General features: G+C 44.9%; 1 protein-coding gene and 4 long non-coding RNA genes across 14 annotated transcripts; 2 read left to right on the forward strand and 3 right to left on the reverse strand.

Annotated features, from left to right (window-relative positions):
- Window positions 1–11,914: 11,914 nt before the first annotated feature.
- Window positions 11,915–15,353, reverse strand: LOC124689519 (phospholipase D alpha 2-like). Its single transcript, XM_047223041.1, has 3 exons — window positions 15,225–15,353; window positions 13,008–14,925; window positions 11,915–12,539 (listed from the first exon to the last, which is right to left on the reverse strand). The coding sequence occupies exons 1-3, from the start codon at window positions 15,330–15,332 to the stop codon at window positions 12,103–12,105; spliced, it is 2,463 nt and encodes an 820-aa protein (XP_047078997.1). The 5' UTR covers window positions 15,333–15,353; the 3' UTR covers window positions 11,915–12,102.
- A 3,407-nt stretch (window positions 15,354–18,760) lies between these two features.
- Window positions 18,761–19,454, reverse strand: LOC124683096. Its single transcript, XR_006996543.1, has 2 exons — window positions 18,907–19,454; window positions 18,761–18,829 (listed from the first exon to the last, which is right to left on the reverse strand). It is a non-coding gene; the product is annotated as an uncharacterized LOC124683096 (long non-coding RNA).
- Window positions 19,455–19,633: 179 nt separating this feature from the next.
- On the reverse strand, window positions 19,634–21,648 carry LOC124683097. 3 transcript variants are annotated; one of them, XR_006996544.1, is made up of 3 exons: window positions 21,058–21,648; window positions 19,853–19,961; window positions 19,634–19,703 (listed from the first exon to the last, which is right to left on the reverse strand). It is a non-coding gene; the product is annotated as an uncharacterized LOC124683097 (long non-coding RNA). The 3 variants fall into 3 exon arrangements; XR_006996545.1 differs by having other exon boundaries at window positions 19,640–19,725; XR_006996546.1 differs by having other exon boundaries at window positions 19,640–19,759.
- Window positions 21,649–23,067: 1,419 nt separating this feature from the next.
- LOC124689530 lies at window positions 23,068–25,722 on the forward strand. Of its 5 annotated transcripts, none has more exons than XR_006998730.1 (7): window positions 23,068–23,161; window positions 23,452–23,594; window positions 23,704–23,768; window positions 24,297–24,438; window positions 24,633–24,713; window positions 24,908–24,977; window positions 25,649–25,721. It is a non-coding gene; the product is annotated as an uncharacterized LOC124689530 (long non-coding RNA). The 5 variants fall into 5 exon arrangements; XR_006998729.1 differs by having other exon boundaries at window positions 23,126–23,231; window positions 23,452–23,621; window positions 24,285–24,438; window positions 25,649–25,722; XR_006998732.1 differs by having other exon boundaries at window positions 23,127–23,231; window positions 23,452–23,621; window positions 25,649–25,722.
- A 172-nt stretch (window positions 25,723–25,894) lies between these two features.
- Window positions 25,895–40,829, forward strand: LOC124689551. Of its 4 annotated transcripts, none has more exons than XR_006998736.1 (6): window positions 25,895–26,049; window positions 39,891–40,032; window positions 40,127–40,204; window positions 40,298–40,369; window positions 40,461–40,522; window positions 40,639–40,829. It is a non-coding gene; the product is annotated as an uncharacterized LOC124689551 (long non-coding RNA). The 4 variants fall into 4 exon arrangements; XR_006998734.1 differs by having other exon boundaries at window positions 25,898–26,049; window positions 40,636–40,829; XR_006998735.1 differs by lacking the exon at window positions 39,891–40,032 and having other exon boundaries at window positions 25,899–26,049; window positions 40,636–40,829.
- Window positions 40,830–71,826: the final 30,997 nt, after the last annotated feature.

A 71,826-nucleotide genomic window follows, 5' to 3' on the forward strand; every position in this document is an offset into this window, starting at 1 on the left:
ACAAATCGACACCGGTTGAGGTCTTTTATCTTCGATGGATCCATTATAGTCTGGATAGCACTTGGGACAAACTCTAGTACCGAGTAGTTGGAGCTAGCACGGAGCGGACAACATACATCACTCATGTCATAAAGTACAAATCATCGCCTTTTACCATCGCCTTCAGCTTAGTCTCGACATCTCGTCAACTTTGGTTGCTTTCCATTGCCGAAACCAAGGGTATTCATAACAAATGAAGTAGCTTCAGAATCCACTGTGTATAGAGCAGGATATTTTCCCAATGGTAAGCCAAGAACCTTTTTGACAACTTCATCTGTTATTGGAATGCTTCCTCTGCCAGGAAAATCAAGAGAGCATGACTCATGGTTGAAGCTGCCCATCAAGTAGTTGGAGAGATCTGGGTGCAACTTTGAACATTTTATGGCCAGGAAACCGCCAAACCCATTATCCGAAATAAATTGACGATGACTTGCATTTTGACTCTTGTATAGTTTAACAACTTTCATTGGGGATGCTCTGTTAAAAAACAATTGCTGCATAAAAGCACCGAGCATGTCAAACACCGAGTACATACAAAACAAGCACAGAGACGGGAAGAAAGTTACATCAAACCAGCATGTTTACCTTTTTTTCCTTTTTCCTGGAAGTTGTTTTTCAACATCTTTGGGTACACTATGAACCTCTCGAAGGTAATTGTTTCTCAACATCTGGAACATCTCCGGAGTCCTCTTTTTTGTGCTTGTACTGCAACCTTTTCCTTAGATTCTTAAATTTTGGGTGACCGAGACCTTGGTGTTTTAACATTCTTCGCATGACATGAACGAAATTTGGATTACTTGGATGAAAACCTTAAACACAAAACGAGTACCTAATAAAAAGAAGCACAAGAATAACTAAACTTACGAAAGGCGTCATAATGATCCCGATTGTTAGCACGGTAATGGAGCGGAAAAAAGCAACCACACGACAAAAGGCAAAGTAACATTCAGCAAAAATAACATTCATGTAGTGAATCTGTAAACAAAAAAAAATAAGTTCACTGAATTATCAAATTCTCAAATCAAATTCAGTTTACTTTTCATTCAACTTCATAAAAACACACAGTGTTACTTCAAAAAAAGGAGTAGGCAACATAGTTATTTCTGGACAAAAATCCTAACAACACCACCTAATGCTGAATCTACAAAAGTAACTTATAATGTTATGTACATCTACTGAAACACACATGCCTATGATACAGTTCTACTTCTCCCACAATGAAAAACATTGAGTTACTTGCCAGAAGCACAAAATAACAATGAGTTACTTCTACAAAATCAAAACATCTTTATGTTACTTGAAACAATTAAAAATCAGTTAGTTACTTCTAACTAAGTTTACAAAAGCATGTATAGAACATAAGTTAACCCTGCAGCGACACCAAATACTTCTTCATTGCATAATTACTTCTACAATTTCATAGTTCAAGTCAGATGGATTACTAAACATTGCTGAGTACAATGCGGCAGGTTAAAACATGGATGCTGAAAACACACCAAAACTTGAACTCAACCATGGATTACCTTGTGAATCTGAACACACTTCTCGGACGAACTTGGAAGGAAGTCAAATCATAGGTTGGAGGTGAACTTGGAGGTAAACTTGACGCCCACGAGGACTGCGGTGCGAGGTTGATCAAAGATGAAATCCCTACAAAAACGATGAAGATGGCCAGGGTCAGAAATTCGTGAGCACAAAAGCGAGAGGGGTCATCCCGGATGAACATAGGTTGCGCCTCACTAATCTACGCTCGAAAAATACGAGCGAATCATGGCCGGCGACGACTACTGCAGTTCGAGAAATGAAATCAAGTGGATAATATGGCAGGAAAATGGCAAATCGAAACTCACCCGCTTCGATACGGAGGGTCGAAGTTGCGGAGGAACCTCCGCCTCTTCACGCTTCACCGGAACCCGCAGCGAAATCGTCGCCGGCGACGAGGTTGGTGCGAGGAAGACGGCCACGAAATTCCTCACCCTTCAAGCCACCAGAACTACCAAATCCACCCAATCCCGCTTCGATATGAAGATTCGCAGATGCGAGAGAACCACCTCTCGGCCGGAAACCACGGCGAATCGCTCGCCGGCGACGAGGTTGGTGCGAGGAAGACGAGGCCGGAAACCACCTCTCCCTTCAAGCCGCCGGAACTACCAAATCCACCCACCCCTCTTCGATACGTCGATTGGAGATGCGAGAGACCACCTCTCGGCCGCCGGCGACGAGGTTCACCGAGCGAATCGGCCGCCGGCGGCGACGTTGCTCGCGAGCTTGCGGGGGAGCGACTGGGATTTGGTTTCTCTCTCTTCGGGGCGGCGATTTTGAATCGACGCGTGTACCGGAAACGACGCGCGTCTGTCTATGTGGCCGTGGGTCCCCACCACGTGAGAGGGAGGAAGATGGGAGCCGTCCGATCGGAATCGCGCGGCCGCGGCGCGTGAGCACGCTGTAAGTCACACAGTGGTCAGCCAAGAGTTAGATTTCTCGTTAAAAAAAATATCGTTTCCAAGCTGACGGGTGAAGTTCAGGCTCAACTTTGTTAGAAACAAAGGCGTAGATGTCGTCAGGTAAGACGAGGCGCGAAAGCGTGTTGGTGCGAGCTGGGTTGGACGGTGGCAAGTTCATGGCTCGGTCCTACTCGTGTTCAATGCTGACCTGGGTCGGACGGTGCCTGGGCGATTGAGATCTGAACTGGTCACGCTAGATGTTGACACGTTGTGATACATGAGATTTGTTTTGAGACTAAAATCGGTAGTGCATGCTGGGCACCGTGTCCAAGTCCAACCACCTCGTGCCCAACTATTCCGCAGGACACGCGGACGGACAGGGACACCTCGACCCTGGCCTGGCCCTGCGAATGTGAAGATGAGCTGTGTGCGTGTGTTGGCGTGGCATGGTATCTTCTCTTGGTGCAGCGTAGGCCCAGGCCGTCTGAAAACTTGCGCGAACCAGCGATGCAAAGAGCCAAAGATTGCATAAAATCGAGGCACAAAATCTATTCTGAGGCCATCAGGCCGTGCTATCGTGCACCTCCAACAGTTTTCGGTATCCTTTTCCTGGACGAATTTGCACTGGAAAATGGGTGGACACGGAGGAACGATGGAATAAATTGGACAGGAACATGCTTGATGCGCAAGGGTGGAAAGGGACCGGACAGAAAGCAAAGTAAATTCTGACAGCATCAAGCTGCGCCAACGACGGTCACTCCAGCCAGGCCGGTCGGTGATCGACTGATCGCCATTTTTCTTCTTCCAATGCTTCCACCCAAGACCAGAAAAGGAACCGTCAGGTTTCACGGTATAAGCAGCAGGTGGAGTGTGGCCTGAATGTTCTCAGCTGTGTTGACACTGTGGCTTCGCAAGTGCTCCCTGTGATCTCTAGAAGATCACATGTCGCCATCTGGTCAGCTGGGGGTATGTCAAACTCGTGTTGTGGACTCGCTTAGGTGTCCACAAGTGATTATTCTAGTTTAGCAGGAATGAGGCGTCGACTAATGCACGGCCATCGTCTCTTTAGAGTCCCAAGGTAGCTAGATAGGAGTATACTGTATCTGTATGACAAACATGTGTCCTACTGTACCTGAATCTGATCAGGGGTAAAATCATCTAGTACCACATATCTTTTTTTTTTTGAAACCATAATATATTAAACTAGCAAGCCGCCTCATTAAAAACCTTCCAGTCCCCTTCGATACCCTGGTAAGGAAAAGAGTGCGTCTGAAACTTGCTGCCCCCAAAATCAAAGTATAGTTACATCATTGATGAGAAAATCTAAAAAGAAGCTAGGGGGTTCATCGACCCGATTACATGATTGATTATTCAAATAACTAAACTTCGCTAACTCATGAGCCACCTTATTTGCTTCCCTCGGACAGTAGATGAAACTAACTTTATCAATTGTACTTGAAAGGTCGACAATATCCGCAAAAATTGCGGAAGAGTCACTCCACCAGTTTTGCTCCCCTGTGCATGCTTCAATCGTTTCCGCTGAGTCAGATTCAGCTATAAGATCATTGCAACCCATATCATTAGCAAGAGATAGTCCCTCTCTCATTGCCATTGCTTCTGCTAAGCTAGCTGAAGCCACATGCGGTACAAAGGCATATCTAGCCGCCAAAAAACCTCCCTGGAAGTCTCGTATCACAGCCGCCACCGCACCTGCATTACAGTCGCCATGGAAAGATGCATCGACGTTAAGCTTGACTTGGCGCGGGTTTGGTTTGCTCCACTTGACCTCCTGGCTTTGCCTCTTCTTCCTATAGGCTGCATCCGAATTTGCTGTAATAGATAAAATAGACAACATACACTTATCAGGCGGTGGTACTTCTTCCCCATGAGTTCGTCGCCTTCGGATCCACCACAAATACCAACATGTAACGGTTATAAGTTCCTGGAGATTGATATTAGTATATCCTGGGACCATAGTCTCCTCTTTGCGTAACAAATTTTCAAGCACAACCGAACCAGATCTATCTTCTTGTATGGAGTCTTGTATGATGTTAAGAATTCCAATTCTTGTCCACATATCAACAGCTACTGGACAGCGAAAAAATAGGTGGAGAATGTCTTCAGCTTCTAAGTTGCAGATCGGCCTCATGTCCAATATGTCTATTTGCCAAAATACATTTAAGGGGGAGTATACCATGCAACGACCGCCAAACATTTTTTTTTACTTTGCTTGGAATCTTCAGTTTCCAAACAATTTTCCAAACTGGATTAGTAGCCGAGCTCTCTGGCAGTGTTAACTGGTTAGACCTAGGACCGAATTGATGTCGCCACTGGATGTGGTACCCGGACACGTCTTGTATATCTCCCATGCTTAGTGTAACTCCACGCAATAAAATCATCAAAACCCTGAGAATTTATAGGAATTTGAAGGATTCGTGTCACATCCACAGGATTAAACATATCAGCCAGTAAATCCTCGTCCCAACTTCCAGTAATAGGGCTGATGAGTTGACTAACCCGTGTAAGCTAAGAATTATGGCGTGGAGTGATTACCATTCTATTACGGCTAGAAGGTATCCATTGATCAGTCCAAATATTAATGGAGTCGCCGTTACCAACTCTCCATATGATACCCCGTTTCAGAACAGGAATACCCGCTAGAATACTTTGCCAGGTAAAAGAACATCCTTGTTTAGGCCCGGCTTTGAGAAGATCACCATCCGGGTAATATTTGGCGCGAAGAACTCGAGCACAGAGAGATGTTGGTTCAGTTATTAATCTCCAACCTTGCTTGGCTAGCATAGCTAAATTGAATGAATGAAAACCCCTGAAGCCCATACCTCCTTCATTTTTTGGATAACATAGCTTCCACCAAGCAAACCAATGCATTTTATTGCTGTTTTCATCATCACCCCACCAAAATTGTGATATAGCATCCATCATCTTCTTACGGACTCCCTTTGGAATTTGAAAAACCGACATTGCATAAACCGGAATTGCCTGGGCCACGGCCTTAAGAAGAATCTCCTTTCCTCCTATAGACATTTGTTTCTCTTTCCATCCATTGATCCTCTGGATGATTCTCTCCACAAAATGCAGGAAACAATCATTTCTGTCCGCTCCGACAATTGCAGGAAGGCCTAGGTACTTATCAGACAGAGCCTCTGTATCAATATGTAGCTCTTGGCAAATCTCTGCTCTTATCAACACATTAGTATTCGGAGAGAAATAAATGCTATATTTTGCTACACTCACCACTTGTCCTGAATTTGCACAGTAGATATTCAGTACTTGTTGTAAGGAAGTTGCATTAGTCATATCAGCCTTCATGAGAATAAGAGAATCATCAGCAAATAAAAGATGTGAAACTGACGGTGCATTTCTGCACACTCTCACCCCATCGATGCCACCAACTTCTTCTTCATACAACAATAGACTAGATAAACCTTCAGCGCAAATAAGGAACAGATATGGAGATAAGGGGTCCCCCTGCCGAAGACCTCTAGTAGGAATAAACATATCAGTCTCCTCCGAATTGAACCTCACTTGGTATCTTACTGATCTCACACATGCCATCATAAGAGAAATCCATCGTTCCGCAAAGCCCATTCTTCTCATCATATTCTCCAAAAAAATCCACTCCACACGATCATAAGCTTTGAGCATATCTAACTTCACTGCGCAGTACCCCGTTGATCCTGCTCTCTTATTTTTTATAGAATGTACACACTCGTAAGCCACTAGAACATTATCAGTAATAAGACGGCCTGGGACAAACGCACTTTGCATGGGTGATATCACATCAGGAAGAATGTCCTTAAGACGCAGAGCCAACATCTTTGATATAATTTTGTATATCACATTGCAAAGACTTATAGGTCTGAATTGTGTAACTATTTCTGGATCATCCACCTTAGGAATAAGAACCACTGTAGTATCATTCCATCCCTCCGGTATAATTCCAGTATTGAGAGCATTCAGAACCTCTTGTGTAATTTCCTGTCCACACACGTCCCAAAACTTTTTGTAGAAGATAGCATGAATGCCGTCCGGGCCAGGGGCCTTGTAGTCCCCAATGCTGAACGCCGCCTTTTTCACATCCTCCGCGGAAAACGGTCTCAGCAAGATGTCATTCATTTCATTAGTGACATTGGTTCTAATTTTCTCTAGCATAGCTTCATCCAAAACCTGCACCTCCGAAGAAAACAGGTTAACAAAGTAGTCATGAATAAGGGGCTTCAACTGTTCAGTTCCCTCGATCCATTCATCATCGCTGTTTTTTAGTTTCTTGATGAAATTTTTCTTCCGACGAGCCGATGCAAAACTGTGGAAAAAGGACGTATTGCGGTCGCCGGACTGAAGCCAATTGGCACGTGCTCTCTGTAGCCAATGTACCTCTTCTTGCTCTAGAAGAACTTCAATTAAATTTGCCGCTTCTTTAGCCTTTACTTCATTATCATTCGTCATTGGTCCAGTCATAGCTTCATCCAGATCACGTTGAGCTTTCCGCAGGCAACGCTTCGGCTTCCTCAAGACTCTCCTATCCCATGCATGCAATGATGCGTGCATGTGATTTAGTTTCTTGATTACTCCATCTTCAATCGGTGTAGCCACCCCTGCTGCCTCCCTGGCCCGAATGACCTCCTCTCTAAAACCATCCTCCCTAAGCCACTTCCCTTCAAATCTCCTTGGGACACCCTGATCCGAACTTGGCAAAGGCTGATGTTCTGTATCGAGAAGTAGCGGCCTATGATCAGATCGGGTATATTCTAAATGTGACAGAACAGCCCTGGATGCATCGTAATCCAATCGCCACTTGCAACAGCTCGATCAAAACGCTGTCTGATTCTACCTCTCTTCCAAGTATATTGATCACCCGTATAACCAATGTCCTCAAGATCACAATCAATAAGAGCATTACGAAAAGCTTGCATATAATTATGTGGGCGAGGATTACCTCCCTCTTTCTCATGAGAAAATAATATTTCGTTGAAGTCCCCCATAACAATCCATGGTAAGTTTGAATTCCCCTTCAGCTCCCTCATTTTATCCCAAGTTTTGTATTTGTTTTCCCAGCGAGGTTCGCCATAGATGCCCGTAAATCTCCAGATTTTTCCTTGGTTCTCAATCACCTTCACATCAATGTAATTGGGAGCTGAGAAAATGAGTTGAATATTAATCTCCTTTTTCCACAGAAGCAAAACACCTCCGCTCCGTCCATCAACCGAACGGTTAACCACTTTCACATCCATGTTCATTCTTCTCCTTAGACATTCAGCCGGATAGTCATCGAGGTGTGTCTCCGACAAAAACATCACCTCGGGGTTACAACGCTTTCGGATATCCGAAAGAGCTCGAACTGTCGGGGCGTTACCCAGACCCTGACAGTTCAATCCTAGGATCCTCATTGCGACCGGACGGAGCCCTCGAGGGACCCCGCCGATCCTAGTGAAGTGGAGTTAGCTCCGTCCTTCTTTGTGCGTTTCTTTCGATCCTTGTCATTTTCCTCAATCACCGCATCCTCAAGAAAATTCCCATCAGTGACCATGGCAGCCGTTCCGTCAGTAGGAAGGTTTTCCTTGGCTGCCTCTGAATCATCCAGATCGTCGACATCCATGTTCAGGCTTCTCTTAGCTATTGCAGTATTCAGAGCACGGTTGTCTAATTCCATATCATGTTTCTTTCTAGGGCTAGAGGCGGTATCTTCCAAGTCACCTTCAGGATTTTTTGTCTCCTGTACACCAAGAGCATTGTGTCTCCAGGGGATCATAGAACGACCTCTACCAATCGGATCAACGCCTCTACCTCCATTACCTTGTTCCCATACACGGCCAGCCCTGCCACTGCCTCGTCCTCCTCAACGACCCATGCCAAGACTCCGAGCATGCCATGTACCCCAATCAGCTTTCAAGAAATCTCCCCACTTTAAGTTTTCCTCGTCATGTTCACCTGTACCACATTCAAGATGGCTGTGCCCAAATAAACCGCAAGCTCCACAGAATCTAGGAATTTTTTCATATTGCAGCTGGTAGAATTCTCTCTGACCCTCCCTGGATATAGAAACAAAACGAGCCAGAGCCTTCCTCAGATCCAACCTGATTTTTACACGGACAAAATTTTCCATACCATTCACATTGGTTTCCACTTTTAAGGCTTTGTCAACCTTCCTCTCCGTTAAATTCTTAATCAGAGTCTCATTACGGTACCCAATCGGAAGTTTATGGATTTGGATCCATGTGTCAAAGAAATTTAGATCAACAGATTCCGGTGGCACAAGTCCATCATATTCTTCGATGCACACAACATTTTGGCGAAACAACCAAGGTCCTCCATCCTTCACCTTCAACCAATCACCCAAGCAAAAGCACTGAATCGTGAAGAGATTTCCCTCTAGATGATGAAATTCGATAGACTTCGCAGGCGACCATGCATTCATCATGTGAATTTCAAAGGTTGCAGAACTAAACGGATTTGTTGTATGTACCTTAGCCAATGCCATCCACTTTATACCCTGTTTTGGAGCTGATTCTTCTTCTTCAAAGACAAGGTCATCTAGTTCATCTTCCTCAATTCCCAAACGTTGCAGCAGCTCGCCAATCGCCTCCGCCTTCTTGATCCCAGAACCACTTGGTTGACTCGTCGAATTCGCTGGGCTTGCCATGATGCCAACCAACGATGGGAACAGGCTAAGTTCTCAGACGTACGTCGCCAAAAACCTAACCTTGCCGAGGTCGCGAGCGTGCAGGAGAAACCCAGGAACTGAGAACCTGAGTGCGGATCGGAAGAGAAGCCCACGAGGAGAACGATCCGGACACAGATCACCAAAACCCTTCCGCCGGAGGGACTCCCGCCGGCAAGGTCACAGCCAGCCCTAGATCGCCTGTGAGGACGCCTAGGTCGTGCGGGTTCCGGTTACGTTAGATTTTGCTCGTTTTATCTAGTACCACATATCTTTATCTTGTGTTTACATTTCTGCTGAGGATTGAGTCAGAACGGAGAAGAATCGTTGCAGCACCCAGCAGGCCGGCGACTGATTGTTCCTCTCTCCCATGCCGGGTAACTGGGCTAAGATGTCGTGCCGATAGCGACGGCCCACAAGTTTCACATCGATGGGCACAAACGCAACTACGGGCCACGCGGGTAGGCCCGCTCCCACCAAAGCTTCTTATTTGGCGGAACGAGCAGCAGCAGCTGAGGTGGCCTGAACGTTCCTCCACAGATGGTGACTGAACGCTGAACAAGAGCTGTATAGTATTATCGATGAAAGGTTCCACGTAGAGCATCAGAAGATCAGAGTTTGCTCTAGATTTTCAGCTTCCAACGGTTCAGATATCGTTCCTTCCAAATAAAAAGAAAGGCAACCCGGAACCGCAAGGCCATGATCTTTGTCACCATGCTTATTAGTTTGATGGTGTGAAAGGAGAGCAATGCAAGGGTCTCTTATTTTTTGCGGGTATAAGGGGATTTCATTAATTAGATAGGGTTTACAAGACACTCCAATTCGAATTCCCGAAACATAATATCAGAACTGGAACCGAGCCATACATTAGTTTGACGTTGTATTCTTGCAAAGGTTGCAAGGGTCTTTTATAACAAATTCGCTCCACGAATGATTCTTCTCAAGATTACTAAAAGTGAGGCCAGACTATAGATCACCACAGGGCGCCAAGCAATTGAGTTTTGTAATTTCAGGAAGGCGGTCCTTTATGGTAGCTTTGTTTTAAGTTTCTTGTCAATTTATTTTCCTTAATTAACAGATAGAGGCAAATCTTTTGTCTACTTTTTTCTAAAAATGGAGGCAAAAGCTTTGCCTCGTCTGTTAATCAAGAAAAGAGTTCCCAGTTTTTAGGAGAAAATCTACAATAACAGAGTCAAACCCACACAAACATCACGCCCCTCCACACACACAGACAGCCAAGCCAACAAGAGGCCCGAACAACCGGGCCGCACCCACGAACATTCGAAACACGAAACTCTAGCACCACACCCACAAAGATATGCATTGGTGGGGATGGGGGAAGGCACCCATCAATCAAGTGCATATCTAAAGTAGGCAACAACCAATGTGTTGATAAAAATGCAAACCTCCACGGCGACGGTAGCTCACCAAAAGAAAACGCAAGCCTATCGGACAAGAGAGAGAGGGAGGGAGGGAGGGAGGGAGAGAGGGAGGGAGGGAGGGAGAGAGGGAGAGAGAGAGAGTGAGAGAGAGAGAGAGGGGGAGAGAGAGAGAGGAGGGGAGAGAGAGAGAGGGAGAGAGAGAGAGCATCGTCAACAACACCACTCTTCTCCAAGACAAGTGCCTGACTTGATGGAGAAGCCACAACCGAGATCTCGTGCAAGTCGGACTTCACTTTCTTGACGGAAGGAAGCCTAACACACCGCCACACAACTCCAAGAGCTCAGACACGATTTGCATGGCCCTCGCTCTCAGAGGCAGTCGACAGAACATGCTGCGACACCTTCCACGAGGAGAGAAAATTTGTAGAGATGTTCTTCCTCAACCACATATGACTTATGCTGGACCCAGCCAAGTGAAAACAAAGTCTGCACGGTGTCGAGCTCATGCTCACTTGTTGAACATGCCACTGTCGCATAAAGGGGCGAGACGCCTCCTTGATGCACCTAGCAACCAAGAGCGAGCTCCGTGCGCAACAAGGAAAATTAACACCGGGAGCTCCAAATTGGCGTTGATATTAAACTTCTCGCAGTACCTTGGAGAGGGCCTTGGCAGCGATGTTGCAGGCGATGACGAGCGGCAGACGACATCAGCCCAACTATGGAACTCCGAGGGACGACGAGGCTGAGCGAGCGAAGAGTGGCTCCGCTGGCAAAGAGCATATACGTCCGAAGAACGAGTGCGAGTGTCTGGAGAGCGAGAACGAGCAGCGGAAAAACGCGCACGGCAAAATCGCTATCGATGACCAGGACGGCAACACCGGATGCATCTGAGGGGCTCACGGCATATCCTGTCCTAGTGGTCAAGCTTGAGACACCAAAAGCATCTCCCACGAGCCCAATGCTTGAAGGCGAGACTATGCTCGAGGAAATGCATTTTGCTGACTGTTACCATTATTTAAATCATTAAAAAAAATGGCCTGGTAATTTTAACAGGAACGGTTGTCAGTTTATACGATACTGATACGACTAGGCAGCAGGGTTCAGATTGGTGCATGTGGCAGTCTTTCTTTAATTCAAAGATTTGAGAAAACCCGGACATGCAATGCAAGCAGGAATGGAACGACAAAAAAGCAACCAGAATGGCAATCCAAGAGGCCAAACCTAATCTTGAAGCAGTTTACACGATATGTAGCACTAGTGATTTTGAGTAGCATCAATTCCAATCTGGAATGAAGCACTCCCAAATCTTGAAGCCTCAGCGCTGCAGGTATGCGGCAAGCCAGGGACTAGGACCAGCTCAAATGTTCAGATTCAGATAAGCTGAAGCTATATATTCTGACTATAAACATCACATATCAGCAGTACAATAATCTTACCCTGCTTCCAGTTGTGGGTAAATAATAGGCTTACAACGCTGAAAGTTCATCATATCTAGATAGAAAAGCAGAACCTAGCATTGCAGAGACTGCAACTCTGCAAGTGCAGAATTTTTGCTGCCCTATGTGGTGAGATAAGGAGGGAGGTGTGTAGCCTTCACTCCGAGCACCGGAGCCCGCGTGTCAGGGAAGCATCTTGCCCCGGGCAGCTCTGTCACGGTGCCGTCCTTCGTCACCGCGACCGGGTAGGTGAGGAGGTGCCCGGGGAGGTCGTCGTTCAGCTCATCGCTGGCGTAGAGGTCCCAGTACTTGTCTGCCATCTTGTTCACCCTCCGGACGCACTCCACGCTTCCTGGGTTGATGAAATCGTTGTGCAGCATGCCGAGGTGCTCATACCACAGCGACATCCGGAAACCATGGATCTGACCTCTGGCAACCTGGCCTTTCGTGTTGAGGTGGTGCGGCTGGAATGAGCCCATGGCAATCTCGGTGTCCCTGCCCCCGTCCATTGACCGCTGGTTTATATTGGCAGACCCAACGATGATGTACTCATCGTCAACTGGTATAAATAAACCAAGCAGACTATATGTTAGAATTATTTAACTTAAACCACATGGGACATTTCCGACAGTATACAACAGGACCAAGTGACAATATCGGTATATTTGTGGATGGAAAAGCAGACTATATGTTAGAATTCTTTAACTTCAACCACATGGGACATGCCCTGACAGTATACTAATAACAGGACCAAGTGACAGTATCTGGTCAATTTGTGACAAGAATGGACAAGTGGAGGTACGTTCTGTTGTAAGAAAAAAATCTGGTATGTGCCATGTGTGTATAATTGTATTGGAAATTCAACAGTAACGCCAATTAATTTTATTATGTACACTTCAAACATAGGAATCTTGGAAAGCTGAAATGTCATGTAAGTCTCTAAGATGTTCTTTTCTCGAAAAGGGGAGAAGTGCCTAAGATGTTAACAACTGCAAGAAATTTCATGTAACATTTGGAGGGGGCATACCTATCATCATCTTGGAGTGAACATAGATCATGAACCTCCGAGCCTTCTGTGCCCTTTCATACGCTGATCCATCCAATGGGCGACCTGCAGGTTCATACTCACCGCTCCTCTTCACCTCCCTGTTCCCTAAGCAAAAGAAGGTGAGGTAATCCTTGGGGTTGGCGTCGATCCCCTTGCCCTCAAGTGCAATGGCGATGTCGTAGTACATCATGTCCATCGTCCTTCTCTGCCAGTCTAGTATTGCCTGAACGGACTCACTTTCAGGAGCACCTTCCGGCCACATTGGCACCACAACATAGACCGCGAAATGTTCACCAGCCTCAATCTTGCTAACAATCTTGAGCGAAAGCTCTCTGGGAATCAGATGCAGCGCTTCGACATCTCCCGGGTTTATGCCGTCGGCTTTCCACCCGAAAGAACTACCAAGGAAGTACTGATTCTCGATGTAGACGAAGTGCTTTGCGCGGCGTATGGCGTGGATGTAGGCGTCCTGGATGCTCCTGTCAAGGGTATTGTTCTTGCCACTGACAAGGCCGGACCGAGCAGCCGCCTCGGGGGTGCTAGGAAAGCCAAACGCCGCGCCACCGTCGATGGAGCGGAACAGCTGCACATTCCATGCCTCCTGGTCATCGGGGAATGTCACCGCCGATGGCGGTATGATGAGGTTCTCCATGGCCTTCAGATCAACGAGGAGGTCCTTGGCACCACCTTGCATCCTCCACCTCTGCTCGAAGTTGTAGAGAATGTCCCACGCGGCGGGGCCTTCGATCTTGGAGTGGATATCGTGCCACGGCTCCCTCGGCCCGCCACAGCCGATGGACGTGCCGGCGAAGTTGGGCTGGTGGAAGTCGTTGTGGTGCGCGGTGTCCAGCGTCCTGAACAGGGAGTGGAACTGCGTGTCGTAGCGGCCATCGCAGAGGTCGAGGCCGCCCACGAAGCTGACGATGCGGCGGCGGGTGGAGCCGCCCCTCACGGGCATATCGTGGTCGACGGCGATGATCTTCTGGTGGTGGCTGATCATGAAGGCGATCTGCGTGCCCATGAGGACGCTCCGGCCGGCGTCGGGGTTCCGCGGGCAGAGGACGCACTGCACGTCGCTGCCGCTGAAGTACTGCGCCGTCTCGGCGTCGTGCGTGCCCATGTACCCCCAGGTGAGGCCGAGGGACTGGAGGGAGGTGCGGTCGTCCCAGACGAGCATGAGCACGCGCACGCCCTCCCTGGCCTTGCGCTTGAGGAGCTCGCCGAGGGTGGCGTCCCCGCCGGGCCGCTGCCGGGAGCCGTCCCGTATGAGCGTGATCTCGGTGTACACCGACCAGCCGGTGATGTAGATGAGGTGGCGCGCGTCGCTGATGGCGTCGAACACGTCCTCCCAGCACCGCCCCTGCTGGTAGGTCCGGCCGCCGGCGAGCGGGATCCTGGGCGCGAACGCGTCCGGGACGTGCGCGTCCTGGTACAGCGTGACCCTGCACCCGGGCCGCTGCGAGAAGAAGGTGTACGGCACGCCGGGGTTCCGCGCGCCGCCGACGCCGGAGCCCCACTCGCGGCGGTTGGCGGTGACGTCGCAGAACCTGAGCCGCACGTGTATCGTGGGCCCGTGCGAGAGCTTCTTCTTCCTCGTGTCCACGACGTCGAGCCGGCGCTCGATCTCCTGGCCCTGGGCGTCGAGGAGGTCCCTGACGGGGAGGTAGGCGCGGCCGATGAGCGTGGCGCTGATGGGCTGCGCCACCTTGACGGAGAAGACGACGTCGGCGGCGAAGTGCGCGCAGTAGATGTGGAACTCCTCGTACCACCGCGGGTTCTCCGGGTCGCCGGTGATGACCCGCGTCCGGCCCACCCGCGCCCTGCCGAGGTCGATCGTCGCGTACAGCTGCGTCGACCCCTTGCCGCGCCCGATGGACTCCTCGATCCCTGCCACAAACTGCAACAGGACGAGCTCTATTAAAAATTCCTTTTTTTTTCCAAGCGAGAGATTTAACAATTCCTAGCGAACACATTCGAAATTTCAAATCTAACATCGCACACTGCACTCCGACAATCGCATATTTTTACCCCGCCCCGGATGAAACCAAGAATCTCTCTACTGGCGGAAAGGATTTCAGATCTCTGAGCTGAGAGGAAGTGAAATTTCAATTTTTTACTTTCGCGGATTGCAATCTACCCTGCCGCCCAGACTCGAGTGATGGTTGTGAGTTGAGGTTACAGCGGAAGGAGACTGACCTTGCGGAAGATCTGGGGGGCGCCGCCGGTGGCGCGGGTGGGGTCGGTGAGCTTGTCGGCCTCCAAGATGGTGGCGTGGAGGGTGCCGTGCAGCAGCCGGTGAGCCATTGCTCCCGCCGTCCCGCGCCTCCGCTCCCTCACCTCACCTCCCGCAAGAAGAAGGAAAAATCTTCAGGCGGACGGAACAATGCTCGGCCAAGGGGAAAGCTCCGTCCGTCCAATAAGACTTGGACTGGTGGAGAAAGCGGCCGACAGAGGCACCGTCAGCGCAGCGACGATGTTGTGGTATGGGAAGAACCAACAGAAAATTTCTGGAAGGAAGGAATTAATGGGCGAAATCAATAGTTGCAGACAAATCATCACGTACTACTAAGTAATTGCGGCTGTGTGATTAATATTTGCATAGATATTATTTTCCCAAACATGACGAAGTGGAAGCAAAGGCGAATCTTTTTTGAATGATGAATCCGATGGGATGGAAGTCGTGGGCACTATCTCCTCCACTTCACTTTGGGCCTTTGGCGGACCGGAGCCAGTCAGTCAGTAGCTTGCCTATTTTGAACAGGAGTCACACAGTCGCATGGCGTCAAGGAGAGGTCGCAGAGCGGGGCTCCAACGTGCGCGTGCGAGAATGAGAGGAACAGAGATGCGTCAAATGAGCCCCCACTAACGGATACTAGTGGTAGATCAGATCTCATGCCACCCGGCTTTGTTTCTTTTTATTGAGACAGCATCTAACACATGGTACTGAACTACTGATGGTAGTGTAGCTCCACAAAACAGAGAAGAAGATGTTAGTGCTAAAAGATGAAGCTCTCACGTGTAGAGTTGTAGTGTAGCTCCGAAGAAAAAACATGTTCTTGCAAACCATTAAGCGCCCAAGTATTTTGTTTCATGCAAAGTATTCCTTATACAGAGTTGTAACTAGGGCATAACCTGGTGGTGAGAAGGGTCTGATGCCTTTCCACCCAAGTTTGTGTCTTCTTACTCGCATTTTTCGGTGATGTTGCGTCACTGTCAAGCTGGTAGTGCCTTCAACATCATTTTCAAAAAGAAAATTCTTGTGGCTAGCGCTTGGCGTCAATCGAGCATAGGAATCCTCAATTAGATGTCTTCCCACACATCTGAATTTCTACTTAAAGTTACACATGTGAAACCTCCTATCATTACGACATTGAAAATTTGAAACCCCGTGTGCGATATTTTCTCATGTGAATAAATAAGAACCATGTTCACAACAAATTACCAACCATCACATAATACATATGGAATCATTTTAACATATAGTTCCTCTGTACCTTACAAGTAATTGTCCAATTATAAACAACATATCCAACGTAAAAAAAATCATTGACCATTCGGTAATATTATCTGAAGCACTCCGCGATTCGGATTCGGCTTACTAAAGACGGACAAGCTGGATCAAACAACATTGAATCCATTCCTCGTGATCTTGACGTCCTCTTTAAGAGCATCTTCAATCGCGTCTCCCAAACCGTCCCCCCAACACATCCGGATTGAGCATTTGGGGGACGTGTTTCATTCGTGTCGTGTTTGGGGGACGTCGCTCCCTAGCCGCGTCCCCCAAACACCGCCCCCAAACTTTAAAATACTTCTTTTTTATTTAGTATATAGAAGAAATGTGTAGGTTAAATAACGCTGCTAATATTCAAAGCGGTGCAACATACACAAATTACATATAAAAACTTCAAAAAATATAAACAAATTTACACATAAAAATTTAAACTACTTCTTCTTTGATGGCCCCGCCTCGTCGTCCTCACGGTGACGCTTCCTGCTCGTCACCTCTTCCGAACAGGCGGTGTCATCCGACGCACCGGAGGAACTTGTGTCCTCCTCATCATCGACGGAGCTCGCCGGCTGCGCCTTTCGCTTCGCTTTCGCCTCCGCCTTCGCCCGGGCCGCCGCCGCCTCCTCAGCCTCTTCCTCCTCCTCGGCCTCGACCTCCTCGGCCTCCTTCTCCTCCTCCTCCTCCTCCTCCTCCTCCTCCTCCTCGGCGCTGTCCGGCAGCGTGGAATCATCGCCGCTGCTGGGCGTCCGGACTCTGTCCCAGCAATGACGCCATCTTGGAGACTTGCCCTCGATGTCGGTGTCTGATGGAAGCCCGGAGAGGTCGCTCATCGTGAGAAGTTTGGATGAATGGCGGCCGGTTGAAGATCCAAAAGCGCCTACGTACGGGTCTTATTGAGCGCGGATGAACGGTGGCACAGATATCCAAGAGACCGGCGGTTGCTCTTCCGTAGAGTTCGCGCTCCATTCCGGAGGTTCGCGCGTTGATCAACGCGGTTGCCAATGCGACGGTTCCACTTCCCGGCAACTGCATCGTCCCTAGGTAAGCGGTGGTTGAGCGTCCGTCCGTGAGTCGCTGATGGGTCGGCCACGCGTCGCTTCGCCTTGCTTTTCGTTGTGTCTGGCGTGCCCGGAGCGTCCCCTGTGAGGCGGGGATGGGCCCGGGCGCCGGACACCGTATCGGGCCGCGCCGGACAAAAAACGGCTTTGAAGAACGCGGCTGGGAACATTTTTTATCCGGCCCGCTCCAAATTATTTTGGGGGACGCTTTAGGGAACGCGACTGGAGATGCTCTAAGCTCGACTCCATCGACCGGCTGCCGTTGGGTCCTTCCTCTTCATCGTAGGATTCCCTAACCGTACACACCTAGCGAGCCTGGAGCCTCATCAACGCCCAACTCTGCAGCCCTCTCGTCATTAGCTACTTATGTAGTCGTTGTGGCTCTACGGAGCCGCAAGACAACTGTATATCTACACCTTTCTCGATCCCTAGAAACTCAAGTTCAACCCATGACATGTAGAATGAGGAACCGAGATAAAGAGAAGAGAGATCAACTTGGTGAAAAGTACAAGTGAAATCTCTAGGAGAAAACTAACACCAACACTGTTGTTGTAGGCTACGGACACACATTTTAAAGGTGCCGAGAAAAACCATGCCTGACACCACATGTGACAAAAAAAAACCGTAACTAAGTGATAATACTAGGAAGCATAGGCGCGGCGGCACGCCGCGCCCGTGTTTGTTCCTTTTTGTAGATGCCTAAGATTATATAAGTATGATACGTGGCAGTAACAATTTTTTTATTAGAAGGACTATACATCTGATAATGACAGAGTAGCATAACTAAGACATGCGTATACAGATAGTGGAGTGCTAGGTTATACAGGGTTCTAAAAGTAGAGCACATAGCTGAATGTATTGTACATATATTATTTCCGTTTACTGGACTCGGATGAATCAACAACTTTGTGCAACATCCTTGTTTCACCGGTTTTGCTTCTCCCACGTTGTTTGTGCTTGGATCAGGTCTTTCTAGTGATACGGATAGAAATTTTCTATTTTCTGGAGATAAAAAAAAAGACAGTGAAGTCAATATATTGCAATGTCAATGTGTAATTCATTTAAATGTGCTTCAAGTGCTTACGCGGTAAGGTTAAGCTCTTTTTTGGGAGGGAATGATTCTTTGCTTGCTTTTTCTTTTCTCATTGGTAGATGTGGATATATACCTTTTTCCCCTATGTAGCGGCTGATTCTTGGTTTTTCCTCGTTCTGCCTTCTGCTGTGGAGCCTATGTTCTGGCACAAAAAAAAATCAAGAGTGTTGTAGAAGAATGTTGCCAAAAGTTGAAAGATCACTTTCTGCATCTATTTACCTCTCCTAGAGCTGAATCGGTTGAGTCTATGATGTCTTTGGCAGGTGTTTTCTCTGAGATTTTGTTGCCTGCTGATGAATCTATTAGGCCGAATCAAAGCAAGCTGTGTTGACTTCTCACTGTTTGTTGGAAGTTTGGATATACTGCTGGATGGTATTACTGGATCAATAGTGTCGATAATTCAGAATTTGAGATGGAATGTTATGCTGTCAGCGTCGATAGCATCATGTGTGACATCACCGACAACGACACATTTTTCCCGCTGCACCGGTTATATCTGACAGCACATAATCTATTCGAACTCTTGTTGCTGCAATGATCATGATTGCCTCATGGCCTGTAAGGGTAACACCATGGTCACCAAAAATATGAACTGTAATTCTATTTTGTATTCATTAGGCTCAATACCTTTTATGTTGACAGAAAGCTTGTAAATATATATAATGGCAGTGTAACTCACTATGTGTATATAAATTTATAAAGCTAATTTTACTTGTATGCTAGATTGTGAGGTCATAAAGCGATTTACCTGTGTACTCCTTTTATGCATGGGCAAATGCCAGGGGCGGAGCCACACCCCTGGCAGCAGGGGCCATGGCCTGGGGTGTGAGGATGATTTCCTTCCTTTACTTTAGCACCATCCAAACATATTTCATACAGTTTGATATTATTTGCACTATTTTACATTGTTTGGCCCTTGTCCCGCTCAGATCCTAGCTCCGCCCCTGGCAAATGCAGTTGTAGATTTCCATCAGGGATGATCTTCCTCCAGCAATCCTTGCAGGACATGAACCGCCCTGTCATAAGGATTATTTACCTCTGCAATAATTAGTCTCAGTTTGCAGCAGCTTCCCTGAATGTGATTGATATGATATATTTGCTTGAGACTGAATATACCATGCTAGCTGTTTTTGGTGATTCACTGAATTAGTAAGCGAGTACATACCACAATGTCGTCCTGGGCTTTTTAGCTAAAGCATAGTGTTGCTTCGATTAGTTCATCTTTTGCACTTATTGAAACTTGCCAGTCTATCTTGTGTAGGTGATGTTGGATGCTGCAATAATTGTTAACCTATACAGTGAGCATAAATCACATGATGACACATATGCCAGACATCTCTGGACTGGGTATATTGACAACTCACATGCCAAAAAAATCTATGTTAGTATATTTTACACAAACAATGTAGCAGCCGAAATTAAAAAGAAAAAAGAAAGACAATAGTGCATAATGAGCAATATAAGCAGATGATTTCATGTCTGATAAAGTAAATACCTAGTAAGAGCGGATTGTCTCATGCTCGTGTCTCCATGATTTAAGTGGTTTGGAATTATATGCAAATAGTGGAAAGTTTTGAGGTTGCGGAATAGTTTCCAGTATCTTTGTGAGTCGAGTAACCTTGATGTATGGATAATCCGTCGGTCTGAAATTCTCTGGTGCATCAGAAATGTTGAATGTTTCGAAGGTTTAAACTGAAGTTTCTTTCAGTAGTTTCCTAAACTGATCTAGGCGGTTAACTGGCATTCTGTTGTATAGAAGGAAAGTTTCAATGTTTCTTGCAAGAAAATAGCAATCAGAATTCATAAGACCAGAGATCTAAAGAAAACAACTAATTGCTTGAAGGAAAAAATGGTACTGGTCATGTAAATATATGGCTGTCTGAAAGGATAATACCTAGGTACTATCGATCAGTGGGATATGTAAATAACATGTAGGTCAGAAAATGGAAACATTGCTAAATTGGTACTTGTGATTTTTTTCATTTTTCAATAGTATCTGAAGATAAATTAATTTACATTGAATCTAAATAGTATCTGAATAGGGTCAGCTAAAACAAAAAAAGACGAATTAATTATCTCCAGATTTGCTTTTGCTAAATTAAGATGATGAATAAGCCTCTTCTCTCAGGCGTCATGTTTAATAGTTTGGAAGTGATGCTCTATGCCATGATTGAAACAAACAATCAGATGAACCTGAGTACAGGGCAAGCATACGCTCCAGAACTTGCTCCACTAAAAACATGCAGTAAACGGAAGAACTACCATACCCCATTCCTCTAGCAGAAAGCAACGAAACATGAAACGGTAGCAACTATATGACCACATAGCATGCATATATATTAGAAAATATGGCCAGATTAATCAAACTACCTCAAACTGAAGCCTTTAATAAACGCCTCCAAAGATGATGAAGCACCTCTCAATATATAATATTTCTTTACCAACTCCTTCCTCTTACCACTCCTTTTGAGTGTATTTGGTAAGTTTCATGTCATATATAAGGTTAACTAAAACACAAAAAAATGAATTAATTATCTCTAGATTTGCTATTCCTAAATTAAGATAGAGATTAAAACTTTTCTGCAAGATCATAATAGTTTGAAAGTGATGCTCTATGACATGGCTGAAACACAACAATCAGATGAACAGAATCACAGAGAGAGGTAAAGGTAATAATCAAAACGGAGATATATCCGAGGAGAATATAGAGGAGTAATGAGAGGGAAAGAGATCATGAATGCGAGATAAAAAAAAGACACCCATAGGGCCACACCCCTCCACCACGAGTTCACCTCAGCGGGATCCCCCAGCGCGCCTACCTTCGATGTGGGATCCCCAGGAGCGCCTGCCTTCGATGAAGCAGCAGCAGCCTTCCCTGCTGCCTCCATTGTTGAGGAAGTCGCCGCCCTTGCAGGAGATAAGAGATGAAGCAGCAGCAGCTTGTCCTGCTGTCTATGCCATAGGGGATGCCGCTTCCCCCGCCGTCAGCTCCGTGGCTTCCTTCTTGCTGCCTCCCGTCATCATTGTCGTCCCCGCAGCTTAGGCAGCGCAGGCCACGCGCAGGGGCGGCCGGCTGGCCAGGGCGCAGCGCGGAGCTCACATGGCAGACCGTGCCAGGCGGCGGAGTGTTGGGCGCACGGAGTCGAGGCTGAGCGTGGGAAACGGGCGGGGCGAAAAAGGATGCCCACGGGCTGCGTATGCGCACTGGGGAAGGAAGAGCTCGGTCGCCATCTGCATCCCTGCTGCTCCCCCGAGTAGCCAGCCTCCTTGTGCTGCTCTCAGGTGTGGCGGCGACCATAGGTCGATTTGAGGTAGCCATGGGGAAGGACAGGCGGATGGAGGTGGAGAGGAACGTCTAAAGAGATATTTGGGGGATTCACGATCAAATCCAGAAACTGCTGGATTGTTTAGTGGTGGGTCCACCACCGCTTTGATTAGATTAAACACGTTGAGGGAAGGAAACCGGAAGGAGATCGGTCAACAATACACGCTACAAACTTGTTTGCCGGTAGCCGGTCGCCTTATTCTCAAGAAAAATAACAAAGAAAAGTTACCGCCTGAGGCTAGATCGTGGTCCAAAAAAAATAGCAGGATACGTGTCATTGTAGGAAGGAATGGTAACGATGGAAAATCATCCATCTACAGTGGACCGATCAATTAGGGAGCGTTAAATGGTACAACTTTTATATAGTGTATAATGCCATATGCATTCTGCACAACATTGCCCCCAAGAACTCAAACCCTGGTTTCAAATCCTGGTGGGTTGAAGCATCAATGCCCTCGTAACTATTTAACCACCAATTACTACATATTGTTAAGATACAACCATTACATATTTGTATCTAACGTTGTATATGATGCCCCCCATAGGGGACTTCACAGCGATTTGCGCTTCTAGACCGTCAGATCTTCCCACCTGTGTATCTTGTCCGTCCATTTTTCACTGGTGAAGTAGTCCAGAACGCGAGGCCCTCGCGCGACCCGCTTTTTATCCACGGGTCGATGAAAGCCCATCCAGCCCGGCGTTGGCGCGTCGTCCACAATCCAGCATCCGCCGCCTCTCCCGCTCCCGCAGCCGTCGCTCCCTCTCCCCGCCCGTCGCTCCCGCTCCCGCAGCCGTGGCTCCCGCTCCCCGCCCGTCGCTCCCCGCTCCCCGCCGTCGGTCTCCTCGCCCGCCCTCGTCCCCGTTGCAGCACGCCGCCGCGCTATGGGAGGAGCGGCTCGTCCCCGTCATGCCGTCTCCGAACGAGCAGGTGGTGGCCAGCGGGAGCAGCGCCGCCGCTGCCGGACGAGCAGGTGGTAGCCGGCGGGAGCAGCCTCGCCGCCACACGCCATGGCTTCGCTGGGAGGAGCTGTGCTGGTACAGAGAAGAGAATGAGATTTCCTTTTGGATTCGGTAGGAGGAGAGCTGGCTGCAGAGACGGAAGAGGTGGTCGAGCCATCGGGGGCCTTGTCTGCCGGATTCGGCCGCGAGGTACGTCGTGCTGGCGCGAAGAATAGCCTCGGGGCACTTGTAGAAAGAGGGCTGGGACACTGCTCACGGTGTAATACTCACCAGTATGACGATACTATATTGATCTGGTTTAGATGGCTTAATCACATATGTTTCTTAGTTAATCTTCTGTATTTATTATTTTGTAAAAGTGCCAATCACATACCCGCACTTTTCCCTGCTGCATACGAGATTTTTGGATTGGATTCGTGAAGATTGATTCTAGCTTTCCATAGTTTAATTCTACCGGTTAACTCATAATGATATTTCAGGAAACGGACAGAGAGTCATTTCCTTAATATGGAAGATGGCATCGATCTTTCCATGCAACAAATACTCAAGTCGGCAATTGGACTGGATCATCTACTATTCAGCAACCTCAGGTCACACATGTGCTGGAGATCGTGAATGCCATGTATGTGCATGCTGGTTACTTCTTCAAGTTAGTTGTTTATTCTAAATTGGGTTTTAAAAGTAGTTCTTCCATCCGTTTGGTTTATGCTTGCGTGATATCTGTATTGTAGGATCTCGAGTTCGTCCAGTTCCGTCCTACAGTCATATATGGTGCTGGATGCCTCATCACAGGAAGGTTCTATACATTCTACTATTTCATCATGTTGTTATATTAGGGAATAATTCTATACAACGTAAATCCCTGATTTGTGCTCCGACATTGTTCATTAGTTGTTATCTTGAGAACAAGCCAATTACTGTGATGTTTTTTTGGATTGTTGGCTGTTGCTCTTCTCTTAATTGGCAAGTGTGAGCAGTGTGCATTTAGATTTTCATTATTTTCATTCTGTACGTGTGGTTGCAGCCTTTTTATTTTCTCCAGAAGATTTATGAAGGACGTACAGAAGATTTATATACGGAAATTTAACCTGTTTTTTCCTCATTTTTAATTTTTAGTTTTACAACAGTTTGGCTCACAGATCAACTTGAGGTCCACATATCCTCACTGCTTTTTCCCCACTTCCATGCCTATAGCAGAGGAACCTAATAATGGAACTGAACTATGAAAAAAGTTTGAATTGTTGTTAAGAGAATAACTTTTAAGTAGAAAAAACTGTTTTTTATGGAATGATGTTGGTAATTTATTTTCCAGATGTCATTGCAGCCAAAGAACCAAGTAGGTGATGGAGCTTGTGGAAAATGGATATATGTACAAGAGCATGTGATAGAATATATGAATATCCTGGCCAGCTAGCTACGTTAGTTTTCTCCCTTCCCTGGCAAGTGGCAACAGACCAGTTCCATAGGTATTATTCTTACATTGTTACATAGTCCTGCTATTTTAACTGTTTGGATTCGCTTCTACTATTTTTCATTTTGTTGCAATTGTAAGTATTCACATGTATATTTTCATCTTCTGGCTGCAAAAGCTGATGTACATGACGCTCTTGAAATTATTTCTGTGTGTGATATTTACTGATTTATCATGTTTCTCTTATAGCACCTTGGTTGGGTGGTGAGGTTGAGATGTCGCGCGGCAGAGTAGCCAACCAAGGCCTATTATTTTTGCAGTCCTATTGAGGTTCTTCTCTGAGTATTTCTTGTGTGAGCTTTCCTTCTTATCTGCATGTTTGGAAACTTGTAGGCCAGATTAAGAGCACTTATATTTTGTCTGAAAGTTTTGCCATCTTTTTTGTCTAAAAGTTTTGTAACAATTCATATCTTTTAGCTTGTAATTTTTTTTCCCTCTAATTGTTTCTTGCTTCATGTTGATAGGTCTGCCGACAGGTTCAGACTTTCCAGTCAAGGAATTTATGCATTTTCTTCATGAAACATACATCCTGTGGTAAGTCTTTGATCATGTAACTTCCTAATGGTGTCATGAAAGGCTTGATGGTGAAGATACGATGCTAATGAGATGAATATTGGTTTGTTGATCACGTGAATAGAATTTTCACCTAAGAATAGCTTTCAAAAACTGAGGTCTTGGGCTTTCCATTTTACTGTACCCATCCTTCTCTGTTCGACTCTCGAGCGTAGAGATAAGCTGTGATATGCATATTTTCTCATAAGAATAGTTTTGGGGCATTATGTACTAGAAAAGCATGCTCCCAGGTTAATGTATTCTTCCTACTTTCTATAAGCATGTTGGTATGTGGGAATAGAACACTGTTTAATTCTTCATTGCTTTGGGTTTTCATAACACATAATTACCATTCCCGTATCATTACCTGGCATTGTCATTTATATGCGCAAATTGGGTGTTCCATCCTACTATATGTACCTTCTGTTGCATTTGGAGCTAGAAATCTTAGATTGATTTGCTATGATGGGATATAAGGAAATAGCCTTCAATGCATTTACTTATGTATCATTTTACCTCGTTGCTTTAAACGTAAGCTTATGTTTTTCTATTTCGTAAATTGGCTAAGAAGCAATAAAAAAACGTTAGTTTGTATGGCATAATTTTTGTATATAACACATATTGCTTTTTTCCACAACTCATCTGTCTCGCAGGTGAGGGGCTCTCCCCCATCTCCCGTGTTTCCCCTCTGCAATTTCCTTATTTCCACATCTCCTCTTCCACGTTCGGATTGGGTTAGGTGTAACACACTCATCTTGCAAGCTTTCTTCGATCTGGAGAATGGCAACCAGGAGCTCAAGAGCGACCTAAGGACCTCTGCATCAACACCGTGATGTAAGCTGATGTCTGCTAAATCCCTCTATATCTTCCGTGCCTGCCTCTTTGTTTGGCTGTTGGTGGACCGTAATGGTGTGGTGGTGTTTTCTTTGCAGCCAGTTGGATATCGTCGGGAACAGGAAGGCCGTGGAACCACGTGCCCTGCCGCCTACACAAGGCCTTCAGGAAGATCCATGCTAGGCTCGTGAGGGAGCTCGAGAAGAAGTTCAGCGGCAAGGTGAGACACTTGCGTGTCCTCTTGTGCTTTGAGATAGCACTTTCTTGTATCTTATGCTGCTGTGGCAGCGTTGAGCTATTGTGATTAGATGATGCTTGCTGGGTACAGTTTAAGAATCTATTGTTGCCATGTTAGGAAGTGAATTGAGTTTCTAGCACTTTCCACAAACCCAGAACATGATATGCCACGGTTTGGTTTCTAGCACTTTTCCCCGAGGCCAGAACATGATATGTGCCATGATAAGTGTATGAAGTTGCTTGTCTATACTAACAAATAGATTTAACAGGGAATCTACATGTCTCAAATGCTATTCCTTTCCTAACATTGAAATGATAGCTAAATTGCACTATTGACAAGGGATTAACTTATCAATGCCTATGGATTGTAGGCTAGGGTTTAGTTAGAAGTAGAGGGCAAGTAGATCTCGAAGGTTTCAGCCGAAAAGTACTCGACGAATATGAAAACTAGGGTTTGCAGACAATGATTCGATGATCTCTTCGTCCCTCGACTCCCCCTTTATATAAGAGGTGGAGCCGAGGGTTTCGTTTCGTACAAGTTACGAGTCCGGGACGGTTTCTAACTCATCCCGCCGGATTACAAATAACACTTCCTATTACAACTCTATCTTTTCCTTTAACACATCTTGGGCTTCCGAATCTTCTTATTCTTCGGGTAGTGGGCCTTCAATAAAACCCCGGGTACTATATTCGGCAGGCCCATTTGGGATGCCTATGTCAGTAGCCCCCGAGATTTTGCTTGAATCATAGAGTCAAGGAAAATCTCTACTGTTTATTTTTACTCGAAAGCTCTAACTTTCATACTTCTTCTCATAAAATTCTATATTGTACAGGGATATTGGTAATTGGGGCTAGTTCATCGACGGATCGGGTACTAGTTAAGCTGCTCTAGTGGCAATCCGCAAAAACCTACTTCAAAATCACGTCCCTGGACATGATCTCGGGATGCTGGTGTAAACTTCGACGAGTGCCGCTTAAGGTCTTACCATTCTGTCGAGTCCCGAGTCAAATTTATCGAGTACCTAACGCGTCCGTTAGGATTTTTCTTCGTATCTGTTGATACGGATAAAAGTAGCGAGCGCGAGTCTTCGGCGATGCCACGCCCGGCGAGAATAGATGCGGGGTCTTACCTTCGCAAATTTGCGGCATTCGAAAATTGATCGCAACTTTGGCGTTCTGAGAATATATTGTCGAGTGCTTTTCCGGCTGTTGGAATGGCACATTTTATCGAGTCAAATATGACTTATATTAATCTCCCGATGGGAGTATATTTCGAGTTAATTATAACTCGAAATATACTCTCTTGCTGTTCTATCTTTCTTTTTCTTTTTTTTTCTTTTTATATTTCATCGGGCACGCGAACAGCGTTCCCGATGGGAGTAGCCCCCGAGGCTACAGCCAAGAACTTGTGCTTGGTTGTAGGCTCAACATTTTAGTCCACCTTGTCGCTATATTGCCAGTATCTCCCGATAATCTTTCTCTGCTTCTCTTTCTCTTCTCTTTTTTTTTTTTTTTTTATCTATCGGGTGCGCGAACAGCGCTCCCGATGGGAGTAGCCCCCGAGGCTACAGCCAAGAACTTGTGCTTGGTTGTAGGATCCCACAATTTCTATATTTGCCATAGTCGAAACTTTACTTTTTTCGAAGTAGCCCCGAGCATTTGGGCAAAAACTTGTTTCTGACCAAAGGCTCCCGAAGTATGCAAATAAACCATCCTGTCGCCATTCTCCTTTTATTTTTCTTGTCGACACATTTTCCCTTGGCAAATTTTCTTCAACTCCATCAATGGCCGAGATTTTTCTGTTTTGTGGGTCCATCGTTTCCACCACGTTGACACGTCGTGCAAGTGGGGGACACACGTCCTCCGCTTTTACGGCGCACGTCTCGTAACGCCTATCCCAGTAAAAATACTTTTTTGCCCTTGTGTCTAGAAGATCTATTCTCACCACACGATTTCCTCATCCAACGGCACACTGCTTCACCCAATTCTTATATAAACCTGTCTTCAACCTCCGTTCATCCCCTCGCTTGCGCCGCTCACCTGTTCCTCTTCGCAAAACTTTCCCTGCGCCCAACTCTCTCTGATTTCCCGCACTTGCATACATTGCTCTGCCCATTGTCGTTGATGCCACCGCGCGCGCGCCTTACTCGCCACAGCACTCCGAGAATCCGCGATGGCTGCTGAAGATCTTGAGTGGGAGAGATCTAAAATCTCCAATCAAGACGTCAACTCGATGAAAAGGCTTGGCCTTATGAAGAAGGAAGACGCCATCCGCTTTCCCGGCGAAGAAAGCTATCCCAACCCTCCAATGGAGTATCGGGTTAGTTTTGTTGATCATCTCATCCGTGGCCTCTCTCCCCCAATCCATGATTTCCTCCGCGGTCTTCTCTTTGTTTACGGGATTCGGTTGCACCTGGTGACTCCCAATTCGATCCTCCATATTTCTATTTTTATCACTCTTTGTGAATGCTTCCTTGGAGTCGCTCCCAATTGGGCTCTTTGGAAGCGCATTTTCTGCCTTCGCCGCAATGGCGCGCACAACGCCACCTACAACATAGGTGGCGTAGTTATTTGTGTCCGAACCGATGTCGATTATTTCGACGTCAAATTTCCCGACTCTGTCCAAGGATGGCGCAAGAGGTGGCTCTATATACACGAAGAAAGCGCCAATTCCGTGGAACACAACATAGTTCCCTTCGACGGAAACGCGAAGATTCAACGCCGCCACTCTGGGACGCCGAAGCTTCCGAAGAAGAGAAGAAAGCGACGAAGCTCTTATGTCTCGTATTCATCGGCTCCAAAATACTCGAGGCAAAGAGTTATCCGGTGTCCAAATCACAGCCTATTTTCTTAGAATTAGAGTGCAGCCTCTTCGAGGCTCGCAAAAATCCCCTTTGGACGTACTACGGGTGCCAATGACGCCAATAGGCTCTCCGGTGATCTTTACGTGAAGGACTTGGAGAAGCTTATTCGAAGAATTACCTCTACGAGTAAGAAGGATCCTATTCCTTCCTCCTGTCGCGTGGCACCCTACAACTCCACCAATCCTCTCCCCGAGGTATTTTGTCTTCTCGAATTTTTATCTTGTTCTGAATTTTCCCTGCATCTCATTGTATTAATATCTCGCTATTTTTCCCTTTGTCGCTATTTTTTTATAGAATCACCCTACTATGGCTTCCCTTCCTCCTCTTCCTGAGGATGGAGAAGTCGAAGAAATGGGTATAGTTGCCGAAGATGCTCAAGGCTCTTACGTTTCTGAAAGTGAAGTCGCGGGTTCTCACAAATCTGCGGCTTCTCATGAAAAGAAGGTGAGTACGAGGCCGGTGAATCGGCTGAATCCCTTCCTCCTGCTTGTTTCTCCAAGGAACAAAGGAAAAGGACTCGATGCTGAAGATTACGGCATTTCTAAGGCTGAAGAAGTTGTTCCTTCTCATCCGAAGGCAGCTTACGATCCTTATGTTGAATCCCTCATCGGCTCGTAAGTCGACTTTTATCTCTCCTCCCTTTTTTATGTACTCGAAAGATTTATCTTGTCTTGCTTTTTATCTTGTCGATTTTTGTTTACTAGTGATGAGGAAGAAGAAGTACCGATTCTTGACGTAGCTCCTCGGACAAGCACGTCACGTCTCGTGCTTGTTTCAGACACGCTAGTTGAAGGAGATGAAACATCGCTTCCCCAACAAAACGTCGTCACCACTACTCCACCATCGAGCCCCCTTGTCCCTTCGCCAAAAAGGGCAAGGGTTGAAATGATCGTTGAGCCTCTTCCTCAATTGAGCAGCTCTTCGTCGCAGCTCTTGGATGATGTAAGTTTATCGAGGTCTATCTTTCCTCTATTTTGCTTTTATGGACCCTTACTTTTTGTAATGCCGAAGTTTTTCCCCTTCTTTTCTTCTTCTTTGACAGCCTATGATCAAGGATCTTATCCGCATCGGGTCCCAATTTATTGGGTACCGCGAGTATGCCGACGAGCCGAAGGTAACGACTTTTGTACTTGCTTTGTTTTTCCCTGGTTTTTTACTCCTGCTGCTCTGTCGCTATTTTTGATCTTTCTTTTCCACATCTCAACGAGAAAAACTTGCGGAGGCTAACCAACGTGCTTGAGACACTTGCTCGAAAACTCGAGCAAAGTGAGGCGGCTCGTAAGAAGGCTGAGCTTGCCGCTAGCGAAGCTAGAGCTGAAGCCGATGATGCCAAAGCAAAGGCCGCTAGTGTCGAAGAATTGCAGCAAAGGCTCAAAGATGCTTGAATACTGCCTTACACGAGCAAAAAACTGCACAAGCTGCACGTGAGCAAGGGGTCATCAAGCGTTTGAAGTCGCAATGTCGACGTACGCTGAGTAATATCCTCAATTTCTTCTATTTTGTTGCATTTCCTGTATCTTGGTTTTCGACTAATATTTTGTTTCGCGTGGCAGCCCAAACAGATCGGGATTTTGATGCGGAAAATCCCGTCAACGATCCTCTCCTTGACGCACTCTCTCTTTTGGAATTGCATGGGCGCGAAATTCGTGAAGGCGTGGCCAATGCCGGTCGCGGGTTTGTCGGCGTTGTTCCCCTACTTCTTTCCGAAGAAAGAGGAACCTTCGACTTTCCTTGACCTTGCCAAGCTTTTCAATCCATCGGAAGATCTTGGGCTGAAGATGCGCCATGAAAATATGAAGGTGGCTGCATTGAAAATACTGTTGCTACGGTTCGCGACAGCCGGCGGACTCTCGGCTTGGATGAAGGTTGGCGACACCGATCGGATAGAACGGTCGAGGTGGAAGTCAGCGATGAAGGCGGCCAAGCCCAATACGAAGAAAATCTTGGCGTATCTCGGGATCAAGCCAACTTCGACTCCTAGCTCCTCGAGGCCGGAGGTCTAGTGGCATGCCTCCTTGTTTCCTTTTCCGTTTCTTTTGCTCTTGTCGCCATTTTAGCCTTGGCGACAATTACTCACTTAGTCTTTCTGGAGAACTTTCTTTTGTAATACCCATGTAAATATTCTAGCAAGTAATGAAATTTTCCCTTCGTGCTTTTTATTGATCCTGGGCCTTTCTTTTCCAGTTAATATTTGATAACTACTCGACTCCTCCTTGCTCTGCCACTGCTTCACCTGCATCTTCCTTCTCGAAGAAAATATTAGTCGACCCTGGTCTCCTCAAGAGTTCATCAAGCGGACATTTGTCGGAAGATTTACAAGAACTTCGACAACAACTTCGGTCTATGAAGAAACAAACTTTGGCCATGATGGAACAATCTCGAAAAGCCTACGAAGGAGAAAAACTTGCTCTTCATCAAGCCGAAGAAAGCTGTGGCTGCTAGGGATGCTTCTTATGCTTGGAAGCAAAGGGAGCCACAACCTGAGAAAATAGTATGCTTGAGCTGATGCTAGAGGCTAGCACGGATATGCTAGGTACGTTTTTGCCTTCTTTTGATGCCTCTTCTTTATCTTCGTTGTGCCTTTCTTCCAATTTCTTGCCACTGTTGCTTTTAACGAGGCTCGGTTCTTGATTACTGCTGCCGAAGATCGGAGGGTGAATGAGAGGACAAATCTTCTTGTTAACCTCTCCCTTAATCATGGGTGTTTGTTACGGGCCACTCCTGAACGAACCCAACAAATTGTTAGGTTCCAAGATCGTGCTTGCCGGGTGCGCGATTTTCTCAGCTTTTGCACGTCGACATTAACCCTTGTCTATAGGAATCTGTTTCCGCGAAACGAGGTTCCGAAAACTCTTCCCGAATTATTGGAGGTATTCGAGGATGCTCCTCGCATCCATAACTTTGTGCGGGCTCAACTCACTTGCTTTGGAGCGAGATTTGCCATGATTATGATAAACATTTGTTACCCAAAGTTGGACCGACGAAGATTGTTGCTTGGTTGCCCGGCCAAGAAAACGCGTCGGAAAAATGATATTGACTCAATCGATGCCATGGTAGCTCCTGTGGCCGAGTCGATAATAGATGAACTTCTTCGGATGGACTCGAGTTCTTTACCAAGGGTTCTTATGCTTGAACATAAAACAACCAGGGGTTTGTCGGTAGATACTATCTTGGGATTTAATTGACTTGTATCATGTTAGAAACCTTGTATCTCATATATTCGAAGGAACTCATTGTATGTTGCTGAGGTCCTCTATGTTGTTGAAGCCCCCGAGCTTAACTAGGCGAGGATTGCACTATTTTTCCTTTCTTGAAATCTATTTTTTCTGCTGGAATAAGACATCTTTGTTTGTCCTTATGGGTAGATTACCCATTTTTGAGTATCTTTGATGTCGAAGTTCTATATTTGCATGGCGAGGTTTTTAAACCAAGGCACTTATGTTTTTTGATGTGTACACTATATTTTGATTGCTGTCTCCCGATTTTTTTATATTTGGCGAGGTATTAATGTACCAAGGCGAAATATTTCAGTGAATCTATATTGTATGTATTTTGAGACTTGGGCGTTTGAGCCCCCGAGCGTGTCGAAAAATAAGAAGTATATCTCCACTATCTTTATTATATTGTAGCACCACGAGCCCGCCTCATTAAAAACCTTTCCTGGCCCCACTCGGTGCCCCGAAAAAGGAAAAGAGTGCGTACGAAAACTCGTGGGCGTTTCGAGTACATTGAAGTTTTACAAGGACTATATTTCGACTCTAGGCGTAGAACCGCCTAAGTTGCGCCACGTTCCGGGGGTTTGGCTCCTCCACCCCTGTCTTCTTGTCCTTTATCCTGTATGCTCCTCCTCCGATTACTTCCGTGACGATGTAAGGGCCAAGCCATGGTGATTCGAGTTTTTCATGACTTTTTTGCGTGAGCCGAAGAACTAAGTCCCCCACTTGAAAAGATCTTGGCCGCAAACGTCGACTGTGATAATTTTTCAAGTCCTGTTGATATTTTGTAACCCTTGATAATACCTCGTCTCGAGCTTCATCGAGTGCGTCTACATCGTCTTCCAATGCTATCTTTGAAGCTTCTTCATCATATGCTGTGACTCTAGGAGAGTCGTGCTCTATTTCTATTGGAAGTACTGCCTCCGCGCCATGGACCAGAAAAAACGGGGTTTCTTGTGTCGCCGTATTTGGTGTTGTTCGGATGCTCCACAGCACACTTGGTAGTTCTTCAGGCCAGGTATGTCGAGCTTTTTCTAAAGGTCCCAACAGACGTTTCTTGATGCCATTGCAGATGATGCCATTGGCTTTCTCGACTTGCCCATTGGTTTGAGGATGTGCAAGCGACGCGAAGTTCAGCTTGATACCCACCTCTTTGCAATAGTCTTTGAATTCATTGGATGTGAAATTGCTGCCGTTATGCACGTGACTATCTTGTGGGGCACTCCAAATGCGAAGACGAGGCCTTGTATGAATTTTACTGCAGATGCTCCGTCTGGTGAATTTATCGGCTTTGCTTCTATCCACTTTGTAAATTTGTCGACGGCTACTAGCATGTACTCCTTTCCCCCTGGCCATGATTTATGTAACTTGCCCACCATATCGAGTCCCCATTGTGCAAAGGGCCACGACAAAGGTATTGGTGCTAGCTCTGCTGCTGGAGAGTGAGGTTTTGCGGCAAACCTTTGACACGCGTCGCAAGTTCGTACTATGTCCTTAGCATCCTCAATTGCTTGTTAACCCAGTAGAATCCTGCCCGAAAAACCTTGGCTGCGATAGCTCGACTACTTGCGTGGTGGCCACATATTCCTTCGTGTACATCCTTCAGAATTATTCTTCCTTCTTCGGGTGTGACGCACCTTTGCAAGACGCCTGAAATACTTCTCTTATATAATTCTCCCTTAACCACTGTGAAAGCTTTGGATCGTCGAATTACTCGCCTTGCCTCGACTGGATCGTCGGGTATTTCTTTCCCGAGTATATATGATATGTATGGCTGCATCCATGGTATTTGTATTACCATGACCAGGTCTTGCTCTTCTTCTTCTTCCTCTTGCTTCTCCTTGGTAGCCCCCGAGGGTTTCTTCTCCTTCTTTTTTAATTTTGTCGACTCGGTGGATCTCTCTGTTATCTCTTCCCAAAATACACCTGGTGGGACTGCAAGGCACTCTGCGACCCGATGTTTGCCGAACGTCGGCTTCGTCGTTGCTCAATCTACTAATATGATTTACTTCGCATCCATCGAACAACTTCTCGAGCTCATTGTACACCTCCTTGTATGCCATCATGCTATCATTGACTGCGTCACATTGGTTCATAACTTGCTGAGCTACCAGCTGTGAGTCGCCAAAGATTTTTAATCGAGTTGCTCCGCAGGCTTTCGCCATCTTCATCCCGTGTATGAGAGCCTCATATTATGCTTCATTGTTAGACGCGTTAGGGAACGTCATCCGAAGGATGTACTTCAACTTGTCGCCTTCGGGTGATATGAGTACTACTCTGCGCCGACCCCTTCTAGTCTCTTGGACCCATCAAAGTTCATAGTCCAGGTTCTCGATAAATGCGGGGTCCTGTATTTTGCAACTCCATCCACTCGCGATGAAGTCCGGTAGTATTTGCGACTTTATTGCTTTTCTTTTTCATACGTGATGTCCCGAGGGAAAGTTCTATTCCCCAAAGGGAGACACGACCCGTAGCTTCGGGTTGTTCGGTATATTTGACAAAGGAGCTTCATTGACCACTATGATCGGGTGTGCCGAAAAATAGTGGCGCAATTTTCGTCTTTGTCGTGAACACTCCATATGCTAGCTTTTGGTGCTGAGGGTACCTTTGTTTTGAGGGAGACAAGACTTCGCTCACGAAGTATACTTGGTGCTTGTACTCCATGGATTTTCCCTTCTTCTTCTCTTTCGACAACTAACACCGTGCTAACCACTTGGGGTGTGGCTGCAATATACGGCGGGAGAGGTTCCTTTTCCTTTGGAGCCACCGGGATTGGTGGTGTCGATATTTTTCGCTTCGGATCCTCGAAAGCTCTATCGGCTTCTTCGTTCCACTTGGAATTTATCTCCTTGTTTGATCAGCGCATAAAATGGTAACGCTTTTTCTCCTAACTCGGCGACGAATGCTGCTCAAAGGCTGCGACTCGCCCGGTTAGTCTGCTGTATTTCTTTCAACTTCGTTGGCTTCCTCATTGTTACTATGGCTTGTATTTTGTCGGGATTTGCTTCAATCCCTCTTGCTGAAACTAGAAATCCCGAAGTTCTCCTAGTTGGGACGCCAAAAGAACACTTCGTCGGGTTCGGCTTGAGGCAGAATTTGTCGAGATTGTCAAAAGTTTCTTTGAGATCCTCGATCAGCGTTGTCCCCTTTTTTGATGTTATGACGACATCATCGATATATACTTGCACATTTTTCCCGATCTGTGTTGCTAAACACTTCTGCATCATCCTCTGATATGTTGCTCCCGCATTTTTAGACCAAAGGGCATTGTCTTGTAGCAAAACACGCCGTAAGGTGTAATAAACGCTGTTTTGGCTTCATCATCTTCTTTTAATCTGATCTGGTTATAACCAGAGTATGCATCCAAAAAGGAAAGACGTTCACGACCTGCCGTGGAGTCGATGATTTGATCGATCCTTGGGAGGGGAAGTGATCCTTAGGGCAATGTTTGTTGAGACACGTAAAGTCGACGCACATGCGAAGGACTGTCGTATTTTTCTTCGGCACCATCACCGGGTTAGCTACCCATGTGGCTTCGTAGATATCTCTCCGATAAAACCAGCTTCCTCTAGTCGATTTATTTCTGATAGCATGGATTTGCGGTTTGGTTCGAAAAACGCCGCAAAGGTTGTCCGATTGGTTTCGCTGTTGGATCCAAATTTAGGTGGTGCTCGGCAAGTTCCTGGGTACTCCTGGCATGTCAGCTGGACACCATGCGAAGATTTTCCAGTTCTCACGGAGGAACTCGACGAGCGCGCTTTCCTATGCGATATCCATGTTGTTTGCAATGGATGTCGTCTTTTTTGGATCTGTCGGGTGAATCTGCACCTCCTTAGAATTTTTCTCTGTGTTGAAAGTTGATTCTTTGTTTGGCCTTCCAACGTCCGGCGATGCGTCGTAATCGGTCATGCTTTTCGACGCCAAGTATTCAGCTTCGCATCCCGAAGGTTTCGATAACCGATGGAAATCCTTGTCGCATTTATCGGCTAAGGCGAAACTCCCTTTGACCGTGATTGGTCCCTTGGGTCCGGGCAATCTCCATAACAGGTATGTATAGTGTGGTACTGCCATAAACCTAGCATATGCTGGTCGTCCCAACAAGGCGTGGTATTGCGATGGAAAATCCACGACTTCAAACTCCAATTTCTCGATTCTATAATTTTCTCGGGTTCCAAAGCCGAACGTCGAGGTTGATCTTTCCCAATGGGTAACTTGGTTTTTCCGGTGTGATGCCGTGGAACCTTGTGTCCGTTGGCTTCAGGTTTGCTAAGGATATGTTCATCTTCCTCAATGTATCCGCATACATAAGGTTTAAGCTGCTGCCACCATCTATGAATACTCGAGAAACATCAAAGCCCGCAATAGCTCGCTGGCGAGAATAAGTGCTTGACTGCCCCGGTCGAGGAACTTGCTTGCGGATGATCTGCTATTGTGAAGCCGATATCTTGTCCCGACCAATTAAGGTACTCAACTTGTTGGTGGAGGCATTTTCTACGCCATGAACACCTGTCGTGAGATTACTTTTTGAGCTCTATTGGATGGCCTTCCCTTCGAATCATCGACACTTGCTCCGTTGGAGTTAGGATCAACATAGGGTGGTGGTGCAGGTGCTGCCGCTATTCTTAGGCTGGTGTCGATTGTCCTCTGTAATCGCGGGAGGTGGCGGTAGATGAACTTCGCTCCTAGGCTCCCGAGGGTTTCTCTGTGCTGCTCGAGCGTGAGCATTTTCTGCACATCTGAACATTGCTTGGAAATTTCGACAGTCTTTCTGCAGGTGCCCTGACTGTCTTTTCCCGTTGCTGTCGAGGAAGAAGTGCATTTGGCACGGTCCGTTCAGCATTTCTTCGGGGGACACGAAAGGTCTTGGAAACCTCGGCCCACTATTTTGTCTATTGCGGGAGTCGTCTCTATTGTCGCTTCTCTGTTCATTACTTCTCTGATAATCATCTCTATTGTTTCCTCCTGCGCGGCTCGGAATCCGGCCGAAATTTGCCACTGGAGCGTCGTAGTTACGATACTGCCGAGGAAATCGTCGCCTCGATTGATAATTTCGACCACGGTCCTCCTCCGGCGACTCGTGTCGTTTATTGTGGACAGCGTCTTCTCCGTCTGCCCATTTATTTGCTATCTCCATCAACGCGGATACTTGTTTTTGGATTGGTCCTTCCCAAGTCCTCGACAAAATCTCCACGCCTGATTCCTGCGACAAACGCATCTATTGCTCTCTCGTCAGATATATTTTCTGCCGAGTTTTTTATGATGTTCCACCTTTGGATGTATTTTCTCATTGACTCATCTGGCCTTTGTCGACACGCCCTCAGCTCTTCTAACGACGCAGGCTTCTTGCATGTGGACACTGAAGTTCTTGACGAATACGTCCTCGAAACTTTCCCAGCTGTCGATGGATCTCGGCGGGAGTTTTTGATCCAAGATCGTGCGGCTCCACTTAAGTGCACCTGAATACTTTGCATCGCTGTTGCTCTAGTTCCTCCGAGTTAGCTTCACCGTCTCGAGGTAATCTATTAACCGGTCCTCCGGATCTTGCGGGCCGTCGAACTTTTTGAAGTGATCGGGTAACTTGAATCTGAGGGGACTCGAGTTTTTCGGACTCTTCTCGTGAAGCACGGTAGACCGCACATATCCTCGTCATTAAGCTCCGGGGACTGCCGATGATCCCTTCTGCTTTGCCTCGCTCTATCGACCCTTGCTTGTGCTCCTGTATCTCTTGCTCCACTTGGTCCTTCCGGAGCTGCCGCCGTTGCTGCTGCAGGTCGTGGACTATTTTGCCTTGCCGCTTCTTCGGGAGGCGTTGCTACGAACGCTGTCCCCATAGCTCCAACCCCTGCTAACGCCATATTGTATAATGTTTCCCTTGGATCTCCCGGGGGTGGTCCGGATGCAAGGATGTAAGCTTGTGTCGCCATATACCCGGCTTACGGTGTCTTAGGGATAATATTTCCTCTTGTATCTATCGTCATAAAAGACATGTCGAGGTTTTGAATCAAGTGCTCTCTTTACGCTTCGGGTATGTGTTGTAACCTTGATCTTCCTCTCGTTCCGAGCCTCTCTGTGGCTATCACCCGAAACTCTAGATTGTCCACTTAGATCTGCCCTTCTCTCGCTGGATGCGAAGCTGCCTCCTTTCTCCTGTTCAACTCAGTCTGTCTGTTTTTCTATTTCTCGGGCAGTTCGTGCGAGCATATATTGATAAGCTTGCAGTTCTTGAGCTGTAGCTGTCGTCGTCATTGGTTCTGAACCATCTATGGCTTTTGCCGCTCTATCCCAGGCTGCCTGTGGAAGTTGAACTCTGACGCGTGGTGTGGGCCCGACATATTTAGTGCCCATACCTCTCCTTAAATCTGAGGGATCGACAAAAGGATTTCCCAACTCGTCGAAAGCCTCCGATGTTTCCTCTTGATTTTCGATAGCATAAATCTGATGATATTTTGTACTCAGATCTATGTTGGGTTCGGTGACATCATTGTTGAGATTGATGAAGACCTTGCCCACTGTGAGAGATTTGTCGATGAAGTTGTAACTGTCGACATCGCTTGAGCCATCGCTTATATATGAGTCCGCAGATGACTCAAACGATGCGTTGCTGGAGATCTTGGCGAGTTTCTCTCTTGCTCTGATGCTGACGTAACGTGTTGCCGAAGTTTCTTCTTCTGACTCAGTTGACAATGCATAGCTTGAAAAATCAGAATCGACCGCCGACGATCCCGACGAAATCGGAATTTCGACACGATACGACCCTTCCTTCTCGACGCGAAAGTGGAACCTTCCGAACGTCATCTCCAAGGGCTCCGCCAGATACGCATATGCATCCAAACGGGAGGGTGGGTGAGGAACAAAATCAACAAGACCAGCAGCGATCTGTTTACCTCGATCCATAGTGTTGCTTCCGGTTGACGATGTCGAAGATCTTGAACGTGCCATCGAGATCAGCTCCTTACGCCTCTAATTCCCACAGACGGCGCCAAATGACAAGGGATTAACTTATCAATGCCTATGGATTGTAGGCTAGGGTTTAGTTAGAAGTAGAGGGCAAGTAGATCTCGAAGGTTTCAGCCGAAAAGTACTCGACGAATATGAAAACTAGGGTTTGCGAGACAATGATTCGATGATCTCTTCGTCCCTCGACTCCCCCTTTATATAAGAGGTGGAGCCGAGGGTTTCGTTTCGTACAAGTTAAGAGTCCGGGACGGTTTCTAACTCATCCCGCCAGATTACAAATAACACTTCCTATTACAACTCTATCTTTTCCTTTAACACATCTTGGGCTTCCGAATCTTCTTATTCTTCGGGTAGTGGGCCTTCAATAAAACCCCGGGTACTATATTCGGCAGGCCCATTTGGGATGCCTATGTCAACTATAGGTTATCATTTTGGTATATATAATAAGGTAATTGCAGCTATCTATCCTACAAGTCTTGCCTTTACTATATGTTCTGTTGTGTCCAAACTTGATTTCTACTATTTTGTGTTTTAATCTTCTGAAAATTGTTGATTTGTAATGTAAATTCATGCGCTTTGTCCCAGATCATCCTCTGCATTAAATGCACCAGTTCATTCAATTTAACACTTGGTTGTTTTGGTCTTGAGACTTCAATTGAGCGAGAAAGCTCTTGGTGGTGGCTTTGGGGCAATATTTACCATCTTCATTCATCTAAACAGTCAAGCTCTTGTGCTCTCTAAATTTTGTCGATTAGTATCTGACATATCTTTACGATGGTCATATGCAGTAGTATACATATGTAACACCTCTATCGTTTATTGAGGAGGTTCTTAGACCACTAAATATGTCAGCATCAAATGGGAAGTGGATCGATGGGCTCCAGTTCTCATCTCTGTTCTGCCCTGGCACATGATGTGCAGCAGAAACAGGTACCGTACTGATGATTGAATTACGCTAGATACGCTGCATATTTGAAATCACCTGATGTTAATGAGCCACTTCTGTTTTTTTTTCTGTTTGAAGGCACAAACTTTGGTCTATGTTGAGTGCTTTGGTCAGCTTACATGTGAGAGCGAGCAATTTCCGAAGGATGTAGCTCAGGTATCGTATCTCTTAGCATAATTTAGTATTTTCTATGATGAAGTCTATATCAATCTGTTGACCTTCTGACCCTTCACTTTTGCTTGTGTGCAGCTCATTTAGAGTTGATATCCATCAAATGAAAAACGTTTGGTAGCTGAAGTATCAAGTAAAATATGACTTCTGGTAAGTGGTAACTACATGTTATACTATAGGCATTTCATGAAAAAAAATTGACACACTTTTTTGAATCAACTTTTATTCTTCCTCACCCCAGCATGACCATGCTGTTGTACTCCAATTCATTCACGCATCATAGATGGGATACACTGAGTTCTGGTACGTATGGTTCCCCATTCAATTCCTTTTTTTATTTACCCAAACTTCTGAGGTGAAGCCTTTAAGTACCGGTTAGAAGTGCTGTTGCTCATAGAGTGTCCTTTTGGTTGTAGAAGAAGTACTCACAGAAGTAAGCCTTGCCCTGTTGAGAAATTGTTAAGAGTTTTACCTCACCACAATAGGCCAATCTTCAAAGTTGCAGAATTGAGCCCCTCACAAATGTATTTTTTCCTTCACATCTTCCAGCAGAAAGTAAGAAATATGTAGTTATTTTGTATGTCTATATTTTAACGTGGTTAGAGATTAAACCGATACTCTTCTTGCTGATGGTATGCAACTTAATATGTACGTTATATAATTATGGTCCATTACAGCTCAAAGTTTTTGTTGGACACATGCATCGGTGCTTTATCTTGATTTGATCTCATTTTTTCAGCGATTTTCATTTTAGTTGATATTTTTAAGATCAGTTATTTAAAAACTTGGGTTGCCTTATTGGTTTGACATTACTATTGCATCTTTCGTTATCATGACCCAGATAACGGGGTGGTGTGGATAACAGATCTCTGTTTATTTTCTTTGAAAGTACTAGAATTTTTGTAAATATTTTACCATGTCTAGGTACAATATCAGATAGATCCCAAATACAAAGCTGGAACTTATTCATTTGTAGCTTTTCAGTTTTGTGCAACCTATTCTTGCTTTTGGGTATTGTGAAACTGATTGGTGCCTAGCTTCAGGATAAATCCCAAATATTTTACCAGTCTGCTGATAACAATGAAAATATACTAGGAGCATTGCTTTTTGGTTTTCCTATTCTTGATTTTGGGCAACTCTTTAGTTCTTTCAGGTTTTTCAGGCCGGCTCATCTTCGGTTTGTGCCTTCCTCTTTTTTGGATTTCCTATTAGTTGTCTTCCTTTCCCCCCTCGTTTTTTGTCTTCCTGTTCTCGATTTGGAAACCTATTTAATTCTTTTGGGGTTCTTGCTTCTGGGTTTTTTAGAGGGTTTATTCTTCGTTTGTTACTCCTCATTTTTTCTTTATTTAAAGTTTTCCCTTCTGTTTATTATTCACCTATATGTTCCTTCTTTTGGCACTTCTTTTGGTTTGTTTGTGGCTGCTGTTTTTTTTGTTCTTTGGCCTTTTCTATGCTCCTTTGCCTTTTGGTATTTGTTTTGTGTTTGTTCGCATTGTCCTCGTCTGTGCATCCGTGAGTTATCTTGTGTGTTCGATGCCCGGTGCATATTTTTATCTCCGGTGCATATTTTTATCTCTTCTTAGTACCACACCTCCATTGAGCGGCGAGGTGGAGCTGGCGCAAGTAGATACCAACATACTTCTTTTTTTGTCTAAATAATAATGAAAATCCCAGCATGTATGTGTATCATAATACTATAGCAGAACTCGTGCTTTGAAATTATTTTGTCTAAGAAAAACACATGCATCCCATGATCTGTGTTGTAGAAAAAAAGTTCTCTTTTGTCTAAACATTATCATTGTCTCATTATTCTGAAGTACAGATGTTCTTCTCTGTGGTCGTTCAATTATATATCTTATGTACCCTCTATATTGTCATTGATTTGACATTCAGGAGACACGTCTTGGGCTCTGCTCGGAGATCGCCTCCGCAATGCTGAGCCACGACCGTAGGCTTGCAGTGGTGGGGTTTTCCGTGGTTGGTCTGGTCCTGGCAAGGTGTCAACACTGACGATCTCACCATCTCTGTACAAGCCTGAGCTAAACGAGGCATCCCTCCTCTCTGGCTGACCTGCAACCTCATGTGATGTAGTGTCTGCTCCTCTCAAAGGTGTCATGTTATTTCATGAAATAATTTGTCTTAGGCTAATGGTTCACTTCAGTTTTGATCTCTTTATATTTCGTAGAATATCTTAGGCTAACGTCTTGGTGGAGACTGATGTAGCCTGCTATGTTGATTCTGAAATAGATTTATACATGAATGCTAAAGCTCCATGGTAAATCATGGTTTTGTCTTTGATTACTGCTTCCAATCATGGTGTAGCTGAAGTAAGATGTTGATTGTGCAGTAGCGCGAGTTGAGGAACCAAGTGAACTTTTATTATAAAACCAAGAATATTAAATGAGGTATATTTGTTACAAACTAGCATCCGTATCCATCCAGTGTAACAATCAAAGAGAGGTATTTGTTGTTTTTATTAAGTTCATACCTTCACGTGAGTATACATACCACCGAATGTAGCTGCTCCATCTGATTGTATATTGTGCTATTTACCATGTCATTTATAATAGGGTGTTATTGTAATATATTTTACTGTTTTCCTGACTGTCTAAGAGTTTTCTACTTTGTTCGTAATTTTGTTTACTTTAATACGGAGTACAAAATGTTAATCGATGTGAATTTCACGGGGTCGTGCGCCAAGGCGCACATCTAAATCTAGTGTATGTTCTTTATGGCCACTTACGGAGGCCCGTTGCTAAGACTACTCATAGTGGAAGTAACGTATGTAGTAACATCACACATCTCAAGGCAATTTGGTGACATGGCATGAGATTAAATGAAGAAACATAGTGATATGGTAACTACACACATCCCAAGACAATATGAGTCTAGAACATAATAAATAACACATGCATGAAACCACATATAAGTTACTAATACCCACTATAGAGGTAGTAATTTAGACTAGTAACATATGTCATGTTACTAGTCTAAGTTACTTCCCACTATGACCAGCCTAAAAAAATCTTCCCATGGCTCGGCTATCATGTGGGGTTTGACGGGAGCAACATGAATTTTATCTATTTTTCAGACGACCAGTATCAGGATTCTAGAGAAAGACCGCGCACCCACGCACATAATTAAGCAAGAATGCTAATATTCTCGATGGAGTGCCAATGAAGGGACAATAAAATAGTATTCGGATCACTTTCCCCTTTTCCCCTCTCACACCGCTACATTAGTTTTGAGAGTCAGCCGTTGTTCTCCGGGTCTCTCCGATGCTCTCTCTGCCGGCGCCGCCGGTGGAAGTGGCTAGGAGCTGACGCCGGTATTCCTGTACATAGCTGAGATAGCATTAGTTGTAGGTGTTGGCCATGTGTTGAAGTCTGGCTTTATGCCATGAGATTCGCTGCAGATTTTGGGGGTCGGATCTGTGCGCTGCTGTCCATCTTCCTCGCGGCGGTGCTCCAAGGGTCGGAGCCGAAGGTGGCGAGGAGGGAGGCGGCGGAAATCTCTATCAATAAGACCTTGTTCTGTTGCAGTCTCGACGCGGACGAGCTTGACAGGGAGTTGGCTTCCTCGGGTCATGGTGATGCGGAGAAAGATGGAGTCCATGTCCTGGGTTGTCAGGCACGGGATCTGCAGCAAGAGAGCTCTGAAGCTGCTCCTGGGAGTGAATCAGCGGCGGTTCTTCCTCTGCTGCCGTTCAAGATGGTCGAAGGGCGACCACTCTCATCATTTACGTCGGCGTCGGTTTTTCCCGGCCGGCTGTTGCAGGTGAAGATCAACCTCCAGGCTTCTATGCCGAGACGGAGGCCCTTTAGCACCAGTGCAGTTAGCTCCCGGTGCCTCGCCCCAAGTGGCTCAGTCCCCGGCGGCGTGGTTCTTGGCTGTGCTGTGTTGCAGCGATTCGGCGGCAATGGAGTTGGACCCGATGGCTTTTCCAATGTTATCTTTAGGGTTCTCTATGCAAAATGTTTGGACCTCATTGTAATTTCTTTATTTTTTGGTCCTCTATGTACTTGTATTTGCCACCGCTGAATGTTAGCTTCTAGGTCCCTTGTTCAAAAAAAATAGTATCCAGATCGGTCGACTCGTTGAGAAGTACACAGTTCATGGTGAGAGGGAAAGAAAACGATCAACAAGGATTAAATTATTAACAGCAGGTAGTGTTTGAAAATTGACTGATAACCAATTCCGCAACTAGTTGCGCCTGCATCCCATTTTTGTTGTGACACTTCCAAGTTTCCATAAAATGCAAACTAAAATTCTAGACATACATTGTGTTGTGTCTTGTGCATCTGTGAAGTTTCATCCAAAAATATGTCAAAATGTGACCTCACATTTTGATATATTTTTGGATGAAACTTCACAGATGCACAAGACACAACAAAATGTATGTCTAGAATTTTAGTTTGCATTTTTTGGAAACTTAGAAGTGTCACAACAAAAAATGGGGTGCGGGCGTAACTAGTTGCAAATGAGAGTTTCCGGATAACCAACCTCTACCACATTACGTGATCCTTGATTTTGTCATACTCAGATATGCAAAATGCTTTAATAAAAACAGCTCTATGCAGAGACCGGATTGTTGTTCTCTATTTTTTTTAAATGCCAACCTCAACGTGTTTACGCTCTTCTAGATAGGACACGAAGGGCACGTTTTTGGTAGAATGTGCGCCCCTTCGCTCGCATCGGTTCAGCATTTTTGGGTCCATTTGGTTATAGCTCGTGTTCTTGCATGAACAGTTTCTCAAAGCACCCTCGAGCCACACCATGGGAAACGCCTGGTTCGGCCGTTTCTAGCGTTCCGGCAGAACTCGAGAACGTCGTGTTCTCGCAGAGCCACCGCGGGAGATGGCGCGAGCTCGCGCGAGACGGCTAAATCTCGGCGGGATGAGTGCTTGAAATTTCGCCACCGTATATAGGAGCGGCTCTCTCACCGCCAAAACCAAATCCCCCATTTCCCCCCTTTTCAAGCTCATCCACCCTTCCCGATCTAGCGTCATGGCCGGCTCTTCCTCACCTGCACGGTCGGCGAGGCTTGCAGCGGCGACGGTGGCTGTAGCGGGGGCTTCTGACCGTGGATGGTCGTCTTCTTCCTCTGCATCGATGACTTCGGTTGTGGTAAGCTTCTGCAAATCCTAGCCTTAGATGTAGATCTTGTGGGTACACATGGGTGGTCTGAACGAATTCATTGTAGGACATTCCTTGGTCCCCGGTCGAGGTTGTGGAGGTTGTCTAGGTTGCATCTGACTCTACCACTGGGACGCTCGTGCTGCCTGCATCTTCGCTAGGGTAGTAGGGTTCCTTGCTTCCCCGATCTCGGTGCTGCGTGTGGCTCCTTTGACTGTAAGGTCGCTCTTACTTTTCTCGCTCTTCATTGATGTGGTAGTGGTAGTTCATTGATTTGCTAGTGGTACTGCTTAAGGATGTCGCTGTGGTAGTGCTAGTTCATTGATCTGCTAGTGCTACTGCTTAAGGATGTGGATGTGGTAGTGGTAGTTCATTGATCTGCTAGTGTTTGTCATCAGTGGGGGAGGCAGAAAAAAATTTAAGGTGTGGCGGAGTCGATAAATGAGAAAATGGAAGACTCCGCTAGATAAATATTACTTTGCGTCAATGGGTACAATCTAAATTCAAAACACTAAAATAAAGTATTTCACTCAAAATGCATTACTGAATAAAAATTACATGAATAACTAATTAACAATTTAACTAGTAAAACAAATGAATGATCTGCATAAATAGAGAAAGGATAGAAAAGGCATGAATTGGTAACTAGCAGTGTCATTTTACGGTAAGAGGCATGTTACCGAGTGAAGATAAAATGCATAACAATAACGGGAGTGGTGTTTTGGAACATGGGAGCATATGCTCCCTATATTTTAAAATGCATCTTACACATATTTTAAAATTCAAAAAAATTGAAATAAAAAATTCGCACGTACATATTCATGTGCTACGCGCTCACATAGTCGTTTCATAAAGAATGAACTTATCATGTGACGTGTGTAAAAAAGACAAAATTCAATGCTTAAAACAATTCTTTTCACAGGATAAGTTTTCTCTTTTTTACATAGATCACAAAAAATATTATTTTTTCGTGAAACTTGACGCACACACATATATTATGGAGATGTACATGTAGAATTTTTTTGCAAAATTTTTTCACACTTAGAAATATGTTTTGTTGGTAGAGGAAGCATGTGCACCCGAGAGCCGAATTGAATTTAAGAACTTTTACTTACATGGTGGCAAAAGTGCTCTTTATATCTGCAGCCAGAAATGTACGGGAGCCAGCCAAGATGCACCCAATCAATTAATCATTGAGAGCACAATAGCAGACTTTGTACTGAAGCTTATTTAAGTCAAAAACGAGATTAGTTTGAGAATTCGAAAGGTAAATTAGTTCCGCACTACTAGGAAAAGGCCTAGCCGTAAGACTGCCAGCAGTGGCGCACCATAACTGCCGTGCGCCACTACTACTTAGCAGTGGCGCACCACAAAACGGTGGGCCACTGTTACAAAAGTAGTGGCGCACCTTGATTGTGGTGCGCCATAAGTAAGTGGTGACAGGAGGCCAGCTCCTCCCCCAACCTAGTAGTGGCGCACGTCTCCGGAGTGCGCCACTGCTACATTTCTTACCTATAGCGCACGTTGGTGTGGTGCACCACTGCTAGGAGGTGTCCAGAGCCCGTTTAGAGATGATAGGCTTAGCAATGGCGCACTTTGGTGGTGCGCCACTGCTACGTAGGTTACCTATGGCGCATGTCATTAGGTGCGCCACTGCTAAGGGGTGGCCAGAGCCCATTTAGAGATGAGAGGCTTAGCAGTGGCGCACCATCTAGCAGTGCGCAATTGCTATGTCATCCTAGCAGTGGCGCACGGCTAGGTGGTGCGCCACTGCTAATCTGGGACCATTTCATGCTTTTAACCCCTCCACTCACATGTGCCACCCACTTTCCCCAAACACTCTTCCACCACCACCTCCCACCAAATCTGGATCTGGTCTTGTTGCCCCTCCTTCCCACCTTATTTTCACCTCTTCATTCACCAAAATTAAGTTGGTAAACTTAATTTTCTTCATAGGTAAGTAATGGTGAAGCTTTCTTAGCTCAATACCCTACTCAATCTCAACTTTTTACCTTATCCAACACTCTAGGTCTCGCCGTATCGGTAACTTTGTTGGTTTTATGCTTTGTGTGTGACCGGTTCCGATCGTCTTGCACACACGTCACGTACACGTGTGTGTGCACATATGTTATGTGCGAAGCTCGATGATCATGTGTTGTGCGCATGCGCGAAAAGCGTCACGTGCATGTGTGTTGTATGCGAAGCCTCCGGATCCACATGTGTTGTATATGCGAAGCCTCCACACATGTGTTGCATGTGTTTTTGTTTGCGAGGGATTTGAAATGCGATGGAGTTGCCAATATTTTGCCGAAACGTTGATTCATTTCCGTTTCGGCGAATGTTGGGCATACTACGCATATACATGTCCTATTTTTAGGGAAGGTCATGCCAAAATTTTCTTTTGGTATGCTAAGATATCCATTTTCTCTATACCCGCAGGCAACCATGGTCCGCATGATGAGCGAAGGCGTTGTGGCTAGGTTTTTGAAAGCCGCGACAGCCGAGATGATTAGAAATAACCAAAAGGAGATAAGATGTCCGTGTCGAAGATGCAAGTCTGACGAGCTTTATGGACCCTAAAGCCGATATGGTGCGGGACCACCTTCTCATGCGTGGTTTCATGGATGGCTATCGGTGGGAAGGCGACGAAGATGATTATGAATTTGTCCATGGGATTTCAACAAAAAATAAGGAAGGAGGTGATCAGGATGTAGAAGATCTCGGACATGATCAGGATGTAGAAGATCCACTACAAGAAATCCGCCATAATATGACGTTTTTTTTATGACTGGAAATCAAAATGTCATAGCTTTATGACGTTCCTAGCTTTGACCATCCTTGGCCACTCCGGGGGGGGGGGGGCAAAACCCTAGAAAATCGTGACGTTATTGGGCAAAAACGTCATTGGCAATTTAGGTCAAAACGTCATTAGCAAAATTAAGTGGCCTACGATGTTTTTCCACTGCCGATTGCGACAAATCAATAACGTCATTGGCATTTGGCTCAATACAATGGTATGTGTTTGGCAATTAGCCAACCAGAAGACAGGAAACAACCTACCAAGGATCAGCTCCAAACTTGAATCTCAACCGTCCGAAGCATCCAACGCACCAAACCACGCGCGTGATTTTCCCATTGGCGCCTAAAATGTTTGGGTCACTGATGGCGTGTATTTCACACGTTCGTTGGGCAACCCCAAGAGGAAGGTATGATGCGCACAGCAGCAAGTTTTCCCTCAGAAAGAAACCAAGGTTTATCGAACCAGGAGGAGCCAAGAAGCACGTTGAAGGTTGATGGCGGCGGGATGTAGTGCGGCGCAACACCGGAGATTCCGGCGCCAACGTGGAACCTGCACAACACAACCAAAGTACTTTGCCCCAACGAAACAGTGAGGTTGTCAATCTCACCGGCTTGCTGTAACAAAGGATTAACCGTATTGTGTGGAAGATGATTGTTTGCGAGAGAAAATAGTAAAACAAGTATTGCAGCAGATTTGTATTTCAGTATTAAAGAATGGACCGGGGTCCACGGTTCACTAGAGGTGTCTCTCCCATAAGATAAAAGCATGTTCGGTGAACAAATTACGATCGGGCAATTGACAAATAGAGAGAGCATAACAATGCACATACATGACATGATAAGTATAGTGAGATTTAATTGGGCATTACGACAAAGTACATAGACCGCCATCCAATCGCATCTATGCCTAAAAAGTCCACCTTCGAGGTTATCGTCCGAACCCCTCCGGTATTAAGTTGCTAACAACGAGACAATTGCATTAAGTATGGTGCGTAATGTAATCAACAACTACATCCTCGGACATAGCGCCAATGTTTTATCCCTAGTGGCAACAACACAACACAACCTTAGAACTTTCTCGTCATCTGTCCCGGGTGTCAATGCGGGCATGAACCCACTATCGAGCATAAGTACTCCCTCTTGGAGTTAAAAGTAAAAACTTGGCCAGAGCCTCTACTAGAAACGGAGAGCATGCAAGATCATAAACAACACATGTATAATAACTTGATAATTAACATGACATAGTATTCTCTATCCATCGGATCCCGACAAACACAACATATAGAATTACATATAGATGATCTTGATCATGTTAGGCAGCTCACAAGATCTAACAATGAAGCACAATGAGGAGAAGACAACCATCTAGCTACTGCTATGGACCCATAGTCCAGGGGTGAACTACTCACTCATCACTCCGGAGGCGACCATGGCGGTGTAGAGTCCTCCGGGAGATGATTCCCCTCTCCCGGCAGGGTGCCGGAGGCTATCTCCTGGATCCCCCGAGATGGGATCGGCGGCGACGGCGTCTCGGTAGGGTTTTCCGTATCGTGTCTCTCGGTGCGGGGGTTTCGTCACGGAGGCTTTAAGTAGGCGGAAGGGCAAGTCAAGAGGCGGCACGGGGGCCCACACCATAGGCCGGCGCGGCCGGGGGTGGGGCCGCGCCGCCCTAGGGTTTGGCCACCCCGTGGCCCCTCTTCGTCTCGTCTTCGGACTTCGGAAGCTTCGTGGAAAAATAGGCCCCCGGGCTTTGATTTCGTCCAATTCCGAGAATATTTCGTTACTAGGATTTACGAAACCAAACACAGCGAGAAAACGAGCAATCGGCACTTCGGCATCTTGTTAATAGGTTAGTTCCGGAAAATGCACGAATATGACATAAAGTGTGCATAAAACATGTAGGTATCATCAATAATATGGCATAGAACATAAGAAATTATCGATACGTCGGAGACGTATCAAGCATCCAAGCTTAGTTACTGCTCGTCCCGAGCGGGTAAAACGATAATAAAGATAATTTACGAAGTGATATGCCATCATAACCTTGATCATACTATTTGTAAACATATGTAGTGGATGCAGCGATCAAAACAATGGCGATGACATGAGTAAACAAGTGAATCATAAAGCAAAGACTTTTCATGAATAGTACTTAAAGACAAGCATCAATAAGTCTTGCATAAGAGTTAACTCATAAAGCAATAAATCAAAGTAAAGGTATTGAAGCAACACAAAGGAAGATTAAGTTTCAGCGGTTGCTTTCAACTTGTAACATGTATATCTCATGGATAATAGTCAACATAGAGCAATATAACAAGTACAATATGCAAGTATGTAGGAATCAATGCACGGTTCACATAAGTGTTTGCTTCTTGGGATGGAGAGAGATAGGTGAACTGACTCAACATAAAAGTAAAGAGAATGGTCCTTCAAAGAGGAAAGCATCGATTGCTATATTTGTGCTAGAGCTTTTATTTTGAAAACATGAAACAATTTTGTCAACGGTAGTAATAAAGCATATGAGTTATGAAAGTTATATCTTACAAGTTGCAAGTCTCATGCATAGTATACTAATAGTGCCCGCACCTTGTCCTAATTAACTTGGACTACCGGATCTTTGCAATGCACATGTTTTGACCAAGTGTCACAATGGGGTACCTCCATGCCGCCTGTACAAAGGTCTAAGGAGAAAGCTCGCATTTTGGATTTCTCGCTTTTGATTATTCTCAACTTAGACATCCATACCGGGACAACATGGACAACAAATAATGGACTCCTCTTTTATGCATAAGCATGTGGCAACAATTATTATTCTCATATGAGATTGAGGATATGTGTCCAAACTGAAACTTCCACCATGAATCATGGCTTTAGTTAGCGGCCCAAAGTTCTTCTCTAACAACATGCATGCTCCAACCATGAAGGTGGTAGATCTCTCTTGCTTCGGACAAGACGGACATGCATAGCAACTCACATGATATCCAACAAGGAATAGTTGATGGCGTCCCCGAAACATGGTTACCGCTCAACAAGCAACTTAATAAGAGATAAAGTGCATAAGTACATATTCAATACTACAATAGTTTTTAAGCTATTTGTCCCATGAGCTATATATTGCAAAGGTGAATGATGGAATTTTAAAGGTAGCACTCAAGCAATTTACTTTGGAATGGCGGGTAAATACCATGTAGTAGGTAGGTATGGTGGACACAAATGGCATAGTGGTTGGCTCAAGTATTTTGGATGCATGAGAAGTATTCCCTCTCGATACAAGGTTTAGGCTAGCAAGGTTATTTGAAACAAACACAAGGATGAACGGTACAGACAAAACTCACATAAAAGACATATGGTAAACATTATAAGACTCCATACCGTCTTCCTTGTTGTTCAAAACTCAATACTAGATGTTATCTAGACTCTAGAGAAACCAAATATGCAAACCAAATTAGCAAGCTCTAAGTATTTCTTCATTAATGGGTGCAAGGTATATGATGCAAGAGCTTAAACATGAGCACAACAATTGCCAAGTATCAAATTATCCAAGACATTTTAGAGTTACTACATGTAGCATTTTCCAATTCCAACCATATAACAATTTAACGAAGGAGAAACTTCGCCATGAATACTATGAGTAGAACCTAAGGACATATTTGTCCATATGCAACAGCGGAGCGTGTCTCTCTCCCATAAAGTGAATGCTAGGATCCATTTTATTCAAACAAAACAAAAACAAAAACAAACCGACGCTCCAAGCAAAGTACATAAGATGTGGCCGAATAAAAATATAGTTTCGGGGGAGGAACCCGATAATGTTGTCGATGAAGAAGGGGATGCCTTGGGCATCCCCAAGCTTAGACGCTTGAGTCTTCTTAATATATGCAGGGGTGAACCACCGGGGCATCCCCAAGCTTAGAGCTTTCACTCTCCTTAATCATATTGCATCATACTCCTCTCTTGATCCTTGAAAACTTCCTCCACACCAAACTCGAAACAACTCATTAGAGGGTTAGTGCATAATAAAAATTCACATGTTCAGAGGTGACACAATCATTCTTAACACTTCTGGACATTGCATAAAGCTACTGGACATTAATGGATCAAAGAAATTCATCCAACATAGCAAAAGAGGCAATGCGAAATAAAAGACAGAATCTGTCAAAACAGAACAGTCCGTAAAGATGGATTTTATTAGGCCACCAGACTTGCTCAAACGAAAATGCTCAAATTGAATGAAAGTTGCGTACATATCTGAGGATCACTCACGTAAATTGGCATAATTTTCTGAGTTACCTACAGAGAATTAGACCCAGATTCGTGACAGCAAAGAAATCTGTTTCTGCGCAGTAATCCAAATCTAGTACTTAATTTTCTATCAAAGACTTTACTTGGCACAACAAAACATAAAACTAAGATAAGGAGAGGTTGCTACAGTAGTAAACAACTTCCAAGACACAAATATAAAACAAAAATACTGGAGTAAAAACATGGGTTGTCTCCCATAAGCGCTTTTCTTTAACGCCTTTCAGCTAGGCGCAGAAAGTGTATCTCAAGTAACATCAAGAGACGAAGCATCAACATCGTAATTTATTCTAATGATAGAATCATAAGGTACCTTCATTCTCTTTCTAGGGAAGTGTTCCATACCTTTCTTGAGAGGAAATTGATATTTAATATTACCTTCCTTCATATCAATAGTAGCACCAACGGTTCGAAGAAAAGGTCTTCCCAATATAATGGGGCAAGATGCATTGCATTCAATATCCAAGACAACAAAATCAACGGGGACAAGGTTATTGTTAACCATAATATGAACATTATCAAATTTCCCCAAAGGTCTCTTTTTAGCATTATCAGCGAGATTAACATCCAAATAACAATTTTTCAATGGTGGCAAGTCAAGCATATCATAGACTTTCTTAGGCATAACAGAAATACTTGCACCAAGATCACATAAAGCATTACAATCAAAATCTTTGACTCTCATTTTAATGATGGGCTCCCAACCATCCTCTAGCTTTCTAGGAATAGAAGTTTCAAGTTTTAGTTTCTCTTCTCTAGCTTTTATGAGAGCATTTGTAATATGTTTTGTGAAAGCCAAATTTATAGCGCTAGCATTGGGACTCTTAGCAAGTTTTTGCAAGAACTTTATAACTTCAGAGATGTGGCAATCATCAAAATCTAAATCATTACAATCTAAAGCAATGGGATTATCATCCCCAAGGTTGGAAAAAATTTCAGCAGTTTTATCACAAGCAGTTTCAGCAGTTTTAGCACTTTCAGGTAATTTTGCGCGCTTTGCACTAGGAGTAGAAGCTTTGCTAACACCAATTATTTTATCATGGATAGTAGGAGGTGAAGCAACATATGAATCATTAACATTGCTAGTGGTGGTAATCGTCCAAACTTTAGCTACATTTTCCTCTTTAGCTAGTTTTTCATTTTCTTCTCTATCCCACCTAGCACGCAGTTCAGCCATTAATCTTATATTCTCATTAATTCTAACTTGGATGGCATTTGCTGTAGTAACAATTTTATTTTCAATATCCCTATTAGGCATAACTTTCGATTTCAAAAGATCAACATCGGAGGCAAGACTATCAACTCTAGAAACAAGAATATCAATTTTATTGAGCTTTTCCTCAACGATTTGTTAAAGGCAGTTTGTGTACTAATAAATTCTTTAAGCATGGCTTCAAGTCCAGGGGGTGTATTCCTATTATTGTTGTAAGAATTCCCATAAGAATTAGCATAACCGTTACCATTATTATAAGGATATGGCCTATAGTTATTACTAGAATTGTTCCGATAAGCATTGTTGTTGAAATTATTATTTTTAATGAAGTTTACATCAACATGTTCTTCTTGTGCAACCAATGAAGCTAATGGAACATTATTAGGATCAACATTAGTCCTATCATTCGCAAGCATAGACATAATAGCATCAACCTTATCATTCAAGGAAGAGGATTCTTCAACGAATTTACCTTCTTACCTTGTGGAGCTCTTTCCGTGTGCCATTCAAAGTAATTAACCATCATATTATCAAGGAGCTTTGTTGCTTCACCAAGAGTGATGGACATAAAGGTACCTCCAGCAGCTGAATCCAATAAATTCCGCGAAGAAAAATTTAGTCCTGCATAGAAGGTTTGGATGATCATCCAAGTAGTCAGTCCATTGGTTTAGCAATTTTTAACCAGAGATTTCATTCTTTCCCAAGCTTGAGCAACATGTTCATTATCTAATTTTTTAAAATTCATTATGCTACTCCTCAAAGATATAATTTTAGCAGGGGGATAATATCTACCAATAAAAGCATCCTTGCATTTAGTCCATGAATCAATACTATTCTTAGGCGAGAGATAGCAACCAATCTTTAGCTCTTCCTCTTAATGAGAAAGGGAACAATTTTAATTTTATAATGTCACCATCTACATCTTTATACTTTTGCATTTCACATAGTTCAACAAAATTATTGAGATGGGCAGCATCATCATCGGAACTAACACTGAGAAAATTGCTCTCGCATAACAAGATTAAGTAAAGCAGGTTTAATTTCAAAGAATTCTGCTGTAGTAGCAGGTGGAGCAATAGGTGTGCATAAGAAATCATTATTATTTGTGCTAGTGAAGTCACACAACTTAGTATTTTCAGGGTTGGCCATTTTAGCAATAGTAAATAAAGCAAACTAGATAAAGTAAATGCAAGTAAACTAATTTTTTTGTGTTTTTGATATAGCAAACAAGACAAGTAAATAAAGTAAAGCTAGCAACTAATTTTTTTGTGTTTTGATATAAGTGCAGCAAACAAAGTAGTAAATAAAATAAAGCAAGACAAAAACAAAGTAAAGAGATTGAGAAGTGGAGACTCCCCTTGCGGCGTGTCTTGATCTCCCCGGCAACGGCGCCGTAAAAAGAGCTTGATGGCGTGTATTTCACACGTTCGTTGGGCAACCCCAAGAGGAAGGTATGATGCGCACAGCAGCAAGTTTTCCCTCGGAAAGAAACCAAGGTTTATCGAACCGGGAGGAGCCAAGAAGCACGTTGAAGGTTGATGGCGGCGGGATGTAGTGCGGCGCAACACCGGAGATTCCGGCGCCAACGTGGAACCTGCACAACACAACCAAAGTACTTTGCCCCAACGAAACGAGTGAGGTTGTCAATCTCACCGGCTTGCTGTAACAAAGGATTAACCGTATTGTGTGGAAGATGATTGTTTGCGAGAGAAAATAGTAAAACAAGTATTGCAGCAGATTTGTATTTCAGTATTAAAGAATGGACCGGGGTCCACAGTTCACTAGAGGTGTCTCTCCCATAAGATAAAAGCATGTTGGGTGAACAAATTACAGTCGGGCAATTGACAAATAGAGAGAGCATAACAATGCACATACATGACATGATAAGTATAGTGAGATTTAATTGGGCATTACGACAAAGTACATAGACCGCCATCCAACTCGCATCTATGCCTAAAAAGTCCACCTTCGAGGTTATCGTCCGAACCCCTCCGGTATTAAGTTGCTAACAACGGACAATTGCATTAAGTATGGTGCGTAATGTAATCAACAACTACATCCTCGGACATAGCGCCAATGTTTTATCCCTAGTGGCAATAGCACAACACAACCTTAGAACTTTACTCGTCACTGTCCCGGTGTCAATGCGGGCATGAACCCACTATCGAGCATAAGTACTCCCTCTTGGAGTTAAAAGTAAAAACTTGGCCAGAGCCTCTACTAGAAACGGAGAGCATGCAAGATCATAAACAACACATGTATAATAACTTGATAATTAACATGACATAGTATTCTCTATCCATCGGATCCCGACAAACACAACATATAGAATTACATATAGATGATCTTGATCATGTTAGGCAGCTCACAAGATCTAACAATGAAGCACAATGAGGAGAAGACAACCATCTAGCTACTGCTATGGACCCATAGTCCAGGGGTGAACTACTCACTCATCACTCCGGAGGCGACCATGGCGGTGTAGAGTCCTCCGGGAGATGATTCCCCTCTCCGGCAGGGTGCCGGAGGCGATCTCCTGGATCCCCCGAGATGGGATCGGCGGCGACGGCGTCTCAGTAAGGTTTTCCGTATCGTGGCTCTCGGTATCGGGGGTTTCGTCACGGAGGCTTTAAGTAGGCGGAAGGGCAAGTCAAGAGGCGGCACGGGGGCCCACACCATAGGCCGGCGCGGCCAGGGGTGGGGCCGCGCCGCCCTAGGGTTTGGCCACCCCGTGGCCCCTCTTCGTCTCGTCTTCGGACTTCCGGAAGCTTCGTGGAAAAATAGGCCCCTGGGCTTTGATTTCGTCCAATTCCGAGAATATTTCGTTACTAGGATTTCTGAAACCAAAAACAGGAGAAAACAGCAACTGGCACTTCGGCATCTTGTTAATAGGTTAGTTCCAGAAAATGCACGAATATGACATAAAGTGTGCATAAAACATGTAGGTATCATCAATAATATGGCATAGAACATAAGAAATTATCGATACGTCGGAGACGTATCAGTCACGCGCTCGACCGACCAGACCACCAAACCACGCGACCGACCAGACCACTCCAACAAAACCGACCCAGACCACTCCAACGAAATCCTAGCCATTTCCCTTCCCCCGCCCCTCCTCTCCGGCCTAGATCCCGGCCAACTCCGGCGACCCAGGCTCTCCCTTGACTTTCGCAAGAAACCAAGGCTCGCCGTTGAATCGCATCCGCACAGACCAGCGACGGAGGGAAAACTGCAGCGGTGGCGGCGGAGATGGGGATCAGCTAGCACTTGGAGCCCACCACCATGCCGTCGCCGCCTCCCCAGGGCGGAAACAGCAATTTCCGCCCGCGTCCAGAAATCGCCTCCTCTCCTCACGTTTCCGGTATGGATTCCCCCTGCCCTCGCCTCGCGTCACACGACCCGCTCCCCCCATCCATGGCGTCCCTCTTCGGCGCCCGCCGGCGGCGATCGCTGGAGGACGACGGCGAGGACAGCGACGGGTCCGGATCCGGGTCCGGCCGGGCCAAGCGCCGCCGCCTCGAGCCGGAGGGGACCAGCCCCGGCGGGTGGCTCTCCACCTTCGTGTCCGGCGCCAGGAGGGTCCTATCCACCGTCCTCTTCACCTCTTCCTCTGAGGAGCAGCTCTCGGAAGAGGAGGAGGAGGAGGACAGCTCCGAGCCGAGCCAAGGTCTGTTGCTTCACCCCCTTCCCCGTCTCGATTTGCTTTAGGGTTTCGATTTGGTTCGCTCAAATTCCCGTTGCTAGCCTCTGGAACTGGTCGCAAAGTAGTGAATGCCGAGTTCTCGAGCGTCTCTAGAGCAAGGATTTTGTCTTGCTAACTGGAATTGTGGGGATAAACAGGCACGAATTCGAAAATTGAGTTGCCCAACTCTTGGTGCGTGGGTCACCATGGGTTTTTTCGTTTAACCATGTATTTTTCCGGTTCGAACCTACTTAACCATTATGTGTAAAAGGATACTATAGGTTAACCGTTAGGTTACTAGGGTTTAAATTGTCAACCGTGGGTTATTTAGGGTCAAACCATTCTTTTAACATTATGTAATGGGATGCAAAGTGTTAATGGAAGTGTGCTAGGCTACTAGCTACAGAGGGAAAAACGAACGGAAAGGGCATAGAGATGCTTGATCATTGTGATTGAGGACGTAGAAACTAGAGGCACTAGCTTTTGACGCGTTGTTGCTGGTACTCGTAAACATGTGTTCCTCCGTCTATCTGAACACTCTGTAGTGTAGTCTGTACGAGAAAATCTCTTGACGAATCGTTGAATCGCTTAGCGTTTGCTATGATCTACTGTTATCATCTACAGTGGTAAAAGAACGAAGAGTACCTTCGACGAGTTCATCGCCTCCAACCCCGTCTACGGCCCCCAGGTACCTTCCTGTCCTACCTCGCCCTCTCCATCCCCCGATCCCGATCCTTCCGCTTATCTCCCCGTCTAAATTGGCGAGATTCATTTCCAGCTCAAGGCCCTGAGGGAGTCCAGGAAGTTCGCGCTCGGCGGGGCCCTCTTCGGCGCCGCGCACCTCGGCGGCGTCGCCATAAAGTACTCCAAGAGCCCGCACGGTACGGAAGATATCTATATCGATCTTTGATTATTGATATCGTCGCTGATGTGGTTGATCGAGATGTGGTGGGGATTGATCCGTGGCCCGCTTCCTGCCTGCATGCTAGATTTCTTATGTGTGTAGTAGTACCAGGCTTTGCTACTGAAGTTTGCTGAACTAGCTCTATTGCGCTGCGCATGTGTTGGGGCATTTAGTTAGGGCGATAAGAAATTTTGATAAACACATACTGTCAAGATATGGTTGGAGTCTCACTGGACCAAAACTTTCGTGGTTTGTTTTTCGATCCAGTTCTTGCAACAGATAAATTTTTATAAGTGGACAAGGGAAAATCACAAAATGATCTTGATATGGTTTCAAATTGATGAACCTTGGACGGCATAGTTCTGGCATTTTTTAGTTATGTATCCTGTGTCAACTCCTGACTCTCAAATAATGTGCGATTTACGGTACATCCAATACTATTAATTGGTGCATAATTGATAATCAAAACAATAATAACCATGTTTTATTTTTCATATGCTCGTGTGCTTATCACCTAAGTTACTATATCTGCAAGTGAAATAATAAGCTGCCCAGAAGCTGTTGCTTCAACAAATTAACTTAGCTTACCAGTTTAGTTTGTATTTGTGTCACACATCCAGAGTTCCAGACAACTCCTCTGTTTCTTAATATCAGACATTCACATTTCTAAACGAACAGTCTAAACGAACAGGGCGAGGCTGACGACAAGATCACCGCCATCTGCGCTGACGACCCAGAGTACAGGCACTTCAACGACATCAAGGAGCTCCCTCCCTACCGCCTCGCTGAGATCAGGAGCTTCTTCGAGGACTGTATCCTTCTTATTGTTAATAACTTCATATTCTGCTCGCTAACATGCTGATGTTGTATCTTACTAAATCGGTGTAACCTGCAAGTTGTTCTTATGTACACGTAGCAGTAGTGCAATAGTTAGTTTGATGCACTAGATGAATTAGCTAAGTATTATTATTCACTTGAATTGGCTGAGCATGGTCTTTGTTTAATCCAGAATCAGCGAGGTAATAATTCTTGATGTTGCTAACTTTGTCTTCATAAGATCACTTCGCTATCCAGAATCATTTGCCTTGTACTTTTGCTTATCAACTCCTGCACCGTTATTTCTGCTCCTGGTCACCGTGACTTCATCAAGAACATGATCACTGGTACCTCCCAGGCTATGTATACCTACGTATACCACCTGTATTTGTTCCACAAGCAAATTTGATACCACCTGTGTGTTATAGTAGTCTTTTAACTTTTAAACTTGTTGCATGATCTGGATGCTAGTTATTAAGTAGTCCCTGAATTATTTACTTTTGCTAAATGATTTCAATGCTTGTTTCTAAAGAACATGATCTGCATCTAGTGTTTCATTTCGTTACTGTTACACATGTCCTACTCTAAATAGACTAGGCCTTCCGTTTTAAGTTGACTTAATTGCACAGTTCTGCCAGTCTACTACTATACAATCCATGCAGTTTCAGTTCTTTCTGCTATTTAATTCCTTCTATTGTATTATATGCCATCTATAATAAGCACAAACTTGTTTTACATTTCTTCTCTTTATTTACATAAGCTTGTGCTTTCATTTCTATACATGCCTTCTGTAATAAGCGTTACAGGACCTTCTTTTGAATATGACATGATGTGAAGTTAATTGAAAATTAACTTCTCATCATGTCATATTCAAACAGTGCAATAGTATATATATATATACAGGCTTGTGATGAAGTTACTGAGCTGTGTTTGGCTCTCAGTGAGATTGATGTAAATGTCTTGGTATAATACTTCCTTCTTTTGACTCTTTCTCCGTTGCCAGGAGTAACTGTTACGAGCAGAGAAGCCATGAGCAGGTCTGAAGGTATATAATTTTTCTGTGTCCCTGTAACGTGTCAAACCGCGAATAAGCTGGTGTAAATATCCGAATCATCCCTCTGCACTTGCTAGTTGGACATTGCACCTCCACATTTTTATTTTTCACGTCTTATTTCAAGGTTACTCCTGCTATAATGTGTTGACCAGTTGTGGTTTCGATCTGTTTCGCTACAAATAGCATTATACACATTGAAGATACTACGTTCTGTTGCCTTAAAATTGTTACTTCCTGATCTTAGAATTCATGGACCAAAGTAGCAGATACTATGTTATGTTTCCTTATCATTGCTTACTGCCACAATAGCATGTCAGTGCTCACACTTCACGCCCACTTTATGCTTGCTTAGCAACTCTCTGATTGTTGTGTCTTGCTGTGCAGAAGAGTTTGTTGTGTACGTTCCTTGATGCTTATTTTACTTGGGTTGACCTGAAGCGCTGTTTCTGGGTGGTGTAGGATGAGTTGCTGCGGAACAACCTGGAGGTGGAGAGTGATGTCTACGCCCCCTCCTTTTCCTGTAGACAGTGTTGGGCCTCCAAGAGAAGAGGTTTGTAGAACAGCAGCAAGTTTCCCTTAAGTGGATCACCCAAGATTTATCGAACTCAGGGAGGAAGAGGTCAAAGATATCCCTCTCATGCAACCCTGCAACCACAAAGCAAGAAGTCTCTTGTATCCCCAACACACCTAATAGGTGCACTAGTTCGGCGAAGAGATAGTGAAATACAGGTGGTATAAATAAGTGTGAGCAGTGGCAACGGCACCAGAAAAGTGCTTTGCCCAGACAAGAAACAAGCAAGAGTAACGCAGCAGTAGTAACGCAGAGAAACAAGTAAACAAGCAGCGATAGCAGTATTTAGGAACAAGGCCTAGGGATTAAACTTTCACTAGTGGACACTCTCAACTTTGATCACATAACATAATAGATAAATGCATACTCTACACTCTCTTGTTGGATGATGAACACCACTAATTGCGTAGGATTACACGAACCCTCAATGCCGGAGTTAACAAGCTCCACAATATTCAATGTTCATATTTAAATAACCTTAGAGTGCATGACAGATCAACACAACTAAACCAAGTACTAACATAGCATGCACACTGTCACCTTCACACTATGTAGGAGGAATAGATCACATCAATACCATCATAGCAATAGTTAACTTCATAATCTACAAGAGATCATAATCATAGCCTACGCCAAGTACTAACACAGTATGCACACACCGTCACCATTACACCGTGCAGGAGGAATAAAACTACTTTAATAACATCACTAGAGTAGCACATGGATATATTGTGATACAAAACACATTGCAATCATAAAGAGATATAAATAAGCACTTCACTATGCCATTCATAACAGTGAATAAGTATTCTGTGAAATATAGCCTAAGAGACCCACACGGTGCGCACACACTGTCACATTTACACACGTGGGACAAAGAGTCTCCGGAGATCACATAAGTAAAACCCACTTGACTAGCATAATGACATCTAGATTACAAGCATCATCATATGAATCTCAATCATGTAAGGCAGCTCATGAGACTATTGTATTGAAGTACATAGGAGAGAGATGAACCACATAGCTACCGGTACAGCCCCGAGCCTCGATGGAGAACTACTCCTCCTCATGGGAGACAAGCAGCGTTGATGAAGATGGCGGTGGTGTCGATGGAGAAGCCTTCCGGGGCACTTCCCCGTCCCGCGGCGTGCCGGAACGGAGACTCCTGTCCCCCGCATCTTGGCTTCGCGATGGCGGCGGCTCTGGAAGGTTTCTCGTACCGTGGCTTTTTCGTATCGAAGTTTTAGGTCAGGGACCTTTTTATAGGCGAAGAGGCGGAGTCGGAGAGGCGACGAGGCGGTGACACGCTAGGGGGTCGCGGGCCACCCCCTGGCCGCGCCGGGCTATCGTCTGGGGGCCCAGTGGCCCCCCTCTGGCGACTCTCGGGTGTTCTGGAAGCTTCGTGGAAAAATAGGATGCTGGGTCTTGATTTCGTCCGATTCCGAGAATATTTCCTTACTAGGATTTCTGGAACCAAAAACAGCAGAAAACAGGAACTGACCCTTCGGCATCTCGTCAATAGGTTAGTTCCGGAAAACGCATAAATATGACATATAATGTGTATAAAACATGTAGGTATCATCAATAAAATAGCATGGAACATAAGAAATTATCGATACGTCGGAGACGTATCAGCATCCCCAAGCTTAGTTCTCGCTCGTCCCGAGAGTGTAAACGATAAGAAAGATAATTTCTGGAGTGACATGCCATCATAACCTTGATCATACTATTGTAAGCATATGTAATGAATGCAGCGATCAAAACAATGGTAATGACATGAGTAAACAACTCGAATCATAAAGCAAAGACTTTTCATGAATAGTACTTTCAAGACAAGCATCAATAAGTCTTGCATAAGAGTTAACTCATAAAGCAATAAATTCATAGTAAAGGTATTGAAGCAACACAAAAGAAGATTAAGTTTCAGCGATTGCTTTCAACTTATAACATGTATATCTCATGGATAATTGTCAACATAGAGTAATATAACAAGTGCAATATGCAAGTATGTAGGAATCAATGCACGAGCTCACACAAGTGTTTGCTTCTTGAGGTGGAGAGAAATAGGTGAACTGACTCAACATAAAAGTAAAAGAATGGTCCTTCAAAGAGGAAAGCATCGATTGCTATATTTGTGCTAGAGCTTTTATTTTGAAAACATGAAACAATTTTGTCAACGGTAGTAATAAAGCATATGTATCATGTAAATTATATCTTACAAGTTGCAAGCCTCATGCATAGTATACTAATAGTGCCCGCACCTTGTCCTAATTAGCTTAGATCACCAGGATTATCATCGCAATACACATGTTTTAACCAAGTGTCACAAGGGGGTACCTCTATGCCGCCTGTACAAAGGTCTAAGGAGAAAGTTCGCATTGGATTTCTCGCTTTTGATTATTCTCAACTTAGACATCCATACCGGGAAAACATAGACAACAGATAATGGACTCCTCTTTAATGCATAAGCATGTAGCAACAATTAATGTTCTCATATGAGATTGAGGATATATGTCCAAAACTGAAACTTCCACCATGATTCATGGCTTTAGTTAGCGGCCCAATGTTCTTCTCTAACAATATGCATGCTCTAACCATTTAAATGAGTGGTAAATCTCCCTTACTTCAGACAAGACGAACATGCATAGCAACTCACATGATTATTCAACAAAGGTAAAGTTGATGGCGTCCCCAGAAACATGGTTACCGCTCAACAAGCAACTTAATAAGAGATAAAGTACATAAGTACATATTCAATACCACAATAGTTTTTAAGGCTATTTTGTCCCATGAGCTATATATTGCGAAGGCGAATGATGGAAATTTAAAGGTAGCACTCAAGCAATTTACTTTGGAATGGCGGAGAAATACCATGTAGTAGGTAGGTATGGTGGACACAAATGGCATAGTGGTTGGCTCAAGGATTTTGGATGCATGAGAAGTATTCCCTCTCGATACAAGGTTTAGGCTAGCAAGGTTATTTGAAACAAACACAAGGATGAACCGGTGCAGCAAAACTCACATAAAAGACACATTGTAAACATTATAAGACTCTACACCGTCTTCCTTGTTGTTCAAACTCTTTACTAGAAATTATCTAGGCTTTAGAGAGACCAATTATGCAAACCAAATTTTAGCAAGCTCTATGTATTTCTTCATTAATAGGTGCAAAGTATATGATGCAAGAGCTTAAACATGAGCACAACAATTGCCAAGTATCAAATTATCCAAGACATTTTATCAATTACTACATGTAGCATTTCCCGTTTCCAACCATATAACAATTAACGAAGCAGTTTCAACCTTCGCCATGAACATTAAAAGCTAAGAACACATGTGTTCATATGAACCAGCGGAGCGTGTCTCTCTCCCACACAAGCATTTATTCAAACAAAAACAAAAACAAACAGACGCTCCAAGTAAAGTACATATGATGTGACCGAATAAAAATATAGTTTCAAGAGAAGGAACCTGATAATTTGTCGATGAAGAAGGGGATGCCTTGGGCATCCCCAAGCTTAGATGCTTGAGTCTTCTTGAAATATGCAGGGATGAACCACCGGGGAATCCCCAAGCTTAGACTCTTTACTCTTCTTGATCATAGTATATCATCCTCCTCTCTTGACCCTTGAAAACTTCCTCCACACCAAACTCGAAACAACTCATTAGAGGGTTAGTGCATAATCAAAAATTCACATGTTCAGAGGTGACACAATCATTCTTAACACTTCTGGACATTTCTCAAAGCTACTGGAAGGTAATGGAACAAAGAAATCCATCCAACACAACAAAAGAGGCAATGCGAAATAAAAGGCAGAATCTGTCAAAACAGAACAGTCCGTAAAGACGAATTTTAAAATGGCACCAGAATTGCTCAGATGAAAATGCTCAAATTGAATGAAAGTTGCGTACATATCTGAGGATCACTCACGTAAATTGGCATAATTTTCTGAGTTACCTACAGAGAATTAGGCCCAGATTCGTGACAGCAAGAAATCTGTTTCTGTGCAGTAATCCAAATCTAGTATGAACCTTACTATCAAAGACTTTACTTGGCACAACTACGCACAAAACTAAGATAAGGAGAGTTTGCTACAGTAGTAACAACTTCCAAGACACAAATATAAAACAAAGGTACTGTAGCAAAATAAACACATGGGTTATCTCCCAAGAAGTTCTTTCTTTATAGCCATTAAGATGGGCTCAGCAGTTTTAATGATGCACTCGCAAGAAATAGTAGTTGAAGCAAAAGAGAGCATAAAGAGGCAAATTCAAAACACATTTAAGCCTAACATGCTTCCTATGAAAAGGAATCTTGTAAATAAACAAATTAATGAAGCATGATGCAAAAAGCATAGAAAGATAAAACAAGTGCAGCTTCAAGATTTTCAGCAAAAAGAGAGATGTTTTAGTAACATGAAAATTTCTACAACCATATTTTCCTCTCTCATAATAATATCCAGTGGCATCATGAGCAAACTCAACAATATAACTATCACATAAAGCATTCTTATCATGAGTCTCATGCATAAAATTATTACTCTCCACATAAGCATAATCAATTTTATTAGTTGTAGTGGGAGCAAATTCAACAAAGTAGCTATCATTATTATTCTCATCAAGTGTAGGAGGCATAGTATAATCACAACAAAATTTACTCTCCATAGTAGGTGGCACCAAAAGACCACTATCATTATAATCATCATAAATAGGAGGCAAAGTATCATCAAAGAAAATTTTCTCCTCAATGCTTGGGGGACTAAAAATATCATGCTCATCAAAGCCAGCTTCCCCAAGCTTAGAATTTTCCATATCATTAGCAACAATGGTGTTCAAAGCGTTCATACTAATATGTTCCATAGGTTTTTTAATTTTCGCATCAAACCATCCATGTCTTAAATCGGGAAATAGAATAAGAAGCTCATTGTTGTCCATTATGCCAAACTAGTGTAAACAAGAAACAAAAAGATGCAATTGCAGGATCTAAAGGAAATAGCTTCGAGTACTTCCAACGGCGAAAATAGCTTAGTAGCCGAGATCCGGAGTGTGAGTACCTTTTACCTTTCCTCCCCGGCAACGGCGCCGTAAAATAGCTTGATGTCTACGCCCCTCCTTTTCTCGTAGACAGTGTTGGGCCTCGAAGAGAAGAGGTTTGTAGAACAGCCAGAAAGTTTCCCTTAAGTGGATCACCCAAGGTTTATCGAACTCGGGGAGGAAGAGGTCAAAGATATCCCTCTCATGCAACCCCGCAACCACAAAGCAAGAAGTCTCTTGTGTCCCCAACACACCTAATAGGTGCACTAGTTCGGCGAAGAGATAGTGAAATACAGGTGGTATAAATAAGTGTGAGCAAGTGGCAACGGCACCGTAAAAGTGCTTTGACCAGGACAAGAAACAAGCAGTAGTAACGCAGCAGTAGTAACGCAAGAAAACAAGTAAACAAGCATCGATAGCAAGTATTTAGGAACAAGGCCTAGGGATTAGACTTTCACTAGTGGACACTCTCAACTTTGATCACATAACAGTAATAGATAAATGCATACTCTACACTCTCTTGTTGGATGATGAACACCACTAATTTCGTAGGATTACACGAACCCTCAATGCCGGAGTTAACAAGCTCCACAATATTCAATGTTCATATTTAAATAACCTTAGAGTGCATGATAGATCAACACAACTAAACCAAGTACTAACATAGCATGCACACTCGTCACCTTCACACTATGTAGGAGGAATATATCACATCAATACCATCATAGCAATAGTTAACTTCATAATCTACAAGAGATCATAATCATAGCCTACGCCAAGTACTAACACGGATGCACACACTGTCACCATTACACCGTGCAGGAGGAATAACACTACTTTAATAACATCACTAGAGTAGCACATGGATATATTGTGATACAAAACACATTGCAATCATAAAGAGATATAAATAAGCACTTCACTATGCCCTTCATAACAGTGAATAAGTATTCTGTGAAATATAGCCTAAGATACCCACACGGTGCACACACTGTCACCTTTACACACGTGGGACAAGGAGTCTCCGGAGATCACATAAGTAAAACCCACTTGACTAGCATAATGACATCTAGATTACAAGCATCATCATATGAATCTCAATCATGTAAGGCAGCTCATGAGACTATTGTATTGAAGTACATAGGAGAGAGATGAACCACATAGCTACCGGTACAGCCCCGAGCCTCGATGGAGAACTACTCCCTCCTCATGGGAGACAACAGCGTTGATGAAGATGGCGGTGGTGTCGATGGAGAAGCCTTCCGGGGGCACTTCCCCGTCCCGGCGGCGTGCCGGAACAGAGACTCCTGTCCCCCAGATCTTGGCTTCGCGATGGCGGCAGCTCTGGAAGGTTTCTCGTACCGTGGATTTTTCGTATCGAAGTTTTAGGTCAGGGACCTTTTTATAGGCGAAGAGGCGGAGTCGGAGAGGCGACGAGGCGGTGACACGCTAGGGTGGCGCGGGCCACCCCCTGGCCGCGCCGGGCTATCGTCTGGGGGCCCAGTGGCCCCCCTCTAGCGACTCTCGGGTGTTCTGGAAGCTTCGTGGAAAAATAGGATGCTGGGTCTTGATTTCGTCCGATTCCGAGAATAATTCCTTACTAGGATTTCTGGAACCAAAAACAGCAGAAAACAGGAACTGGCCCTTCGGCATCTCGTCAATAGGTTAGTTCCGTAAAACGCATAAATATGACATATAATGTGTATAAAACATGTAGGTATCATCAATAAAGTAGCATGGAACATAAGAAATTATCGATACGTCGGAGACGTATCAGAGAGCCTGAAGATAACTCGTGAAACATCATTGTCTGGCAGACAATATGCATGCTGGAGAACCTGAAGACAACTCTAATGAAATTTTATGTTCATATTGTAATAACGAGCATGACTGAGTCTTATTGCTCCAAGTCACTGTGATGAAAGTTTTATGTTCATACTAATAACGAGCTTGGCTAGTTCTTGTTGCTGAAATGTAATCGATTGATTTGCTAAGTTTTATGTTCATACTAATAATGAGTTTGACTGGTTCTTATTGACTGCCGGTCCAAAACTGTAATGGGTCCTAAAAAGGCCATGGCCCAATGAAAATTGGCCCAGGCCCAGTAAGTACAACAGCTACGGGCTCAATGAAAAAATAAGCTAAAAAGGGCAAGGTAATTGGGCCAGTTACGGGCCAAGGCCCAACAAAGCAGAAAAAAATAATCAGAACTAATGGGCTCAGTCCACATAAGGAGCTGAATGGACCGGGCTGAATTCAGATAACGACGTTTCTAATTCGTCACAATTTGGCCACGTCGGATTGCCACGCTGGACTCGGGGGCAGGTGCCCATGACGTTTTGGGAACGTCATGCCGTCCAGTGACATTTTAAAACGTCACAAAGCTCTACGACATTTTCAAGTGGAACGTCTTAAGCAGTCACTGCTGACTCCCAGCTTTCGACGTTTTGAAAAGCGTCACCGTAACGTCACAAGTAGCCATTATTGACGTTTCAGTGACACCTTTATTTTGTCAACTTATGGCAGATTTCTTGTAGTGATCCCGGAGATGATCATGATCACAATGTAGGAGATCCTGGACCTGATGATGAGGAAGATCAAGATGGAGGTCATCATGACGATCATGAAGATGAAGACGATGGACCATCGTCGATGGACTGGGTGCTGGACTCTTATCTTCAAGAGTTGTTTCTCAAGCAGACGAGTAACGCAAGAGCTGCCGCCCGAGAGAAAGCCAAGATGGATCAACTGGAGGTAGACGCGGTTACTCCATTGTATGAAGGATGCAGGCCGGAGGATACCCGCCTGAAAGTAACGCTCATGGCTCGGAGATGAAGGTAAAGCACAAAATGACCGACACATCCTTCAACGACAACATGTCATTTCGCGGTGAACGTCTTCCCAAAGGTAACACGTGTCCGACTAGTATCGAGGAGGCCAAGAAAATCGTGTGTCCTCTGGATTTACCGCATGTGAAATACCATGTGTGCTTGAACGATTGCATCATTTATCGGAACGAGCACGCGGAGTGTACCATATGTCCGGAGTGCGGCGTCAGTCGATACAAGAAGGGGAAGAAAGCTCCTCGGAAGGTGGTGTGGTACTTTCCGATCACTCCTCGTCTGTGATACGTCTCCGACGTATCGATAATTTCTTATGTTACATGCCACATTATTGATGATATCTACATGTTTTATGCATACTTTATGTCATATTTATGCGTTTTCCGGAACTAACCTATTGACGAGATGCCGAAGGGCCAGTTCTCGTTTTCCGCTATTTTTGGTTCCGTAAATCCTAGTAAGGAAATATTCTCGGAATCGGACGAAATCAAGACCCAGCATCCTATTTTTCCACGAAGCTTCCAGAACACCCGAGAGCCGCCAGAGGAGGGCCTTGTGGGCCCCAGACGACAGGGTGGCGTGGCCAGGGCCTGGGCCGCGCCCCCCTAGCATGTCACCGCCTCGTTGCCTCTCCGACTCCGCCTCTTCGCCTATAAAAAGGTCCCTGGCCTAAAACTTCGAGACGGAAAAGCCACGGTACGAGAAACCTTCCAGAGCCGCCGCCATCGCGAAGCCAAGATCTGGGGGACAGGAGTCTCTGTTCCGGCACGCCGCCGGGACGGGGAAGTGCCCCCGGAAGGCTCCTCCATCGACACCACCGCCATCTTCATCAACGCTGTCTGTCTCCCATGAGGAGGGAGTAGTTCTCCATCGAGGCTCGGGGCTGTACCGGTAGCTATGTGGTTAATCTCTCTCCTATGTGCTTCAATACAATAATCTCATCAGCCTGCCTTACATGATTGAGATTCATATGATGATGCTTGTAATCTAGATGTCATTATGCTAGTCAAGTGGGTTTTACTTATGTGATCTCCGGAGACTCCTTGTCCCACGTGTGTAAAGGTGACGAGTGTGTGCAACGTGTGGGTCTCTTAGGCTATATTTCACGTAATACTTATTCACCGTTATGAATGGCATAGTGAAGTGCTTATTTATATCTCTTTATGATTGCAATGTGTTTTGTATCACAATTTATCTGTGTGCTACTCTAGTGATGTTATTAAAGTAGTTTTATTCCTCCTGCACGGTGTAATGGTGACATTGTGTGCATCCGTGTTAGTACTTGGCGTAGGCTATGATTATGATCTCTTTTAGATTATGAAGTTAACTATTGCTATGATGGTATTGATGTGATCTATTCCTCCTACATAGTGCGAAGGTGACAGTGTGCATGCTATGTTAGTACTTGGTTTAGTTGTGTTGATCTGTCATGCACTCTAAGGTTATTTAAATTTGAACATTGAATTGTGGAGCTTGTTAACTCCGGCATTGAGGGTTCGTGTAATCCTACGCAATGGTGTTCATAATCCAACAAGAGAGTGTAGAGCATGCATTTATCTATTCTGTTATGTGATCAAAGTTGAGAGTGTCCACTAGTGAAAGTATAATCCCTAGGCCTTGTTCCTAAATACTGCTATCGCTGCTTGTTTACTCGTTTTATCGCGTTACTACTCGCTGCGTTACTACCGCTTATTCATACCACCTCGTATTTCACTATCTCTTCGCCGAACTAGTGCACCTATTAGGTGTGTTGGGGACACAAGAGACTTCTTGCTTTGTGGTTGCAGGGTTGCATGAGAGGGATATCTTTGACCTCTTCCTCCCTGAGTTCGATAAACCTTGGGTGATCCACTTAAGGGAAACTTGCTGCTGTTCTACGAACCTCTGCTCTTGGAGGCCCAACACTGTCTACAAGAATAGAAGCTCCCGTAGACATCAGTCTGCAGCGATATTTCGCGGATCCTAAGCAAGCAAAGCTAATGCGCTGGCACGCGGAGATGAGGAAGGGAGAAGATGACGCAGATGATCCGAAGAAAAAGAAAAATGACATGATGTTGAGACACCCTTCGGATGCTAGCCGATGGAATGCGTTGAACCTCGAGTACCCGGAATTTGGGGACGATCCTAGGAACATAAGGCTGGGCGCGAGCACCGATGGAGTCAATCCGTTTGGCAGCCGGAGCAGCACGCATAGCACCCGGCCCGTGTTTGTGTGGATGTACAACCTCCCCCCGGTTGTGCATGAAGAGGAAGTACATTCAAATGGGTATGCTAATTTAAGGGCCGAAACAACCAGGGAACGACATCAATCCGTATATGGGGCTTCGAAAGAGGAGCTAGCCACGCTATGGGACGCGCCCGCCAACACGTGGGACGCCGCCGCGGAAGAATATTTCCCTATGAGAGCCGCGTTGCTCACGACGGTGCACGACTTTCTCGGCTACGGATATGTCGCGGGCAGGTGGTCCACGGATTCAATGCATACGTCAGTGCATGGACGACACAACGTACCGCCGCCTAGATAGAGATCCCGGGTCCTCGAAAACGGTGTTCATGGGACATCGAAGGTGGCTTCGCGAGGACGACCCATGGAGGAAACGCAAGGATCTGTTCGATGGTCAAGACGAACCACGAAGACGGCCACGTACGAGAAGCGGCGAGCAAATAGACGAGCTATTGAAAAATTGGAAAGATTGCCCACCGCCGGGAAAGAAGCGAAAGGCGCCGGAGCCGCTGCTTAAGGTATGGAAGACTAGGTCTCGTTTTCCGGGACTTGCCGTACTCGGAAGATCCTCCGTGTTCCTCACAGCCTTGATGTCATGCACATCACGAAGAACGTGTGCGAGAGTCTCGCTTGGTACCCTCCTCAACATGCCGTAGAAGACCAAAGATGGGCCGAAAGCAAGGTACGACTTGCAATCAATTGGGATCGTGGAGGAGCTTTCATGCGGGACGCCCTAATGATGATGATGATGACGATGATGATGATGACGATGATGAGGCGGAGGACACGCAAAGTCGTCGCAAGGGCAAAAAGGCCAAAAAGATTGAATATTACTGCCCCCCCCCCCCCGCGTGCTTCACTCTAAGTCAGAAGGAGATCGAGCAGTTTTTCGACTGTCTCCTAGGAGTAAAACTTCCTTATGGTTACGCGGGGAAGAAAGAACGTACCTAGACAAAGCGAAGCAGAGGTTCAGCGGGATGAAGTCTCACGACTGTCACGTGCTGATGACGCAGATACTTCCGGTTGCAA

Source organism: Lolium rigidum, chromosome 1, assembly GCF_022539505.1.
Source record: "Lolium rigidum isolate FL_2022 chromosome 1, APGP_CSIRO_Lrig_0.1, whole genome shotgun sequence".
Taxonomy (NCBI): Eukaryota; Viridiplantae; Streptophyta; class Magnoliopsida; order Poales; family Poaceae; genus Lolium; species Lolium rigidum.

Coding starts and splice junctions, on each gene's coding strand:
- LOC124689519 (XM_047223041.1), bottom strand. CDS start 15,332: ATGGCTCACCGGCTGCTGCACGGCACCCTCCACGCCACCATCTTGGAG. Junction 14,926..15,224: donor CCCCCCAGATCTTCCGCAAG/GTCAGTCTCCTT, acceptor GTCCTGTTGCAG/TTTGTGGCAGGGATCGAGGA. Junction 12,540..13,007: donor TCACTCCAAGATGATGATAG/GTATGCCCCCTC, acceptor TATTTATACCAG/TTGACGATGAGTACATCATC.